We start from the raw sequence: 72089 nt of genomic DNA on the forward strand, positions 1-72089 counted from the left end.
ACCCCGGCCCTAAGGGTAGCAGGCGGAACATGTGTTACAGAGGGGTAGCATGCAATCAAACCTCAAAAAAGAAGGAGTTGATATTCGAGAAGTACGGACGGCGAAGAAAGGAAGGAGTTGATATTTTAGAAGTACAGACGGTCAAAAAGGAAGGAGTTGATATGTGAGAAGTACAGACGGCCAAACCCCAAAAAGGAAGGAATGGATCTTTGACAAAAGTACAGACGGACAAACCTTAGAATGGAAAGAACTGATCGTTATTAAAGGCACAAAAGAACAATTCCAACCAATAAGGAAAGAACCGATGCGTGCAACCTCAGTCGGAAAGGGAAGGAATCGATCCTCAAATACAAACGGCCCACAAATAATAATAACAGGTCCATTAAGAAATTAGTATAAATTAGGGCCTAGTGAACAGGTAAAGGTACACTTTTCTGATTAACCTACTACTACCCATATCAATCACTCTCTAACTTGAGCGTCGGAGTGCCTGCAGGTACCCCCACCCCCGGAGTGCAGACAACTGGGAGTCTCAAGAGGAGTCTAGGGAGGAACAGGAGGAAATTCGACACAGAGGGTTCTTGAGATCGGTTGGTTCCACACCTAAATAGTATCGATCAGGTACAAAAACAACAACTGAATACAAGAAATTTTAAATCTACGTGTATCATCAATTAGCAGCTAAAAGAACCTATACCTTAACAAGCTAACTAGACTACTTATGCTATGCTGAGATCAAAACTAAAACTAAATCAATATGGTTAAGAAAGTAAATATGACCTAAAATTCTATAGGTAATAGTAAAAATTAGAAAAACATTCTAATCTATCAAATAAAGTATAAACTAAGATTCATAGAACTAAGAGAAATAAAGAACAACGCTACTCTAATCTTGGTTATCACTAAACTAGTCTAAAAGCAACTAATTAATATATAAATTGAAGTAAAAAGGCTGAAACTCACACCAACTAGGCCCTGAAGAAGTGTTTTTAAAACTGACAAATCACTGCATATGGAGACTCATCTCTTTGTTTTGAAAGACACATACACAACCCAAAACCTGGAGGATGACTACAGTACCTTTCTTCTTTTCCCATTTCCCATATAACTACGGAGAATATGAAATATGGAGGATCTTTCGGAGATGGGAAAGGGTAGAAGATGTATTCATTTCTCGAAGGTTGAACCAGCGAGGTCATAAATTTTGCTTTGTAAGGTTTCAAGGAATCACTAATCCAGGGGCTCTTGAACAACAATTGGACAACATTAGGATTGGAAATATGAAGCTTCATGTTAACATGCCAAAGTATCAACAGAGTGAAAACTTAATTTATAGGCCAAGAGGGTCAAGCTTGATGGGAGGAAATAGGAAGTTTTCTAAAGGGGATCAAAAGAACACTATGACTCAAAAATATAAGAAGGTCTGGAGGAGAAAGGAAGAAACAAAAACATACGTTCAAGCAGTCAAGGGAGGAACAGAAAGTGAGGAAACCAATGGAAACACTGGTTAAACGGAGTTTCAAGTAATAGAAGAGAAAAAAGAGTGGCTTCAAAAACGTTACATTGGGAGGATCCGAGATATATCAAGTATGGAGACTTTAAAGGAAAGCTTTATCTTGAATGGCTTAGATTTCTTGCGCTTAAGGTATATTGGTGATAATGCAATACTCATTACAGGTGAAGGGGAGGAGAACATACAAAATATCATCGATGAACAACGCGAATGGTTTTTAAGCATCTTTGAGTCAATAACAACTTGGAATAATCATATAGTTTTGGGAAATCGGATGTGTTGGGTCAGATGTTGGGGGCTTCCTTAATCCCTATGGGGGTGGGAATGCTTTGAAAAACTCATAGCTATTGTGGGAACTCCAGTGTCAATGGATAAATCAACTGAGGAATGGCAAGAACTTGAATTTGCAAGACTGAGGGTTCGACTACCTATTCAAGCAGAGGCAAGAATAAAAACGATGGTGAAGATAAATGGTAAAGTTTATCAGGTCTTAATCAAAGAAGAAACACCATCAAGGGAATACCCCAAATGCTGGTGTGGAGTGTGGGGGAAAAGTATAGAAGATGGCTCCTCCTCAAATGCGCTCACAAATATGGGTTTCATAGGATTAGTAGAATCAGAAGGCGGGAACTTCAGCGATGATGAATTTTGGGAGTCAATGAGACAAACGGAGGACACTACAATGGTATCACCGGAGGATGGGTAACCTCGTCTCGAGATAGATGATGAACGATAACAAACAACAGAGTTGTCTCGAAAACCCGCATGCCAAAATTAGTTACCACAAGAAGAATGTCGTCAGAGTGGGAAAGAAAACTATAACATAGAAAACAAGAAAAATGATACAAAAGGAAAAAGTCAGATAAAGACAACTGGCTTGGGGCGACAGGATGTGCAAAGGAGAAGGCGAGGATCAAGGGGATCTCCGGAGTCTAAAGATTTTCAACGGGAAGAAACAGATTGGGCCCTCTATCCGGCCCAAAATGAGCTTTCTATTCCACAATCTAATTTCATGGGTCTGACCCAATTAAGTCATTTAGACTTTGACCCCTATACCCATTTGGATCCGCAATATTCAATGATCTCTAACCTTAATCTAACTCTGAATGTAAATCATTTTGGGCTCCTACAATTGACAGTGCTTGAGGGTGCAGTTAGGGGTAATTATCTTGATATGGAAGGAGAAAGTCAAGAACACGGTGATGAAGATATGACAGAAGAACAAGCTAAGGGGATCAGTAAGGAAACATTAATAGCATTTTCGTCTAATTCTGAAAAGCAAAAGAAGGGAATCGATGACCACATGAAATTGATCAAAGAAATGAAGATAAATCCTGACATTATGCTAAAAAGAAAGAAATTGTTGGTCGGTGAACCCAGCTCGAGAGGGGGTCATAGTCTCAAAGGTGATGCTCTCACACATTTAGTTGTCAACCCTCAACAAAGATGCAAATCGAGGTTTGCTACTCTCTCCCCAAATAATTATATTAATGACGTTGATATCCATAACTGTAATAGACTATTTTGGATGAGAAATAATTTGAATGAGGCTTCTAAGTTATGGAGTATAGGTAAAGATATAGGTTTTACTCAAACAAGGAATGAAGATGACATAATTAAAAGAATAGAAGATATGGAGGGAAGAGACAATGCAAAAAGTGGGGAAAAAGTGGAAGGGAATAATCATAAGGATCTAAGAGGATTATGAGGCTTAATATTAGGGGGTTGAGAGAATCGACTAAGTGGAAATATCTTAAGGAGAACGTCTCTAAGGAGGATGTGGATATGATTTGTCTCCAAGAAACTAAAACAGATATCATCATACCTGACAAATGTTATAGAATTTGGGGAAATAATAATGTAGAATGGGTGCATAGCGTAGCTGAAAATAGGGTAGAGGGTATATTAAGTATTTGGAACAATAATAAGTTTTTATTAACAAACCATCATCTTGGAAAAGGATTCATAGTATTGGAAGGTAAATGGGGAGAGGAAAACCAATTATTAACTTTAGTGAATGTTTATTCTTCATGTGTATACAGTGAAAAGAAAATCATGTGGGAGGAATTGCTTAAATGTAGGAGAGATGATGAGAACAAGGTATGGTGTATGACAGGTGATTTTAATGCAGTTAGAAAGCTAGATGAGAGGAAAGGATTAAGTCCAGTAAGTATAAGTAAAAGGGAGATACAAGATTTTAATCAATTGATTGAGGATATAGATTTGCTAGACATACCTATGATAGGGAAGAGATATACATGGTATAGACCAAATGGGACATCTAAAAGCAGATTGGATAGAGTCTTAGTATCACAAGAATGGTTGGATCTATGGCCGAACAGTAAACAATATGTGTTGGATAGGTCTGTTTCTGATCATTGTGCCTTGATCATTAAGCATAAGACCATTGATTGGGGACCAAAACCTTTTAGAAATTTAGATGTGTGGAGTACACACATAGGTTTCAAGAACATGGTGAAGATATGTTGGGAAAGTTATAAGGTGAATGGAAATGCTATATAGACATTAAAAGAGAAATTGAAAAGAATGAAAATGGACTTAAAAGTATGGAACAGGGAGACTTTTGGAGACATATAGAAAAAGTAAAGAAAGGATCATATCTAGATAAAAGAGACGAGGAGAGTGACCTAGACCAAATGGGTAGGGAAGGGAGAAGAATTTTCTTTGCTGATTTAAAAAAGATAAATTTTAAACTAGAAGCTTTAGAAAAACTAAAGACAAGAGCTAAATGGTTAGAGGTAGGAGACATGAATACAAAATATTTCCATAGGTTAATCAAACGGAGGAGAATTAAGAATATGATTAAGGGAATGCATATTGACAATGATTGGTGTGAGGATCCTATTAAGGTTAAATAGGAAATTAGATGCCAATTCAAAAACAGGTTCACAGAGCATAACAATATGAATATAAGGCTTGATAATATAGAGTTCCCCACTATTAACCGAGAGGATAATGATATGTTGGCCAACAAAATCACAAAAGAGGAAATTAAGACAGTTGTATGGGATTGTGAGAGTAACAAGAGCCCAGGTCCGGATGGCTTTAATTTTAATTTCATAAAGAAATTTTGGGGTCTTATTAAGGAGGACACAGTGAGGGCAGTAACTTGTTTTCATAGCGATGGGAGTTGGCTTAAAGGTACTAATGCATCCTTTATAAGTCTTATACCTAAGGTAGATAATCCTCAAAGTATAGATGAATACAGGCCTATTTCATTGGTAGGGAGTGTATATAAAATTATCTCTAAATTTCTTGCAAAGAGGCTGCAAAAAATTCTACATAAAGTTATAAACATTAAGCAGTCAGCTTTTATAGAGAATAGAGGATCACTAGATAAGGTGGTGGTAGCAAATGAAGTGGTAGATGAAGTAAGGAGGAAAAAAGGAGAATTGTATCATAGTAAAGGTCGATTTTGAGAAAGCTTATGACTCGGTAAAATGGGATTTCCTCTTCTATATGATGGAAAAACTAGGATTTTGCTAAAAGTGGATTAGGGGATGTTTACAATCATCAACGATTTTTGTCCTAGTAAATGGTAGTCCTACAAAGGAGTTCAAACTTGAGAAAGGGCTTAGACAAGGGGACCCACTAGCTCCCTTTCTATTTCTTCTTGTGGTTGAAGGGCTAGCAGGAGTAGTGAGACAAGCTGAAAGTAAAGGTTTATTCAAAGGAATTAAAGTGGGAAGGAAAGAGATAAGTATTACCATGTTGCAATTTGCTAATGATACATTATTTTTTTAAAGAGACTACTCAAAATGTTATGGTCTTAAAAAGCATACTTAGGTGTTTTGAATTAGCTTCAGGATTAAAGGTAAGTTTCCATAAAGGCAGCCTAGCTGGGATAGGAGTATAATCAACAACCATACATAGGTACTTGATGAGTTCAAATTTTTGCCCTCATTTAATATTTAAATTTGGGGATTTAATTGAATTTTCTGTGCTTAAAGATTGATTTAATTAGGATTTGTGATTATTGGATTTATTGAGTAAGTGTGGTAAAAGTGGCGTAAAAATTGATTTTAGTTGCATAAAATATTATTGGATATTCTAACGTTTGTTAATGCAGCTGGAATTTATTTTTGGTCAATTAATAGTGTGATTTTGAAATATTCAAAGTTACAAAATAAGTCCAAAATCAAGAAATTCTGGAAAAGAATAAATCAGGAGCTAAATGCACCCCCAGATTTTATTTGCACACTCCTCCTGCAAGTGGACCACAAAAACCTGTTCCGCACCCCTAGTTTTCACTAAGTTGCACCCCTCCTACCACTTAAACCCAACTCACTCAGATCATGCCATGTGGCAATCCTCCACTTATTAAATTAACCAATCAGATAAAGACATGTGTCATAATCCTTCACTCGCGCCACCACAGATCGCGCAGCTCCGCACACCATCGCGTCGTCTCCATCTTCACCGCAGCAGCGCCCAACGCTGTGAATCTGCACCGTTCTCCATCACTGCAACACCAGGAACCTGCACGGAGAACACCTTCAACGCTGCACATGTAGAGCCGCCATGAAGCATCACCGTGAAGCCTACTGCAAACTCGCCGGAAAACACAATCGCGCCACCTCCATCGAGCTTCCACCGCACCTGCACCGGCAGCCATGGCAGCCTTCATGAATCTGTAACAGCGGAAAAGAGAAGCGAACCAGTCACGGCCACCACGCCGGAAATCCGACCGCCGCGCCGTCAACCGCGCCATTTCAGCACCCACAAGCCTCCATGAAACCCTAAACGCAACAAACCCTAGTCTGGAGAGAGAAAGTGCACTCTACGCCACGTGTCAGCATCTGATAGGACAATCAAACTGGTCAACTGGTCAACTCTGGTCAACTGGTCAAAGTCAGCAGTCAACTCTGGTCAAAACTGCAAATATGGTTAAATGAGAGGGGCAGAATTAGAAATTGGACAGGAATTAAGTTGCTAATTAATTAAATAAAAATAAAAGATTTTAGCAACTGACAGATAAAGCCCAAAGTGCAGTGGAAGCCTATATAAAGAGACTTAAGGGAGCAGAAGGAAGAACTTACAACTTACAACTTAGACACTTAGAACTCTCTGGTTTTGGCAGATACCGTCTCCACCACATCTCTCATTCTTTCTTTTATTTTCTTTCCTTCATATCATCATGTATTCCATCAAAGCCATGGAGGACTAAGCTTTTAGGGTTGATTCCACTGTAATTTCTTAAATGGATTCTGAGGTTAGATGAATTTATGTGTTTGTTATTTTGATTATTGTTGTGGTTTTTGTTTATCTATGTCCTTTGCTTCTTAATCGAATAGAAAATAATGATTTTAAATCTACATGCATGCTAATCATATGAGTTAAAAGGTTTTTAAATTAAATTGAGACTTTACTTTGATTTTGTTTAGAAACTTTCATTTGATTAAATAAGTTTTTGCCAATAATTGAGACTTTAATTTGATTAGAGGTAATTACTTTAACTAAAATTAGTCAAGACTTTACTTTGATTAATTGAGTTTTCTATTTGGTGAAGAAACAAAGGAATAGACATGATTAGGCATTGTAAAATTAATTGAGACTGTACTTTGATTGAATTTACTATGGACAATCTAACAATTCTCACTTTTAATTGAGACTGTACTTTGATTAAAAGTGAGGATGTCAACAAATGAATTGAGTCTTTACATTGATTGATTTGTAAAACAACAACAATAATTAATTTAATAATAATCTCTAGATAACCAATGAAGAGTCTTATTTAGAAAAGGCAGTGGAATTGACCTATTTACTATTATTGTGTTTACAATCTTCCGTGTCATTTTCTTTGCACATCAAAATCCCCCTATTTTTATAGTTCCTAGTTTTAATTGCATTTTTAAGAATCAAATATTTGAGATCAATTCCGTATTCGTTGTGAGACGACTCAGGGTTATCTTAACCCTAACTATTTTGTTCACTACTAACTGGCAATACTGAAGTTGCTAAAGTAGTGGTAATTTGATCACCTAACGACAACGATATGGTACTCAACTTTATTGAACTGCAGCACTATGAAAGTACCATTCACTTATCTAGGTATACCTGTTGGTGGAAATCAAAGAAGAAAGGAATTTTGGCAAGGCTTGATGTCAAAAATCAGAAAAAGATTATCTAGATGGAAAGGTAGACACATCTCATTCGTAGGAAGAATGACTTTCATTAAATCAGTATTATCCTCCATGCCTTTATTCTTCATATCACTTTTCAAAATGCCATCTATTGTCAGGAAAGAAATAGTTAAAATACAGAGAGACTTTTTATAGGGATGGGGCCATGAGGGTAGAAAGATTGCATGGGTAAAATCGGAAACCATATGTAAGCCTAAGGAAGAGGGAGGATTAGGAATAAAAGACTTGAAAAGATTCAATTATGCCTTTTTAGGCAAGTGGAAATGGAGACTAGGAAAGAAGGAACGAGGTCTATGGAGTGATATCTTATTTTCAAAATATGGGTCATAGAGAGCTTTAAATGATAAAAACAACTGCCAATTAGACTCGTGGTGGTGGAGGGATCTTAGGAAAGTATGTGGGAATGGAGAGGGGGAGATTGGTTTGATAATAATATTACTTGGAAGAGTGGAGATGGAAATAGAATTTTGCTTTGGGAAGATATATGGATAAGAGATTTACCCTTGAGGGATAAATATCCTAGAATTTTTGCAAATTCAAACCAAAAGGAAGCAAGACTACTTGAGGTTGGAAATTGGTATGAGAATCAGTGGAAATGGAACGTATTATGGAGAAAAGAGTGGTTTGAATGGGAAAAACCAATGGTAGAAGAAATGATGCAACACATCGAGGGCTGCACATTGCATAAGCAAAAAGAGGATGAATGGGTTTGGAGAGGGGATGCCTCACAAGATTATATGGTTAAATCTGCATATAAGAAGATGCAAAATGGAACTATAGGGGATGAAGAGACATTGTATAGAACTTTTTGGAATGTTAAAGCTTTACCCACAGCTCACATTTTTGCATGGAGAGTACTACATAATAGGGTAGCAACATATGATAATCTACCTAAAAGAGGAATTCTTCTGGAGAGTAGAAGATCTGTCATGTGTGACACTTGTGACGAATCAGTATGCCACTTATTTTTCACCTGTAGGGTGGCTACTCAAATTTGGAAGTTGTGCGATTCTTGGATTGGTGTTTCGTCAGTACATCATAATAGAGCAAAAGACCATTTCCTAGGTTTTGATATGCTAGGGCTTAACTCTAAAGGAAATTGTGTATGGAGGACCGTGTGGGTGGCTATATTATGGGGTATATGATAATTATATATTTAGGAACTCTAAAATAGATGGTGAGGAAGTGTTCACATTAGTGCAAATTAAATCTTAGGCATGGATCACAAGTAAGTACCCAAAAGCATTTTTTCATATTTTGACTGGTGTTTGAGCCTGATCATTTGCCTCAAATCTATGTGCTAAGAACTTTTTGATGCTAATGAAGAGAGGTTTTGGGTAGTTCTCCTTGTAGATGACTCAATGTAAGCCCGAAGGGAAAGGTGGAAGTAATGAAAATGTGTGGAATGCTAAAAGTAGAGATGCCAAAAATATACTTGCTCTTATTCCTATAAAGATAAAAGGTTGTGCAAGAATATGTTGAGAACTAACATGCAGGTGGAATCCATGAGAAATGAGTAATAGCCAAGAAGATCAAGTTCAAACATCAAGCCAAGTGGAGTTGGGAAGCTTAAATGAAAAGCTATCAAGGGATCTTTGCAATAAGGGTTGACTGCCTTAAAATGTCCTACAAGTATAAAAGTAGGAACAATATGTAAATAATATGAAGGTTGAAGACTATTCTTTTGATTCATTACATGTATGAGCTCTTTAAATATAAATGTGGGGTGGATTACTGAAAAGTATTTTGAACATCATCATGGTGGTATTATTTATAGTGCTTATGTCAATGTAAATTAGCTATTTCATTATTGTTTTTAGGGTCTGGACTATTATGGAGTTACAACATAATAGTAACAAATCTGTAATGTTTTTGTAACTTGTAAAAGAGTTAGGGCATCCCGAATGTCCTACTATATTTATTTAATTTTTGTTGCTGATAAAAAAATGAAACAACTAGAATATGAATATGAAGAAGTAGCCAAATATTTGATTTGTGAAGATAGTGACAGGGACACTACACCATTTTTCGCTTTAGGCAATAGCTAAAAAGTGTGGTCTGAAGTTAAAAAAGTGTGACCTAAACTTTAGGCAACACTTTGACAACAGTTTTCTAGGTGTGGAGGATACGCCTATGGGCTTAGGTTATAGGCAACGGTTTTTGTACTAAAGGCCACACAATTTATAAAAATGTTGCCTTATAGTATTAAAATAAGCCACATATTTTAAATGTTGCTTATTGTATATAGATAACACTATCCAAATGTTGCTTATTGTTTATAGACAATACATTTTAAATGTTGCTTATTATTTATAAACAACACATTTTAAATGTTGCTTATTGTATAAACAACAATTTTTGACAACACTTTTGAATTCATTTTTAAATTAGTTTAAAATATAAATGTATATTTAAATCAATAGTTTTAAAATTATAATTATTTATTTAGACAATTCTTTAATTATTTTATGTTATTGATTTATGACACATTAATTTAGACAAGTCATTTTATATCACAAATATAATCATTTTATATGCACCCTTTGTCATTACCTTTCAGGAGAACATAGTTCAATGACAAAAGTCACAATAGTTTATATCATAATTTGTGCCCCAAAAGCACAAAGCATTTACCTCAATGTCAAGTTTTTTCAAATAGGATATAAACAACAGTTTGTACTTAACCAAGAATGTGAAATTTTCGAATTAAAATTCCATACAGCTACAAAAATAGAGTACAACCCTACAGTCAATCATGGGTCATGGGTAGAGATATGTGACATTTTATCAAATTTCCATAAGTGAGCTGGCTTCTACTCTGTTGTTGGTACTACCCATGTTGTAGTTACTACCACAGGGAAATCAGATGAGTGACCATGAATTGAAATATATACCAATACTGGCATATGCTAAATAAATTGTCATTGGCGCATTAAATCAATGTCAATATGAGAATTGCGAATATTCAATGGTCGTGATGCTGGCCACAGCTCAAAGATGACGTTCGAGTAATATTTTAATTTGGCAAAAGGCTATTCATTGCAACTAGATTATGAACTGTTTGATGATCAGTCTCTATAGCAACTTTTGCCACTTCAAAAGGTTCTTTTTTTCTTTATCTTTGTCTTTGATCCACCCTATGTAAAGCTTCCAACTATAACTTGTGATAATAGAGCATCCAAATTTAACAAGTTGCAAGTTTTAACATGATAATGATGATCTTCAACACTAAAGTATGATGGCAGCAATAAAATGCTTTTACCTGAACTGGACTTACGGCAATAAGCACTCTGCAAGGGAAACACTTAATCCACCAGTTTAATTGTGGGAGCCACCACCATCAGCAACCAAGTAAGAGCTTGACAGGCACAATATCTCAAAATGCCCTTATTGAATCCAAAGTCCATTTTAACTTCCAGCACTCTCAAACAACAACTATGAGAGTTTGAAATACATCTCATCAGCAATTTACAAATGAACAAGAGTTCAGCACTTACTATAACAAAATTAGAAATCAAAAACACCAAAAAGACACACTATAGACAGACAAATATGATTGTGTCCATGCCTCACAGTTTGTAGTACCATGTCTATTACATTGCATGTTAAACTTTAAAAAGAAATATCATAATTTATATAAGATATTCATGATACCTGAATTGATCATTGTAAGCATTGGAGGATGAGATAGATAATTATCTGATAGACCTGCAATCACATAGACAAACAACAAATTAGAATAGCAACGTCCAAAGAATGCATCTTACAACTCACAAGAATGTTTGGAACATTAATCAATTTTAACTTCTGCATTATTATTATCAGGATAAGGAAAACATTTCAAAAATATATGAAAAGATCACATTTAAGAAGAGCTTTGACAGACCATATTAGAGAGAATAATCATCCAACCCTGAACCACACTACCTGCAACATATTGCAAATCCCTTGACTTTCTAGTTCACTGAGTGTAGGAAGGTCGTTGATACCTTATCAAACTGATCCAAAACAAGATGATGTGTATTTTGATCATCTCCTTATTCTATCTCATCCAAATCATCATCATCTTCTTCATTTAATGGAAGTTTATCATCATCCTCCTGAATCATTTCCCACTTCATTCTAAGCCACGAGGAATGCTAGCTGGCACTTCTAATAATTAATAAAGGAAAAAGTAACAATGTAGAGATTAAAAGTAATAAAGTAAGACTACTAAAGCTGAGGTTGGATCAGAAAATCAAAAACAGAACTATAGGATTTGCTTTGGCTTACATGGTTTTCTACAAGAGCAAGCAACATTTAAACAAAGAAGAGCACAATGATGCTTAACTTTCTTCCCATTGCTCAAAATGGACCTCACACAACTAAACTGGGAGAAGAAGATATGGAGAGAAGCTGACTCATATAAGATACATCTAATTAACAAAGAAGAGAGTACCATATAAAAACATAATAGATTAATTTTATTTTTAACAACTATTTTTTTAACAACATCATAGTACAATATAACAACATAATAGATTAGGAAATCATGCAAAATTGTAATGGGTTGCAAAAGAAGACAAAGGTGCAGGTGTGTGAAAGTGAATCATTCTTTTCTCTACACAAATATGTGCATGCAAGATGCAGCCTTAAATAATTTTATATAATTCAACAAAGAAAACGAAACATATTTTATATAATGCAGTTGTTAATATCCACTTATAATATATATATATATATATATATATATATATATATATATATATATATGAATCATGATATTAAGAGCATCTTACTTCTAAGGATCCTACATTAATTACAAAATTTTAATCTCATAAGATTTTCTTTGAAGTATGCTAATGTGGTATAACAATTAAAATCTTAAATCTTAAATATTTTAGATCATAACATTGAAAAAAGAGCATGGAATTCTGATTCATTTGGGAAAATATTTCATGAAAATGGAATAGATAGACTATGGACCAAGAACTTGCCATGTGAATAAGATTGTTACGCTTCAATATATATAGCAGCAAGGTTCCAAATATTTGAGACTCTAAGTTGAAGTATTTAACTACTAAATACCAAGACTTTTGGCAATCATAGATTCTGATATAAACATTTAATTCTAAAACAGATAGACTGATTTGAAGCTTTAACATATTTTCACTATGAACTAACACACATATTCATGTACTTCTCTGATGCCAAAGATTGTAAATAGTACAACTAAAGAAAGTGAGCCATAATAAACTTTGAATGAGAGAAAAAAAAATCATTTCAAGAAATGGTTCCTGTTACACAAAAACGAACATAAAAAATTAGCAAAATCTATCCTCTACTTTTTAATCCTCTCTCTTTCTTGCTCATTTTTTTTCTCATTATCTGAGTCCAATTATGTTATGAATCCTGCATATCTTCTTGTTCTACCTACTCAAAATCTACATATCTGAGCCCATAAAAAATATTGTTGTTCAAAAAAAATGTGTACAAATGCCAACGCAAAATAGTGAAATCTACCATTGAAAATGACAGTATAATACCACCTCCAACCTCTAAAAGCTCAAATTAGATTCCATTACCTTTTTTTTCGAGAATGCTCAAAGCCAAACAAAATTATAATAAAATAAACATAAAATTGAATCGCAATTTGTAACTACATAGTTCTAGTCAAAACTTACATTGAAATCACGCATTCTACTTCTCCAATCTAAATTGCACACCCTACTTTGTCAAATTCGTCAATATAATAGATATCTCGGTCATTCAAAACAAGGTCACTACACTTAAGAACCTGAATCATAACAATAAAAATTAGGTTCTACATTGTTAATGTGTAAAATGAGTAAAAAATCTCATTCGTGATCCATACAGTTTCTCCTTCACCCTAAACCAATTTTTACCCTAAATTATTCACTAAAACCCTAAATTAGTGTCACCGGCGTAGAGAGATAAGACGCATGGACGCACCTGAGTGAGGAATTACCGCATAGAGGAGATGCACATGACCATAGGTTCACGAGGCCACTCTATTGACAGTGAGAGACGCGCACATACGAAGCTTTCTTTTTGTGTGTTTAAGTAAGTTTTTTTGACGAAATGAAGGAAGCATTGACGCACAGAGGAGATGCATACACATAAATGTTAAAGAAGTCACATTGTTGAGAGGGAGAGATGCGCGCATAAGAAGCTTAAGCTTGCAATGTTTATTAAATGTGTGTTGAGTGGGAAACAGGGAAAGGGAAAAGAATAGGAGGGATTTTTTTTATATTTTTTATGAAAAAATTGTGTAAAAAATACTTATATTTTTTTTTGCATAAATTAATTAAATGTTTTGTAAATGTAAGACAACGTTTCTATTGTTTTGGTCATACAATTTAAAGGTAACATTTAAATAAATGTAACATAAACATTCAACATTTTATAAAATGTAGTCTTTGACAATTTTTAAACCACACCTTCAAAAAAATTGTGGTCTTTGGTAATTTGTGAAGAATACTTTTAAAATTGTTGTCTTTTATGTACTTAGGCAACACTTTTATATGTGTTGTCAAATTCAGTGTTGTCTAAATTGAAAAATGGTGTAGTAGGAATAACAAATATAATGCTTTAAACTAAACTAAAATGGTCCTAAAATATAATTAAAATGATGCATGAGACTATATCTACAACTACACTTAAAATTGAGTAGAATGCATGGTTTATATAAATATGAAATCTATGATTTTACCTCCTAAAATGAATCCTAATGTATGAAAATTATATATGCATGCATGAAATGTGTAAACAAACATATTTAAATATGTATTGAAGTTTAAAACTACTTAAAACATGCATAACAGTGAAAACAAAAAGTTGTTTGTGAAATGTCACAATGAACTGAAAGAGTGAATTATGTAAAATATGATGAAGCACGTCTAGATACCTAAAACTAATCATAATATGCATGAAAAACTTAGAAACCACTCAAAATACAAAAAATCACATTGGAAATCAAACATGACTAGAAATTTTTATATTTCATGCAAATTTTCTTGTAGAATTTTCACAAAAAATTTGCACGAAAAGTGTTCCTTGGCATTTCTCTTACAAATTTTGATCGGTAGGTAATACCTTCGTGGATAATTAGTTACCATGGAATTTAAAATTTGTAGAAAATTTCTTGTAAATGTTTTTACAAAAAATATTTACAACAAATTTTCTTACAAAATAAAATTCACAGCTACTTTTCTTGCGAAAAAATCAATTTAAAAAATGGCAAGTACTTTTTCCTACTAATTTAAATTTCACAAGTAATTTTCTTGGGGTTTTCAAATTCGCAAATAATTTCTTGCAATAAAATTCGCAAGTAATATTTTCTGCAAAAATGAATTTGTAAGAATGTTTTTTCTACAAATATTTTCACAAAAAAATTCTGTAAAAAAAATAATAAATTTTAAAAATATATATAATTTTTTATTTTTATATTATTTTTAAATGACAAAACAATTTATAAATGACTCATGTTTAGTTATTTTTATAGATGAGTCATGTTTAATTATTTTTATATCAGCTAACTTAAAATTAAAAAATTAAAAATCCTTAATTTTAACATTTATTATTTATGAGAAACAAACACATTAAACAAGTTATACATTTCTATTATTCCAAATGTAGTTATTTCTATAACTTTTTGTCTAACATTTTTCTATAACTACTTCTGCAGTACAAGAGATGTTCATAAAGGAATGTAACTCATCGTAAAATAGTTTCTGTATCATCCAACAAATTATTATATATAATCAATTTTTTAATTATAATTTCTTGCTGATTAACACTATAAACAACTTTTTTATTTAAGAGTACATAGTAATTAGACTCTAATTGTAAATAAATCTAACATAAATTATATATTAAGAATACATAGTAATGCGAGTTTTGTCTTCATTTCGAACATTGCTCCTTCCAAGTGTTTGAACCAGATTTGCATGATGCCCTTCCAATAGCAGCAGACCTACTTTCCTCTTGGGAGCATTGTAGAATGAGCAAAGTCATGAAGAAGGAGTGGAAGTAAACACAAGCAGATTAACATAAATTAATAAATCAAAAGAAATATTTTCTCTTGCACTGCAACATCAAAATGAGTCTCCCAATTCCTATTTGAAACCTATTAATGTAGAACATAAGGATTATTATTACCCGTCAGATAATATATGGATAAATTTTTTCATAAATATTGTAAGAGAAGAAAATAAGATAAAAATTTCTAAGCAATAGCTAGTAAAAAAATTTATCATTAATGCATCAATAACAATATAAATTTCTCCGGTATATGCAAAATCAACCAACACTTGACACTTGGCTCTGTTTTAGATAGATATCTCCTTTTTTCTGGCTTTTATTTCTCTTACATTCTACAGATTAGATTCAATGATGTCTAAATCTACTTATATTCTCTCCCATAGTGATTATATAAGGCATTCATGTTTTATCAACATTACAAGTATTGCATAAACATCATGTAAACATTTTATACTTCCTTGACTAATTAAAACATGTAATTCAGAATCATAAAGGAAGTGTATACACAGAGAAACTGTGTGTTAATCATTGCATGACTGATTATGTGAAGTGTAGGCTTTGCTAACTTAAGGTTACCACTAGATGTGAATCACATAAAGATTAAAGAGTATTGTAGATTTTGCTGCATGAGACAAATTTTGTACTTTGAATAATAACCGTAAATAGTAAGAGGAATCAAAATTAGTTGCCAAACCACATCTCGCTTCATAGTTGCATATGAAACTCAATGCAACAAAAATGTTTGAAACTTACGGTAGCCAAAATAGCCTTCCCTCGCACCATAATATGAGTATTCCTTGACATTATTTCTGTTGACTCTTCCCAAATATTGTAAAGTTGAGCACAACATTAGTCATAATCAAAGGCTCAAATACTCTAACATACTCTGCCACTAATTCAAATCGGCTAGGAATGTACTAAAGCTTAGTATCTTTGAATGACAAGGTCTTCAAACCAACAATAATAAAAATACAAAAGAAATTTAAAAAGGAACCAAAATTTTCCACCATCTCTCAAGATCCTCCTAACTTCTCTCTCCTTTCCCATAAACACACTACTCTTCGGCACAATCTCAATGGCCACCGACGACAACCCTAGCAAACAATAACAATTCAGCCACAGGAGGCAAACAACTAATCACTAACTAACACTCATGCACATAAACAGAAGACACTAGTACAGTAAGGGCTTTTGGCCCTGGTTGTTTTTGATATTCTGTCTAGGTTCCAGAACCGAGATATATTAGGGTGAGGCCAAAAGGGATGGTTTTTTACCTCGGGTGTGAACCGAAGTCATAAAGTTACTCTTCTGTCTCGGTTCTAATGTGAACCAAAGCCATTGTGTCAAAAAAAAATTAATTAATTAAAAGCTCGCGACGACACATATGCAGCTCTTGAAGCAACGGTGGTCGTGGTAGCTTCTGCAGTGGAGGCGTTCTCGTCGTAGTAGCGCGTTCTTGGTGGGGTTGTGGCTCATGCACAACAGCAATTGTCAGTGGTGGTTTGTGGATCTACAGGGGTCGCGACAATGTTTATAGATCTGGTTTTTTGATTTGTAGGTTTCACTATCGCCGATCTGGTTTGCGCAACCACTGATGGCGTTGTGTGAATGCGGGAGAGCTCACGATGGTAATGGCACTTCTTCTCTTGCAGTGTCTCTTTGTGACAATGCAATGGTGTGTTTTGAACCCTAAATCTGTGAACCCCAAAGCAACACAAACAAACCAAAACGCAAAATAAAAAAATGCAAAAGGAAACCCATTTTTCGAACTCACCGGCAATGAGAAGCGACAATGCAATCGACGATAGTGAATGGCACAACGGAGGCGGTGACGCGCGACGACAACGACAGCTAGTCGGCGATGGAGCTAGATAGTGGTGGTGGCAGAGAGTGCAAAGGGTTCGCGCAGAGAGAACTGTGAGAGATGATGAATAGTGGAAAGGGTTCGCGAATTGGGAATTATAACAAGCTTTATGGCCTCGGTTCAATTAATAATCGAGGCCTAATTTACTTACTGCCTCAATCCAATAATAACCGAGGCCAAAACATCTGACGCTGATGGCATTTTTGAAATTTTGGTTACTAGGTTGCCTAATAGGCTTCGGTTCATTTGTAACTGAGGCATAAAACTACTTACTGCAACGGTTCTTAGGATACCCGAGGCAAAAAAGTTCGACACAATTGCAAAAATGCCACTGCCTTCTTATAGGCTTCGGTTCCGCTATAAACGAAGTCTATAAGGCGAGTTAAAAAGTCAAATCTGCACTAGTGAGAACTCCATTGGATTAATTACCAAACACGCAATTACTAATTAACATCAAAGCCGCTTGACGCAAGCCTTTCTGAAAACCGTTAATATGTTCTTGGATGATACAATCCTTTAAGTCTTCCAACTCAGCCTCCAGGCCTTTATGTTTCTCCTTTAACTCGTCGTAGTTGGCCTCCAGATCAACAATATTTCCTTTCAACTTCTTTTCCGACTTCAGGCATCGAACTTTCCAAGTACCAAGCCTCTTCTTTTCCTCCAACCATTCTTCTCTCTCCTTTTCCCAGGTTGCCTTCTCTTCGGCATGTTTATCAACTTGACCGTATAATTCCTCTATCTTCGACCAATTCCCCTCTCTTAACTCTCTTTGAAACAAACTCCTAACTCTATGTCCCAAGATCAGGGTGTTGGGCTCTATATTATCGATTGAGTTAACCAAAGCCTTCAATAAGTTTATATCTATATCCCGTCGGATAAGCGTTTTCGGTAACACTATAAGATCGGCTTCCGGCTTCTTAGCACCGCTAGACGATCCCAGTCACAACAAGGCGACCCTCACCTTCTTAACATCTTTCCCTCCACCATGCTTGGCGGGCGAATCTGCTTTTCTTTTTGATATCCTATGCATGTGCACTTCAACCAAGGACTCTTGTAAGTTAGGAACATCAGTGCTCCTAGCAACTTTGGCCCTCGCAGCTTTCTCCTTCCTTAGAGCTTGAAAATGGTTCAAGTTCTTCTTCCCAACCTGTGCCATGTGCCCTACAATAATCACACCAAACGTCGATCAGTCAACTTAAAGACAACATAGCATTTAAAATTACAAAAAGATACCTTCTATATCAACAATTGGACGAATCGAATTATAAACCCTAACTAAGCCCTTAGTGGGCAACCTATCACTAAACTTCATCAGCGTCTCCACCACCTCCTTATCTGCCACCGACAATCTTTCCATCTTCATGTCCTTATACTGCCAAGGGTTATCGGTCCAGCTAAAAGGGAACTTAGTGCTCCCGTCATCATTATAGAAGTACGACCTCCCAGGCTCTTTCACTACTACCTTGAAGAATCCATCTTTGAAATGCTTGAACGATTGAGTGAACGCTTCCAACCTGCTTATACTCGGCCAGCTTATCAAAGATAACCACGTTGTCAGATGTTTAGGCCTCGTATCATAGAAATACAAAAATGATTGCGGGGATGGTTACAGATACAACGAGTGGCAGAGAACACGAAAAGCTTGCAAGTACGTCCAGCTGTTCGGATGCAACTGAGTAGGAGCCACGTTTAGCAAACGTAGTACCGCCATGGTGAAATCATCAAAAGGCAACCTCATGTGCAGTTGTTAAAAATGACACATGTACATGTAGAAGAACCCATCGGTCGTTCCCTCTTGGTCATGACATACGCAGTCCACGGCACTCACCCGCTCTAAAGCCACTATATCATGGCTTATGTCTCTCTCCACGATAGGAATGCAATTGAGCCATTACTTAAGCAACTTCAACCATCTGAACAATGAATACTGGTTCCGTACATCTCTTTGGCAACCCATTCATACCCGGCCTTGGCCGACCAACTACTCTATGCTATTTTCTTTTGGAGGGTTTTCTCTCACCTCAGTCACTGTCTCCATCAGAATCCTGCTTGAACCTACCGTTGGATCACCACTTCTGATGCGGCTCCTCCGTCGTGGTACTCGCCGGAAAAGCTCTCCAATCGGCGTTTCACCGATTGAAACTCGTGAAAGGTGAGGGAAAACACAGCGAAAGGCTCGATTATGGTGCTTAAGCTCAGATCTCACTGGTTTGGTAAACCCTAACGAGCCTAAAACCTAATCTAGGGTTTAGGATTTGAGCAGAGACGAAAGGGGAGTGTTCTCAACCAAATTTTAACATTCATCTCAACTAAATCATTACATGAAGTGGCTTGCCTTTTATAGATGAGGGCAATCGGTGAAAACAGAAAAGAAGAAAGGAATCGTTGTTCTAACAAGTTTTCCAAACCGCTTAGTGGAAGAAACATGAAGCTCTAATGATGCTAGGGTGGAACGCATGGAGCAAGCGTGTCCATGTGAGGGGAGAAGAGCTCGCATGAAGAACACACAAACTATGCATGTGAATGCACAAACTGGAACCCTAGCTAATGGTAGGAGAAACACGTTGTTTGGGGCTAGTGTGAGGCTACACGTGGAGAAACCCTATCACGGGTTTGGGACCTAGCGACGCTCCAAAGAAGAAGTTGATTCATTTTGCAGGGTCATTAAATGACGAGAACCCAAAGACTTGGAGAGTATTGAATTGGTCTCAATAAGGACGTTGGCTGCCGAAGGATTGAATGCGTGAGATATGGGAGAATTGGGCTCGGGCCCAATTAAAAGTGTTGCTATGTAGAATCAAATGTTGGCTTCAACGCGGGATGAAGAGAGAAATGAGCTGCTTCAACAAGTTGTTGTGTTTGGTGATGTGTTGCACAGGCGGAAAGTAATAGGGTTGGAAGGCTGGGGGACTAGTGTACTGTACCTAAGCGGACCAAGAAAACTACTCATACATTTCCAATCCTTTGCCACTATGCCTCGACCGACAAAGGCCGGGAGACTGGTGTACTACACCTAGGCGGACTAATAAAACCGCACGACCAAGCTCGCCTACACATGGCCCCGCAAGAGAAATTATCAAGTGAGTAACCGGACAAGTGAAAGCACACAACGACGTAGGCCGCCTACTTCAGAAAACAAGATGACATCTGTTGACCACTCCAGACTTAGAATATTACAGACAAGGCCCCTGGTACCAACAATCATTAACTAAGGGCCTGGGCCAAGCCCAAACCCATCTAGGACCCAAGCAATGGCCCAGCCCCCAAGAGGGGCAGACATAATTAATAACTCTATAAATACACGTGGACCCCAATAATTAAAGGTACACTTTTATTAATCCCTTAATCAAGAGTTTTGACTTTCTGAGAATCTTTTCACTGACTTGATCGTCGGAGCCCTCTCCGCAGGTAACCCCTCAAGGGTCCTGACCGTGTACATCGACAGATGGCATATGCAGACCGAAGAGGAGCCAACTCGAGAGATTGAGGTTTGAAGTAAGGTGATATTTGTGTCCTTAACATCTCTTATTTGTTTCTATAGGAACATAAGAAATACAACGAAGTCCAACAGTGAATCTGAAGCTTCGAATTTTAATCAGAGGCGAAGAGATGGAATTGGATAGGAGGAAAGTAAGTTACCTTAATATCTGGACGATCCTTGAGGAGAATGTCGTGGTTACGTTCCTCGGGGAGAGCTCGTACAGTCTTCCTGATCGAAGTCTTTGCGTCTATCGAGCAGAGCTTGCAGCTGCGGAGAAAACGTTGTTGCCTTCGAATCCCACCGATAATTCCCTCATTTCTCAATCACTCTCACATGCTATCTCTCGATTTCATTTGAATTCAGATCACTATATTCGATTTTGATTCAGAGCTGAATTGTGTAGAGAATGAGTAAGTGAGGTTAAGTGTTGCTTTTATAGTTGGTTTGTTACCCAAAAAACAAACTAATCTATCATTTAATTTATTTTGTTTCGAAAAAATATCATAGGAAGACGATAGATTTTATGCAAATTCTAAAATACCATAAAACTTATTTATGAATTTCTTTTTCTAAGAAAATATGAATGAAAAACTTAAAAAATTTGCTGCTTTTCCTGCTCTTTTTTAATTTCCAAAATAAAATAAATAAATAATAAGTAATCTACAGCAAGTTTTGTAAGAATTTTGTAAAATATTTTTGCCTCAAATTAATACTCATATCAAAATTTATAAATATTCTCTGACTAAAATTTAAAAAAAAAAATTGACAAGTAATATGAATATTTTAAATAATGAAGTTCCTGCAAAAGAAAATTAGTACTTTCCTGCCATATTTTATAAAACATTTAACTTCTCTTACTAATTTAAATTTGCAGAAAAATTGTAACAAATATAATTTCTTTACGTGACATTTTTTAAAAATTTAAATTTGCAAGAAAAATATCATATAATAATAAATTCATAACAAATTTTACATGAAATTCATGTAAAAAAAATTTGCAATAAATTTGGTAGGTAATTGATAAATTTCTAGTAGTTAAAATTGCTAAACTAGGCAACACAATGTTCATCAACTTTTCACAGATTATGCAGATTTTGGTTTATATGCAAATGCTAAGTTGTATGCGGTATGAATGCATGAAACCTATTAAAAAAACTAATTGTAAATAAAAGATTATGCAGATTTTGATTTATATGCAAATTCTAATATGCAGTATGAATGCACGAAACCTATTAGAATTAATAAGATAATGCATGAGAAATGTGAATAAGCACCAAACTACTTGTAAATCACAATTCCATATAATAAACCATAAATAAAAGAACCTAGAACCAGTAACGTGACATTACAATGTAAACTGTATTCTACTACGCAGAATTGGTTGAATTAATCCTAATTAACCACTATAACAAAGAATTTAACAAAAATAAAGCTAGAATTGAAAACCCTAATTCTAACCTAAACTAGAAAACTAGATTAACAAAAGTAACTTCCTAGACTGTCAAAAACAAAAATATGTTTTATAACTAGAATTTCAAGATTCGAAGAAGTTTGTAATTACGGACAAACAATTGAGATATAAAACATTTCCATATTAAAGAAACATAAGCATGAGCTGCAACGATTTGGTTCTAAACCAGAAAGTAGAATTTCAATTTCTAGCTCAATTGATTCTCATCTCTAAACAAATGACTGATATAATAAATATTCCTTTTATTAAACTCATGAATTTGCAAATATTGTTTATGATATTAAATTAAGAGGAATATTTTACTTGACATCGTACTTATTACCTTTATGATTTCAAAATTGTTTCCTTCATGGTTTGATTGTGTTCAATGTTTAAAACAAGCCTAAAAAGAAAAATTTTATTTTGATTATGTTTCTTTGTGTTCAAAAAAATATTGCTTTTTAAAGTTTGTTCAGTATGTTTAGTCTAATTACAAGACTGAAGTAAGTTTTACACCAGTGCAGAATGGGCTTTTGGCCCCGGTTGTTTTTGTTATTCTGCCTCGGTTTTAGAACCGAGGCATATTGGGGTGAGGCCAAAAGGTATGACTTTTGGCCTCGGGTGTTAACCGGAACCATAAAACGCTTTTTCTGCCTCGGGTAACGTAAGAACCGAGGCCATAGGGGACATTTTTTTGGACCACCACTGCAGTTGTGGTAAGTCGTTCGAGCACCACTGCAGTTGGAAGAACCCCTCTGTGGTATCATCCTCATTACCATCCACTTCCAGATCTGGTTTCAGCCCCTCTTCCACTTTGCATTTCAGCCACCCTTTTCAACAAACCCTAAAAACTACATATAAAATTTAATCAACGAATCAGGAAATGGAGGTGGAGGAAATGGAGCTGCAGTGAACCAGCGGCTGCAGCGAACAGCGGCGGCAGCGACCCAGCGGCGGCAGCGACCCAACGGCGGCAACGACCCAGCGGCGAGGAAATGGAGGTGCAGCGAACAGCGGCGGCAGCGACCCAGCGGCGGCAACGACCCAGCGGCGAGGAAATGGAGGTGCAGCGAACAGCGGCGGCAGCGACCCAGCGGCGAGGATGAACCAGCGACGGTGGAGGGGTAGGTTGCAGGGAGAGAGAAGAGAGAAATGGAGACTGCGGCGGGGAAGGAGAAAAAGAAAAAAGGGCTGGCTAGGTTGCAGGGAGAGAGAAGAGAGAAATGGAGTTGTTTAGAGAAATGGAGATTGCGGCGGGGAAGAAGAAGAAGAAAAAAGGGCACGCATTTTGGCACCGGTTGTCAATCACCCGAGGCCAAATGGAAGTGTATAGGCCCCGGTTCTTCGCAACCCGAGGCCAAATCTCTGTTATAGGCCTCATTTTTTTGTCACCCGAGGCCAAAGCGTGCGCTGTCAGTGGCAGTTTTGTAAATCTGGGTGACACAGATGGGTTATATGCTTCGGTTAGTTTGGGACCCGAGGCAGAATGCTGAGAAAAATTTCAAAAATGCCACCGCCTCCTTATAGGCTTCGGTCCCGCAGTAACCGAAGCCTATAAGGCAAGTTAAAAACCCCATTCTGCACTAGTGTTATTACTATAAGTGTTACATATGATTTTTAATTTGAAAGGTATCATGTCACTAACTTTGAGTTAAATTATGTTTTTAATTCAAATAATTAGTTTAAAGACTACAAGGTTAATGTCCATGTGTATGCTAATAAAAAAATATTTTGTTTATACCCTGAAAAGAAAAATTATTTTGCTTATTACTAAGTGATTTTTTAGTGTAATAGGGTTGTTATTTTCTAGACATGGTGTTTTTGTTGGTAAATGATATATTTGTGATGGTTTATTTGAATTAAGTGTTATACCACTACAAGAAATATAATTATTATCTATGCCCAAAGTTCGTAGGTAATGGACAATTTTCGTAGGTAATAAATTGGTAGGTAATACGAATCTGCATTTGTATCAAAATTTATCTACGAACAACCTATGAAACTAAGGCTATCTACAAAAATATTTTTGGAAAAGGTACATTCAAGTTACATATGAACTATTTTGTAAGTAACGTACCTACAAAATAGTTTGTTATTCACTCATTGCACTAAGTCCAATTCCTATACTCCTTTCACTTTTGCTCAAGAATTCTAGTTTTGACCCTTTATATCCTCCCACGAATTTATAGAATAATGTTCAGCTTGATTTGACCTTGCTCTCCAAATTTTTACATCAAAACTCATTCAATATAGCAATTTCTAATACACACACGCGCGCACACACACACACACGCACACACACACACACACACACACACACATATATATATATATATATATATATATATATATATATATATATATATATATATATATATATATATATATATATATATATATATATATATATATATATATATATGCACAACAAACTAAAATGAGATCAAGGCATCCTAACCAGTCAAATACAACCCAATTTATTGTAATTCAACTATGAACACGTTATTCACTTGTGTAGAAAAGTCTGGACCTCACCAGAAAGTGTATACACTCAGTCACTATTAAATTCTCAAGTTCTAGTGTTTACACTCTGCACTTGATAAAGAACTACACTTCCATAGGCTTGTAAACCCTTTAACATCAACCAATTTGCCTTGAACATTCTTAGAATCAATAGGTCTTCAAAATTAAGCTTGTAATATGGCCAAGCTAAGGGTGGGACAAAATATGGTTGCAGAGTTTTGAGTTTTGAGTCTAAGAATAGTGAAGTAGTGGTGATCTAGGCTTGTGACTCAAGTCTGGTTTGGCCTTTAACATCACACCATCATCACTAGCTTCATTGCTTTCCTTTTCTAGATTTTCACTTTCTCTTACCATGTATTTTTTTCTCTTTTCACAATTTCTAACACCTATCTTTTTCTTTTGCTTTTGTTTGCTATTACAACTTCTACACATCATATTTCCACTTTGAAACACCTTAGCACCCCTAGACTTGAGTCACATATCCTTTCTCACTTTAGCTCACTGTTTTCACTGCTCTTGAAAGGGTATTTTTTTGTTTTTCTCTTTGGTCAGGGTCGTTCAACATGTTAGTATATTTAAGAATGGGTAAAAGGTTCAAATTTGGGTTCAATGGTGTATAGATGTGCAAGTTGGTTATATTTGGTTTGTGGCTGAGATCCAAAGATGGCTTATATCAAGTTCCAAGTATGCTTAAGCAATTAACATTGACAAGAGTATCCACAAGTTCTAGAGTGCAATATATACAAAGTGAATCACACATGATTTGAAGGTAAATTCTATAAAAGTTTGAAAAATATTTGATTGACGTGATAGATAGATAAAATGTTTAATTAGATTAAAATGTTAGATTACAATTTATCCTTATGATAAAAATTAATATAAAATAAAATCTAATTAGTTAAACTTAATAATAAATCAAATTTATTTAGTTAAAATAAAATTTTAATAGTTTTAATTGATTTAAAATAAAATGTAATTGGAAAATAATTTTAATTGGCCACTTCAATACATGTGCCCTAAAGATTCTATATTAGAAAAACATGATGATAGATCTTCCATGCTTGTAGGAGAATAATGAATCATGTAAAGGATGTCTCCTCAATAAACAACATTGATTACTATTCTCAACAGGCAAAACATGGAGAGCAAAAGATTTACTAGAGTTTATTTGTACTGATGTTTGCGGACCAATGAGGACGCCTTCATATCACAACAATAGGTATTTCATCCTCTTCATTGATGACTTCTCTAGCATGACATAGGTCTATTTCTTAAAGGTAAAGTTAGAAGTCTTTGGAACATTCAAGAAATTCAAAGCCCTTATCGAGAAGCAAAGTGAAAAACAAATAAAAGTATTTAGAAGTGATTGTGGAAAGGAATACACATCTCGCGAGTTTGACAAATTCTGTGAAGATGAAGGCATAGAGAGACAACTTGCAGTCGCATATACTCCACAACAAAATAGTGTGTCAGAAAGAATCGCACTATCATGGAGATGGCAAGATCAATAGCACTAAGTATGCCTAACACCTTTTAAGCTGAAGTAGTCTATAGTATAGTTTACATTCTAAACAAATGTGCAACTAAGGCAGTCTAAGACAAAATCCCTACGATGATTTAGATTTATCTATTACATACATGTTCCTGTTCAAAGTAGGCACGAGCTTGAAGACAAGACTATATGAGGAATATTCTTGGGATATAAAACACAATCAAAAGGCTATCGAGTTTACAACTGACAAAAAAAAGCTCATCATTAGTCGAGATGTTGAAGTTGATGAAAGTGCTTCATGGAATTTAGAAAAAGAAAAAGTTGTTAAAAGCAAAAATTTAGTTCCAATGCAACAATCTAAAGAAGAAACTCAAGAAGAGACAGAAGCTTCAACTACGCTTTCTCCCCCTCCACAACAACAACAACAACTAGTAGATTCTTCACTAGAGTCCACTCTAAGACGAGTAAGATCTTTAGTAGACATATACGAAGCTTGAAATATGTACATGATTGAGCCTAACTAGTATAAAGAAGCATGAAAGCAAGAAGTATGAGCCAAGGCTATGGAAGATGCTAAAATGATTGAGAAGAATAACACTTAGGAGCTCGTAAACTATCCTTAGAGAAAAGAAATCATTGGAGTGAAATGGGTGTATAAAATAAAGCTCAATCTTGATGGAACTATACAAAAGTAGAAGGCCAAATTGGTCATAAAAGGCTAGTCACAACAACTAGGAATCGACTATAATGAGACATTTGCTTCAACCGCACAACTAGATATAATAAGAGCTCTAATAGACCTTGTAGCACAAAAAGGATGAAACATATATCGACTAGATGTCAAATCAACCTTTCTAAATGGAGAGCTTGAAGAAGTGATTTATGTTGAATAACCATAAGGCTTCATTAACAAAGGCAATGAAGGCAAAGTACTAAGACTAAAAAAAGCCTTATATTGCTTGAAGCAAGCTCTTCGAGCATGGTATAGCAAGATTGATCAATACTTCATTGATCAATGATTTAGGAGGACCAAGAGTGAGCCAACACTATATATTAAGGCCTAAGGTCAATACCAACTCATTATCTCCTTATATGTCGATGATTTTATCTATTCAAAAAACAATATGGAGATGATGAAATAATTTAAAGAAGACATGATGAAAACATTTGAGATGACTGACCTTAGCTTGATGAACTATTTCCTCGGTATAGAAGTGAAACAATAAAAAAGAAGGTATATTTATCTCTCAAAAGAAAATATATTAAAGCCCTATTGAAGTAGTATAAGATGTATGATTGTAAACATGACGCTACTCCATTGGCGGTAAATGAGAAGTTACAAAAAGATGATGCAACACAAGAAGTAAATGCATCACGCTATAGGAGTTTGATTGGAAGTCTCTAATATCTCACAGTCATACGACCAAACATTATGTATGCGACGAGTCTTCTATCAAGATTCTGGCAAAAGCCAAGTCAGATTCATTATGGAGTAGGAAAACTAATTTTAATATATCTACAAGGCACAAAGGAGTTTGGAATATGGTACAAAACCATGACTAACTCAAGGACTATCGACTACACCTGTAGTGATTGGGCATTGTCAATAGATGACATGAAAAGCACCTTAGACTATGCTTTCCTCTTTAGATACGAAATATTCTCTTGGACATTGATAAACCTCTTGTGTCCTAGAGATTTAGTCAAACTTGATTTCTTTGCTAAAACTACTTAATATAGCATAGTGATCAACCTAGGATCAATCAAAGGATAGGCGAAGGAAAATGAGTGATTTTAATGAACTTATGTAGTGAAAATGAGAAAATCTAATAGAATGTATTCAAACTAAAGCTAACACAAACTTAATTGCTTATGCAAAATCTGAACATTCAATTGTTTGATGAAATGCCTAAGTGAACTACAATGCTCCTAAGGTGTTTGATGAAAAGCTAGAACTAACTATGTGTTCCAATGTATGAATATGCAATACAATGCTCCTAAATTTAGTCTAACGATGCAAAATGCTTTTAACACCTAAATAAAACTAAATGAACCACTGAAACTGAATTCAATCTCACAAATGCAGAAATAAAAAATCTATAAAATTCCCGAGAGCATCTATGTGTTTATGATAAAAGACAACATATGAAATCAACTTCTAATGCATGAATAAAAAAAAATGTAATGATGCAAAATGTCTAGGAATGATCTCTATTGAACATAGGAACAAGAATCACTAAAAAATGTTGAGTAAAACTCGAGTTCCTAAATAATGAACCTTAATTAACGGTTTTAACGAACTTATGAATGAGCATGAAATTGGATGCAATGAACAATGGGTTGGATGCATAAACAATGAACAAACATTACATATAGTGGCATGAATATGATACAAACGTGAAATGAGTACAAACAGCATGAAATCACAGAATTCGAAATCAGAGTGCAAATGAAATAGTTGCGCGAAAGTGTAGATTTAAAGAATGTGATTCAAGGTTCCTAGTGCGTGCCTAATTGATCATAGATCGAAAGCCATTTGATATCTATGTAGATGACCACACATTTGTGAAATTCAAGACTCCAACTGAATTTCAGTGTTTGATTTAGATCAATATCAGTCAACCTGTGCACCCTTGACTCACAAGCTTTAATCAACCAAAGAAATGAAAAAACATGTCAAATAATCGATGGAATTGAGAAGAAATCATGAATCTATTGAGTAGAAACTTCTTACAAATGAATTGAACAGTAGATATGAACTTAATTCTCATGGTTCAGCTCCACGAAACATCAACATAGTGGTAGAAATTGTGCACAAACACTACAAAAAATGTAGCAGAATTGGTTCTATGGTGGTGGGAATGGAGTGCTTAAGAGAGAGAGAAAGAGAGAGAGAGAGAGTGGATGAAGTGTGTATGGTGTGTATGGTGTATTGTGGTGTGATTGTTGTTTGAACCATGAACTGGCGCCAAGTTAACAGAATTCAAAACCTGTTACTAGTCCTACAAGTTGCTACAACTAACTAAACTACCATTATATGCCTACACTACTTTCCACTTTAACTTAGAACTTAGGTGGTAGGTTCTTTAGGGATTGGCACAACTTGCTTTAGGTTATCTACGTGTAATTGGTGATATTTCAGCATCCACATGATGTGCTACAATGGATGAATAAATGCAATTGGCGCATTGCATCTCCAAATCCAATCATCCAATGGCCTTCCACTTGGTAACTTTGCATAGTTCAAACTCCACTTCACTTCTTCATCTGAGCAGCAGCTTTCTCACTCAACCCCCTTTCAACAACTTCAATCTACACTATTAACTACGCTATAACAAAGAAAACAAGTTAGAAAACATCAAATCAAAATATGTTATGCCTACCACTCACTTAAAAGAACTAAACATGTAAAAATGGGATTTAAGATTGTTATGCATTTACAGACAACTTTTTAGCCATCTTAGGATCAAAACAAGTGTATTTTAATACCCCAAAGCTTTCCCAAAAGGTGCCATCTCATTTGGAATTGAAAATCAAAAAGTCAACTTTTGGTCAAACTTTGGTAAACACTTTTAAGCAAATTTGGTTGGGTCCACTTTCTTCCATGGCTTTGTTTGGATATTTGCAACCTTCCTTGACCTTCATATCTACATAAGACTCGAAATTCTCACATGTGGATGTTAAGCACACCAAAACCTATTCAAAAATTCCTAAAACTAGACTAATACTAGGTCAATTATACTTCTAAGCTTTCCAAACTAAGCTAAGACTAAACTAATATGATACTACCTATTCATGAACCTATTTCACATATTAAACTAAGCCTAACTATTGCTACTCCTAATTAATAATTATGCTAAAGAATGCATTAAAAACACCTAATTAGCCTACTTTTGTAAAACTATACTAGAATCGTAACTAAACTAATTATAAGCTAATGACTCCTAATTAACCACTTAGACTTACCCAAAATAATGCAATTGACTAAGAAGCAAGCAACCGTGGCACAATCAACAGCTGAAGCAAAATATGTGGCTACTATTGAAGCAACGAGTCAAGTTATATGGCTTCGGAAGATATTCAAAGATATGGTAGAAAAAGAAAGTGGACCTACTATAATCAACTGTGACAATAAATCAACTAGTGCAATGACGAAGAACCAAGTGCATCATAGTAGAACATAACACAAAGCAATTAAATATCATTTCATTAGAGAAATAGAGACAAATATGAAGATCTAACTCAATTACTGCAGAACAGAAGACTAAATTGCAGATATTTTACAAAGGCGTTACCAAGACAAGGGTTTGAACTAATACGCACTCTACTTGGAGTTACTGAATTTGCTTCAAGGAGGAGTATTAAAGTGTAATGCAAATTCTATAAGAATCTAGAAAATCCTAAGATAAAAGTATTGAAATGTAATGAAAATTATAGAACAATGTAGAAAAGCCTAAGATAGGAGAAAAAATCAAGAACATTCTACATAGGTAAAAATCTAAAACATTATATACAAGTTCTAGTTAGAATGTTCTAGAATAATCATTAAGTGAGATGTGGTCTATAAATACCTATGTACTCTACCATTTTATGTATGACAATAAGTAAGAAAACATATAACACACCACTCACAACTACATAACATACTACTTCCAAATACTACTTCCACATTCTACTAACTCCATAATTTTCTTCATCCCATCAACTATTCCTTTCACAACCTCAAAGCACTATCAATCTGCAACAAAAAATTAAAATAAAATTTAATAGAAGATTCATATGAGACTTAAGAACAATTAATACAACAATATTTCAAGCATTATATCGAAATGATTGACTTAGTAGAGAATAAGAAACCCAACTCCACATCTTTTGTAGCGAAACACGGTTCAACGGCAGGTGGTGTAGTGGAACGATGGTGCAACGACGTGGTGATGTAGTGGAACAACGATGCAGCTGATGTGGTATTTCTTTATGAAATGGAGATAATTCCTTCTAACAATGATTGTCTTGTTCATCTTAATACTATAACATGTTCGAGTTAGGATACGACCACAGATGGAGACATTGCTAGTGAATGGGCACTTGTTGTCAACATAAGTTCATGTACTTAAAATTTAGAACAAATTATAAATCAAAAAAAAAAATTGGAACAAATTTAGAATTTTATTTAGATACACAAATGTATATTTTGCTTCTTATACAAAATATATTTTAAGCCATGTTATCATTCTACCACACAAGTTTGAATTTAGAATGCCTTTCTTAGCCAAGAAGGGGGTTGAATTGGCTAAGTATTTAAAAAATACGCAAAATTAAATCTTGTAAAAAGTCCTTTCTGTTTGAATTCAATTGACCAAAAAATCAAAGGTTCATAGTTGTAAGACCACACATTTTAGTCGATTGAAAAACGGAAACAACAAACTAATTTGTTCATGTAGTATGATTTAAGAGATTGAAATATTAATCCAACCAACTAATATTCTGGGAAATTCTGCAGAAAGATATTGTTCCAATCAATATACCAAACTTAGTTGTACCACCAAATTACGTTAAAGTACATGAACACCATACAAAGATTGATTTAATGAGTTTTCTTGAGATTTAAAAGAGGAACAAGATAAAAGAAAGTGGCTCACACACTAATTTTTATACTGGTTCACTCAATATATGAGCTACATCCAGTTTATCAATGTAACACCCCAATTTTGGGATATCACGGAACGTTCGAAAATTTTTGCGTTTAGCGAAAAAGGAATAAACATTGAAAATGTACTTAATAAAAACTTTTAATTTAATTTAAATTACATAGTTCAACATGTCCCTTTGTCAAAAAGATTCAAATAACAATTACGAACAAAAGAAAATTACATATACTTTAGTATCTGATTTAAAACAACTAAATAATTATAAAAACTTCCGAGTTTACCCCAGCCTCTCGTCGATCTACTCCATGCCAAAAGCATTTGCATTATCATCTGCTCCCGTATAACACACACGTTATACTATCATCGCACATACAACAAACATACAAACAAACAAATAGGGGTAAGCTAACCATAAACAATGATATATATGTAAAAGAAATTCGTAAATAAAACATGTCTAATAATACTTAATATCACATTCAAGTAGCACTTAATCAAAATCCAATCAATCATGCCAAGCCAAACATAGCATCACATTCATCTAAAATCTTCAAATATAGTGATCATAATCAACTTTGGTTTTCCGCGACCTCTCACCTGACAACAACATCTAGTTTCCTATAGCAGATGGTTCGATGTGTCCCGCTTAATGCAGCCAGACTGTCTCCCTTATCCCTCAAGGAATTATGAGTAAAAACGTCGATGCATCGCACATCGGACACTATACTCGCAACGAGCCGAAAATAAGGTGAAAACATCTTTCCCCTCCCCACTGCTTCACACAGGCGAGAGGGTACAACACTCGAACCAATCCTCTACCACTGCTTCACACAGGCGAAGAGGACCCCTTTCCACTGCTTCACACAGGCGAAAGAGTCTTCATTGGGCTCCTAGGTACGAAAAACCTCACACAACACTTAATTCCACCAAGAGTTCTCAACAAGACAAAACACTCCCAATATTTAACACATGAGAATTACATATTGCCAACGAAATACTCACCACCGCATCATGCATGGGAAATAAAGTTCCATAACATAAACCCATCAACTTATCAAATAACACATTTATACAACGAACCCAACAAATGACATTCATTCTAACACAGGCATAGCATCGCACACAAGTAACTATCCTCAAACGACCATTTTAACTCCATAACCATGCAACCCATGAAAACAGACGTAATTCAAATCAAGCAAAGTCACACTAATAAGTATAGATAACCAAGTAACGCTAACATATAAATAAACATTAGTTTATAAGCATATGTGTTCCCTTATAAAGCGTATAAACATGTGATATAACCAAACCAAGAGAGCAACAAACATGCCCCACCAACTCCTACAACTTCTCGCATGTACTATCACTTTGCTAAAATGCCAAAGCTGCAGTCAAAGAACCTCATGTGAATAATTGCAAAACCCTTTCATGATGCTACCACTCACTTTCGTAAACCACAAAAATATACCCATGCATACGTGAAAGTGTAAGCAAAGTAAGAAAGAGAAAATTAACATCCATGTGTGTAGTGGTTATAAAGAAAGAAAGAGAAAGAAAGCAAATTGAATATGCATCTGACCAATTCATGTTTCGTTTCCACCACTGCACCAACATATACAACAAATATTTACACCTGGACCCCACCCTTCACCAACCAAACATGCTAAAATTTGAGAACAAGGAAAACTATTACACCACTTTTACGTGAAAGAGGTAAGAAAAGGAAGAAAGAGAAATAAACTTTGTACTCATAACATGAAAGCACCCCAAAACTTTAAAGGAAAAGGACAAAACGTATGGACCCACCCATGAAATATTGAATCCCACATCCTACACTTGGAAAACAAAACAATGGTTAAACCTGCACCTTTAATTTTTTTCACTCACTCACACTCAAACCACACTTAATACTCTCACACTTAATACTCACCGCTTGCTTCACTCTCTCGCAACATTTTCTCACTACAACCTCACTGCACCACACCTCACCAAATCCTCACTAAAATCTAACATGCACACTCTCTCTATTACACACCCAACCTCGCGGTTTTACTCCAACCACTAGCATGATTCATGCCAAATAACAACCCTGCAACAATGGAAACCACAACTGCGCATGCAAGATGAAATAAAACTATTAACTAAACACTAAATGATACTAAACACAAGACAAAACATTTACGTGAAAGAAGAATAATGGACCTGCACCCAACGAAAAGAGAAACCCACTTTTATGTGCTCACTATACGAGAAAAATAAAAGCAAATCTGTGTGTGTGCCACCCGTATTCATTGTTTGATTCTCCAGCATTTACGGAAAGAGGCTAAGCCAAAAGAAGAAAGGGGAAATTGACCCAGGACCTGTGAACCCATAAACTCTGCTACGTGAATGCCGTTATCTTAGTGGCCACAATTCCATGAGAAAAACTCATGCAACTTTATATAAGGGAATCATACCATGCTACGCATTACATAGTCTGCACCAAAATTTCCAACAATAAATCTCAAAAACACTCCATTCAGAAAGCCATCACAGAGCGCTTGCAGCACGCACGTAACCCGTCTAAACCAGGGCAAGCACGAAACAACAATGGTATAGGTTTATGAATCAGAAAATAAAACACCACACCACCATACACGAATGAATCACTAGATACCAGCAGAACAATGCGCAACAGCAGACCATGAAACCATGCACCAATCAACACAGAATAAAGAGAAGAAATAAGGTAAAGCTTCCCCTACACTACACATCCATGCTTTTCAAGTTTCATTCATCAAGCAAACAACAAGAAAACAATAGAAGAAAGCAAGGTTGGCTTCCCTTACCTCGTGTAGCAATCCTTCTAGGACTTACACTTTTCGCAGTCTCTTCCTTTCCTCCCGTTTTTCCAACTCTCTAAAGAACCCTAACGTTTAACCTAAAATCCTTATTTTATTCTCAAATGGTTGGTTAAGATTTTATAAAATAAAAGTCTCACTCTTTTATTATCTTCATGTAACATCAACAAATTTTTAAAAATAAAAACAGAATGTTGCATGGAGTTTTGTTTTTATTTGTGGCAGCAAAGAAATAAAAAGAAGAAAAGAAGCAAATAGAATTTGAAACCATGCTACTGCATCACGTACTGGAAACGGAATTGAGGAGAGAGAAAATAAATTTAAGAATTTCGTGGGCCCACTGCTTTAAGGAGTGGGAAAAATAAACTTAGCATTACACATTATGGGACGGTAGGGTTCGAACTCGCGCACGAATAAATTTCTCATTATATAATATGCACGAATAAATTATAAACACATATTTTACATCCGCCATAATTGAAAACTAAAACAGCCAGTATCGAACCCAAGTACCTGCATGCTCATATTCAATTTCCAACCAAGAAACCATATACTTTTTCATCTTATAATGCGCAAACTTAATTATATAGATATATTCTCAACATTACATATAATATTAATCAAGCCATTAATTTTTCTCATGTGTCCCCCTTTACTTTAATTTTTCCCGGGTTTTACAATCAGGATAACCTAAGCCTGATTATCGTACTTGGGATCACGACGGGACAGCGAACAAAAAAACAAACGGGTTTAAAAGGAGATTTGAAGTCGCCACCATAGTTATTTCTAGAAAACTATGAAAAACCATAAAAATAAAGCAAGTATGCGAAAAATCATGTTTTTGGATCCGAGAGTCGATTACGCATAGGGAAGGTGTTAGCATCCTACAACGCCCGCCCAAAGGCGGTACCCTTATTTAAACAAGCAAAGTTGATGCGGTTTTCAAAACATTAATTTTCCTAAAAAATAATGAGACAAATAATATTAAAATGAAAAAAAAAATATGTTTTTGATTTTTGGGCTCGACAAGGGTTGACCTTGGTCCTACGTATTCTCATTTAAAGTGAGAAATCAGGGTTACTAGTTCTTTAAGAGATATTTAGAAAACTACTTTGAAAATGAATTTGGATTTTGTAAAGGTGAACCTGACAAGGACTGACCTTGCTCCTACGTATCTCACAGTGGAGAATCAACGATCACGTAGTTCTATAAAGAAGGTATTGTTTGAAAATGTCTTTTTATATTTTGAGAATTATATATATATATATATATATATATATATATATATATATATATATATTATATTTGAAGATTATTTGAAAATAAGTGTCATGCTACGCGAACGACCAGACACACACTAGAAGTGAAATAAAATTATTTTTGGTATTTTTTTGAATTTCCTATTTTTGTAATTTTTTATGATTTTTAAAGCATTTTGCGGTTTTTAGAAATTTAAAAAAAAGGTGGAAAAGAAGGATAAAAGTGGAAAACACAAACATGAGGGGGCATAAGTAATGTGTGAGGTGCATGAAGTAAATGAGGTGTGTTTTTTAAAAGGTGGGGGGTGCAGCGAGTAAAAGCTGAAAGTAAAGTGAACCTAGAAGGAGGGGTGTGAACTGTGAAAAGTAAGGTGTTGTCAACAAATGGGGACTAATGACATAAGGAGTGCAAAGCATAAACAACAAGGGTGCAATGAGTAAACATAAACAAATATATCATAACACAAGAGGTGCAAGCCTAGTAAACATACAGGTACACACAAAATAATAATAAAACAGGCCCAAACAAACAACATACATAGAGGTGTAGAGTTATCAGAATAGGGAGGTGTATAAGGTGAAAACAGGGGTGCACAAAGGAGACAGACCTAATACACATAAGGGTGAGAATATTAAAAGTGGTGATGCAGAAAGTTAATGAGACCAGATTTAAAACCAACCCCAAAATAACTCTCATAATATGAAAACCCTAAATATGGTTTCTTCCTCATCTACGTTGCACGACACCAACCCCCATCTACCCATGGTCGGCCTGTGCCAATGTTGACGACGCCAGCCATCGTTGACGGTCGCAACGCTCCCATCATTGTTTCTCATTCTTTCTTCCCTGCGTGCACGCTTATTCAATGGCATCTTGCCTTCCAAACACGAGCCACTCCCTCCAACCCCAAGGTGACGACATCGTAAGCTTCCCGGTCCGTCAGAACCACCAATGACGACACCAAACGCTACCAGAAGCATCACCAGCCTCTGCGACACTCCAAACATCCCAATTTCTTCTTTCGCGAGACACACAAAGTCTGGAATTTGTGCTGCCGAGCTTTATTGTCGAGCCCCCAATTGTTTTGATTTTGGGAGTTTGGATTGTTGGGTTTTTGTTCTTGTGGTTGGGTGTGATGGTAGTGGAGGGTGTTAAGGAAAGAAATTATGGTTCTGAAATTGAATATGTCGTTTGGTGATGGATGTCCGTTAATGGCAGTTTTGGTGCAAGTTCGTGATGAAAGTGATAATGGGGGATTTGTGTTGTGTGTGGCAAGAATTGAAGGCAAGTGTGGGAGCGTAAATATGATGAGTTGATGTGTTGGGCTGATAGATGTCCGTTAATGGAAGTTTTGGTACAGGTTCGTGATGAAAGTGATAATGGGGGATTTGTGTTGTGTGTGGCAAGAATTGAAGACAAGTGTGGGTGCGTGAATCTGGTGAGTTGATGTGTTAGGCTGGAAAACGTTGTAGTGTAGGGAGTCAAGGGTGACGAGGACAAGCAATCTTGTGAGTGCCCCAGAGGTGTATAGAATACGAAGAGTGTGTGATTTTTTTTGCGTAATTGTTTCCCTACGGGAATGTGAGTAACATGTGATGATGATGGAAACTCTTTTGGTGCTTTGTTTTTTATTGTCCAGGTAGAAGATACGAGTGATAGGGCGACAAGCACGATCATAAGTGTAGTGGGTATAAACAATATATGAACAACAGGATGAACGATGCTTAACTCAAGACAAACCCCATACATTCATTCCACTCATATATTCATAAGCACTAATATTAAGTAATGTAGCAGAAGTTAAGAAGTTAAGGGCTCTTACCTTGGATAAAACTTAATGCAATAACAACTTCTTTCTTTTCCAGTCACGACACACTTCTTTCTCCTCTTTTGTTTACGAAATCTCCCCCTCTATTATGTCTCACTCTCTCTTCTCCTCCATAAAATATTTTTCTTTTCTTATGAATCTTCCCGCTTTTATTTTGTAGTTCTCTCCTTTTTTCTGTTCTCTTTTTCTCTACCCCTTCCAACAAAAAAAGAAATAAACTAATGATAATAATAATGATAAAATAAGATAAACATAGATATTTATTATTTCTAAACCTAAAACATACTTTTTTTACCTTTTTTTTGATTATTTATTAATTTTTCCCAATTGAACTTTAATTAATTTGTTTCTATTATTATTTTTATCATTGTTACCTAGACGAAATTAGGTGTTGACACTGATCATGCACTATATCCAAATAATTACAAAAATCTCTCAAAGATTACACTTTTGAATAAAGAAAAAACATCAAAATTCTTAAATCCCACAAGACCTTAACCCATACACTTCAAGATCCCACTTGAAGACTTGAAATCACACAACCAAACACAAAGAAGCATAAGAACAACCAAACCTTGGTGGTGGCTCTCCCTAGCCAACCAAAACACATTCTTCTAGATTCAAAACCAAGCAAAATTTGCTCCAAGATTCAAAGATCTTTCACTCACAAGCTGCACATTTTGTGATCCAGAGAGAAAGAGTTTTCCAAATATGTTTCACTGTTTTCGCGCTCAGAAATCTCAAGTCTACTTCCACTCTCTAAAAAACCAACTAATATAGCTTGTTCATAAGTGAATTTAATAGATTGATTTGTTTGTACAATTTGTTGATTTCGCTTATCTTAAGTGAAATCATTCGATTGTATAACAATTTAACTGATTGAATACATTCATACCAGAATTATATGTAACAAGCCTTTTAACATGTTAAAACCATTTTTAATAGCTTGAAAAGGACAAACACAAGATAAAAAAAATCTATACAATGTCATACAGTCTATGAATAGATTCCAATCTTTAAGCTTTGTGATTTTCATGTTAATTCAAAATTCAATAGACCTCAAGCTTCATTAACAATGTATCACTTCAATTCTTCATCAAGACAACATCAATCACACATAATCTCATGAACTTGCTTCATCAAATACATGAACTAAGGTCACTTGTACTAACAACAAAAACATCTGGATCATTTAATAGAGAAAATCAGGGCTACAGGCTTATACAATCTTATAAGAATGTTCATAGTAAATACTTTCAAAATAAAAATAATATTCCAAAATATCATCAATAGACACAAATTAATAACCAAGGGCTTGTTTGTGAATGAAGTTTTTGTAAGTGAATAAAACAAATCAAATTGAGGCATTCAGAAAGGAATGCGAGTTTTAACGAACTTCAAAAAAAATCTTGCATCAACACAATTATCTTGTGTAAAAAAAGAAAGAAGAAGAAGATAATGAGCAGTCAAAACAATAAATTGTAGATTAACATGTGATAAAACAAATGTTACTTTTTCAGTGGTATGAAAAAGAGATACCTTTGATGGCTTCCTTGTGAGTCTTAAATCCAAGTCCAAATGATTTCCAAAAGTGGTTTCCACTATTCCCTGGCGTCTTCCCCTTCTCAGTTTTCTTCGAGTTGTGAAAGCGAGCAAAACAAAAACAAAACAAAACAAAATCGATTCAACATCAAAATCATTATAAACAACAAAGTTAAGTGTTCTTTCAAGTTTATAACATACCAAAGGAACACGTTTGGTTGCTTCAAAAAATCCTTCTCATTTTGTAACAAAAAATTAAAACAAAAAGTCAACAGAAGATTCACAAGAGACCTATGAACAATTGATTTTACAGTATTTAAATCATTATATCTAAGTGATTGGCGTCGTAGAGAACAAAGAAACCCAACTCCACCTCTTTTGTAGCGGAACACGGTGCAGCAGCACGATGGTGGAGTGGAATGACGGTGCAAGAATGCAAGAATGCAATGGAATGATGGTGCCGCGACACAGGGTGCAACAAAACGACGATGCAATGATGTGGTGGTACAGTAGTGCGACGATGCAGCGAGCGATTGTGACAGTCTTCAGTGGTGAGCAATAATGACATTAGAGTTATGATATGGAAACTTAGGGTTTGGGATAAAGTAATCGTGTTTAAAATAAAGAAGGAATATAAGGATGGAAATAAATGAAAAGAATGAGAGGAAAAAAAGTAAACTAAAATTTATTATAGTTACTTGTTAACTAGGGTTTGAAACAAACCTAGAGTACTTTACTGGGTTTCAGCAATAAACCTTTGCAACTTAACAAAGGTTAAGAAAACCTCGGTTAGTTAAATCCATTATTGAGGTTATATTAAGCCCTAGTAAATAACCTCTATTAACTACTTTTTTTTGTAGTAATTTAGTTTCCATTTTATTTATAATGATTGAATAACGTCTTTAGTTAATTTGATGTTAACAGGTTCCAAAGATAATATTGTGTCACCCTCTTTGTTTTAATTCTAAGTTTTCTTTTTTGCTTTGTATTAGAGTTTATGACTTATTTTTACGAGATAAAAAATGGGTACGAGGCTAACAACAAAACTAATTTATGGAAGGAGAGAAAAACATGTAAGGCTTGTTGCATGAGAGATTAGTATTTTGTGTGTTATTGAAAACAAAAATGATATTTCGACAAAACCTTTTGACAAGATTTTGACAAATCTGACGTGCCAACTGAATTTTAAATTTTTTATTACAAAATGCTTTAATATGGCAACGCTTATACGTGCGAGGTTGATTTGTTTAGAAATTGAAAGAGAGAATTGGAGAGAGAAAGGGCGAAACAGAGAAGTGAAAGAGAGAGAGAGAGAGAGAAAGAAAGAGAAAACCAAGTGTTTCTCGTCGGACTAATAGAAGACAGAGAGCCACCCACTTGAAGTTCACATCGGCAAGCTTTTCGTAGTCCACACCGGAGGTCACTTACACTATTCCCATGAACTATCATTCATCAAGACCGTTGCATTCAGAGTTCGGTGTGAGTTTGCGGAGACTACGGCCACTTTCAGTCGTCGACGGCAAGGATTTCGTCATCCACAACGTTGCATTGTAAATTTGTTGTGCTTCCATTAGACATTTCCCTACCGTCTTCGATGATGATGAATTTTATTTTGTTTTCGTAAAGTTTTGGGCTTTTTGTGCAAAAAAGTTGGTTTTGAAGATTTTCATTTTTTATGGAAGTTTGGAAAATTGATTCGGTGGTGTTGTTGTGACTGTTTTGTGCATTTTTAGTGGCCATTGTTGTAGTTCGCTCTTATGTGTTCTAAAGTTATGGCTCTTTGCAAATTTTGAAGAAAGCACATTTGTGTATTTTTGTATTTGGGTGCTTGTGGTGTTGTTTCGATTTTTTTCATTTTCTATTTCAGTGCGATGTATGCAGTAACATTTGTGTTATTTTTTTGGCAGGAAGAACTACAACAGATAAGAGAACAATACATTTGGAATTGGATTCTAGATGTTGACAACATCCACAGGCATCACAAACATGACATCCTTCAATACTACGGCGTCTTTGTTAAAAGTTAGTTGTTATTAAAGTTCTTTGATGATATTGTAAAGCACTTCCAAGAGCAAAATTATGGATTGAACATGAATGAAATGAAATGCATGTAGTGGTCTCAATTAATTTGAGAAAAGTGTGATATTTTGGTAAAGTTATTTGTTTTGTTGACTAAAAACATATGGTAGATCCCCTGACTTTTTGTAATGGGTGCCCACATGAAAGACATAAGTGTTGTTGAAGTTCAGCTGAATATTAATTTGGAACTCTGTTGTTCATTTATATGTTGACAGTTTTTATATATCTACAACTGTAGTGCAGAAATTGCAACAATATTTCCCACATTTGAATGTTTGAGTCCCCACTTATTTAAGATTTGATGTAATTTATAATTTTGATGGACCAAAACAACCCATGTTAGTCAATATACAATGTTCAAGTTATGGAAATTGTATGATGTAGAATGTGTGTAAGTGAATGCATTGTGTGATCACAAAACCATATTGAATTTTTTTTTAAAAGATGCAATTGCAGTCCAAAATTTACAACACTAGTCCCTAGATAATACTTCTTAACTCCCCACTTATTGATGAGTTGAGCATTTTGACAACTTTCAAGCAACAAAAGCACAAACTATGGTGAATATGTAGTGTTCCGTTTATTGAAATTGTATGAAGGACAATGTGTGTTATGATATTTTAATTTTTTAAACATTTGCAAGAGCAATTAGAAATTTGCAACACTGCTCCCCACATATCAATAGGTGACTCCCCACTTACGGATTGAGTTGATGATTTTGACAATTGTCAAGTAAGACAAGCACTGACGTTAGTAAATAGAAATTGGATGATGAAAAATTTCTTAAAGTGGATGAATTGTGTGATCCCAATACCAAATTTAACTTAATTTTAAAAAAATTTGCAACCTTAGAACATAATGTCCAACTTAACTCTCCACATATTAATGTTTAACTCCCCACTTACGTTTGACATGAGTATTTTAGCAGTTGCCATGTAAGACAACCACCCACCCACTTAAGTGAATGGAGAATGGATGATGGAAAATTTGTTTAAGTGGGTGAATTGTGTGATCCCAATACGATATTTAACCTCTACAACCTTGAAACATAATGTCCAACTTAACTCCCCACATTTTAATGCTTGACTCCCCACTTACGTATGACATGAGTATTTTGGCAATTGTCAAGTAAGAAAGCATCCACGTTAATGAATGGAAATTGGATGATAGAAAATTTGTTTAAGTGGGTGAATTGTGTGATCTCAATACAATATTTAACCTAGTTTTAAAAAAATCTGCAACCTCAAAACATAATGTCCAACTTAACTCCCCACATTTTAATGCTTGACTCCCCACTTACGTATGACATGAGTATTTTTGCAATTGTCTAGTAAGCAAGCACCCACGTTAGTGAATAGAAATTGGATGATGAAAAATTTGTTTAAATGGGTGAATTATGTGATCCCAATATGATATTTAATTTAGTTTTAAAAAAATATGGAACCTGGAAACATAATGTCCAACTTAACTCTCCACATATTAATTCTTGACTCCCCACTTAAGTATGCTTTGAATATTTTGTCAATTGTCAAGTAAGAAGGTACCAACGTCAGTCAATGGAAATTGGAAGATGGAAAATTTGTTTAAGTGGGTGAATTATGTGATCCCAATACGATATTTAAAATATTTTTAAAAATATTTATAACTTGGATACATAATGTTCAACTCAACTCCCCACATATTAAATCCTGACTCCCAGTTACGTATGACTTGAGTATTTTGTCAATTATTAAGTAAGAAAGCACCCACGTCAGTCGATGAAGATTGGATGATGGAAAATTTGTTTAAGTGGGTGAATTGTGTGATCCTAATACGATATTTAAACTAGTTTTCTAAATATCTGCATCCGGGAAACATAATGTTCAAATTAACTCCCCATGTATTAATTCATGACTCCCCTCTTTAGTATGACTTGAGTATTTTGTCAATTGTCAAGTAAGAAAGCACCCATGTTAGTGAATGGAGATTGGCTGATGGAAAATTTATTTAAGTGGGTAAATTGTGAGATCCTAATACGATATTTAAATTATTTTTAAAAATATCTGCAACTGGGAAACATAATGTTCAACTTAACTCCCCACATAGTAATTCCCTACTCCCAGTTACGTACAAGTGGAGTATTTTGTCAATTGTCAAGTAATAAAGCACCCACGTCAGTCAATGGAAATTGGAAAATGGAAAATTTGTTTAAGTGAGTGAATAATGTGAACCTAATACCATATTGAAATTTGTTTTAAAAAATCTGCAACATCGAAACATAATATCCAACTTCATTCCCCATATATTAATGTTTGACTCCCCACTTACGGATGACATGCAGATTTTGATAATTTCAAACATTCAACAAAGACCAAGGGTCAATATTTAGTGTTTTGGTCATGCATTTTGGTAGATAAAAAATTTGTGATAGTTACTGCATTGCTTAATGAAAAATGAATTTTGTACCTTTTTTAATATCTGCGACCCCGGAACATAATTTCCAACTTCACTTCCCACATATTAATGGTTCACTCCCCACTTATGAATGACTTGGGGATTTTGATAATTTTATAAAACCACAAATATCCACCATGGTCAATATTCAATGTTTTAGTGACTGCATGGTGTCATCAAATTACCGCAATTATATTTCTTTACAACCTACAAGTGTAGTCAACATTTTCTACCAGTACTTCCCACATGTTAATGCTTTACTCTCCAAATATGGAAGATTTGACGACTTGAACAATTTGAAAGAGCCACAAACACCCACGATGGTGAATATTCAGTGTTTATTAAATGGACATTGAATGATGCAAAATTTGTGTAAGTGACTACATTATGTTATCACATCCATATTTCAGTTCTTGTAAATTCTACAACTTTGCTCCACAATTTGTAACTTGATTGCCCATATATGAGGTATTTACTCCCCACTTACATATGACATGACAAATATAACAATTTGAAACTGCCACAGACACCTAGTTTACTCAACAACCAATTTAAGACACCTTCTTCTCCTTAGTGCAATCAACATTAACCACAAATCAATAAACTTTACACACACATGCCAACGAAATCAAACTCCCCCAAATGAGTCAAACTTTCAAAATGAAATGAAATCATTCAAAACCCATTCCAATCCATTGTACCACCGAAATATGTAACCTTTGGGATAAATAAATGAAATGATGCAACCTTTATGTTCAATGTAATGAAAAACAAACTTAAGCTTGCTCAACTTTTCGGTACTCTGTTATAAAACATTTTTTAATAAAATAAGGGTTTTAGAGGGAGGAACACCTTTCGACGAAGATGTAAGGGGGTAAGAGTTATAATGGGCTCATAGAAGGGTTTAATTGTACGGTGGGTACGATGAAATGGTTGTCGTCGTCGAAGACTTCTAGTACCTGCTGTCTCCGGTAACCCACCCACACGACTGCAATGCGTCGAACTTTCCACCACTAGTCTGCAGTGCTTCACTTCTCTCACTCTCTTGTTGTCTGCAATGGTTGTTCCTCTCTTCTTCCTTTGCAGCACTCGTTCTCTCTCCGTCTATGTCTCCACCACTCCTCCGAACTCTCTCTGTATTTCGCTCTTTCTATCTTTCACTTTGTGCCCGCACTACTCCAAACATTTACTGTCTTTCGCTCTCTCTTTGTCTCCTATTACTCCGACGAGAATGTGGATGCACTTCATTTTCTCTCTCTCTCACCATCTCCGCCAGTTCCAATTTGCTCTTTGTCTTTCACCCTTTCTCTCTCCAATTCACTTTCCTTCTTCTATTTGCAAATAAATCAACCCCACACGTGTAAGCGTTGCCATATTAAAGCATTTTGTAATAAAAATTTTAAAATTCAGTTGCCACGTCAGATTTGACAAAATCTTGTCAAACAGTTTTGTCAAAATATCATTTTCGTATTGAAAAACCTTATACAACTACTATTTATATACATCAGATAAGAAAAAAAAATAGGAAATAATAAGCAACTCTAATAGCCTCCATCAAGTTGGAGTATGAATGTTCATCGTACCAAGCTTGGATACACAACTCTTGAAGCTTCCGGTTTGAGGGGTTTAGTGAAAGCATCAACTATTTGTTTGGTAGTCTTAATAGGTAAAAGATGGAACATACCAACTTTGAGTTTTTCACGTAGTGTGTGACAATCCAGGTCTATGTGCTCGGTTTTTTCATGGAAGCTTTGTGCTATATGTCTTGTAGCCTGGTTGTCTCAAAAGAGAGTTGATGGAAATCTTCCATAAGGTACGTGAGCGATTGCAACTCACAAGTAGTGGTTGCTAGTGCTTTGTATTATGCCTCAGATGATGGGATGGATACAATGCTTTGCCTTTTTGTCTTCCATGAAACAAGAGAGGTTCTGATGAAGATACAATAACACGTGGGGAATCTGCGAGTTTAAGGTCATGTTGCCCAGTCTGAGTCGCTAAAAGCCTTGAGGCTTATGTCGTTGTCAGAAGAAAAGAAGATTCCTAAGGATTGAGCAACCTTGAGGTAGTGCAAGATTCTCTGAACAGCTTTGCGATGACGTTTAATGGGATTATGTAGAAAGTGGCTTAGGAAGTTGACGGCATGAGTTATGTTGGGCCTTGTGTTTGTAAGATAGATGAGTTTCCCTATCATTCTCATGTAGCTTTCAACCTTTTATAAGCATAAGTCACCTTCAACCAAGGTTCTAATGTTTTTAACCATGGGAGTAGGACATGGTTTAGAGGTTGCCATGCATGTGTCTACAAGATCTAATGTATACTTTCTTTAACAAATATGTATTCCTCCCTTGGTTCTAGCTATGTCCAATGCGAGGAAGAATTTTGCTTGTCCAAGGTCCTTGATTTTGAAAGCTTCGTGGAGGGAGTTCTTTACATGGTTAATGTCTTCCATTTTATCTCGCATGAGAAGAATGTCATCTACGTACACAAGTAAAGCTAGAAAGGAAATCTCAGTTTTCTTAATGAAAAGTGCATGGTCAGAATTTGTTTGAGTAAATCCAAATTTGTGAAGACGTGAGTTAAGTTTATCAAATCATTGTTTATTAGCTTACTTTAGGCCATACAAGAAATTCTTAAGTGACAAACCTGATTGGGCTTTGTAGACGTTAATCCTTGAGGCAAAGTCATGTAAACTTCCTTGTCCAATCTCCATGCAAAAATGCATTATTTACATCCGATTGTTCTAGATGTCATCCCTTTGTTGTACTTAAAGCCAGGACTACTAGTATCTTAGTGAGTTTTGCTATAGGTGAGTATGTTTCTAGGTAGTCAACTCCCTATTGCTATGTGTAACCTTTTGCCATAAGCCTTGCCTTGTGTAAGTGTCTCCATTTGTCATGTATTTGAGTTTGTAGACCCATTTGCATCTGATGGGTCACTTGTTTGGATAAAGATTAGCGATTACCCATGTATTGTTTTTTTCAAGTACTTTGATCCATGGTTTTGTTTCACCCGGGTTGTGAATACACAAAGGAGTTTATTTGTTGTCATATTGTGAATATTGTTCATTAGTGGCAGACCATAATTGATAATTGTGAATACATAATAAAGGAGTTTATTAAAATTATTATCAAATATATTAAAAAAAATTATTTTACCTTTCTCATCTTATATATTTACCTCCCTAATTATAATTTTATTCTCCTAATTTTTTACTTTAATTTTAAAAAGTTATTGAATTGAAATCTAAATAATATTTAAGTCTCCCAATTACTTAGCATGTTAAGTTCGCCAAAATCCGCTGCTAATTATGTTGATGCTGCATAACATTGCATGCGTGAATGACGTTGTTATGTTATTAATATGTTATTAATCTCTATTTGCCACATATTTTAGAGTGAGCTGGCTGAAAGACCATTTAACCGATCGTTCTCAAAGATGTATTCTAAGGTATAGGTGTGTTTGTTTATATTTAAAAAAAATTAATAAAGTAATTATATACAATTTTTAATATGGTTAGGCAAATATATTTAAAAATTTATAAGCAGAAAAAAAAATCTGTTCTTTTCAGAAATAGCTTAAAGTCTTTTTTTTTAGGTGAATACATTAAGGAAATAAGAAAATATTTTTAATCAAAGGATACTTTTTACGGTAAACAAACTTATATTAATTTTGCATTTTTATAAAATTTACCAAAATATAAACTAATTTTTAACGTTACTTTTAGAAAATGATAAAAACAATAAAGATTTGTGATTTAAAAGTAAAAGAAGTAAAAGGCCAGTACAGCTGTCACGTAAAAGCTTGCCTAACATTGGTAGGTGGCATGAAAGCGACATAAGTGCAAGATGTAAATTGCATGAAACAAAACGTGGGAAAAGTTAGACGCTATGCGGATACTCGGCCTAGGAGAATTTATCTAAGCCGATTTATTTTCTTGAATAATATTATGCCACAAAGGTGATTGAATATATACCCAAGGTATATAAAGAATATTTAGTGATATTTATATTAGTTCTATATTTGTAATGGTTAGAGAATTGTTATAGAATTTTTAGAGTTATTTTTATTTATAAAAAAGTTCGAATATCTAAGTTAAAAAGAAAAAAAATAATAAAAGGAGATATTAATTTAATTTTTAAATTCTTTTTCCTTTACTCTAAATTTTTGTACAAATTAATTAATTATATTTTTGTATTATCACTAATAACATGATATTCTCTAATTTTAAATTTTATATTATGAAATACTGAAACTCTTGGAATACCACCGTCAAAAAATTATATAAAAGAAGCATGTTCTTGAAAAAAAAAAATCAAAGTGAAAAAGATGTTCAAAAATACTTGAACATCTAACAACAAAATTTAAACTAATGTTCAAGTTCTTTTATTTTAAAGAAAAAATTATTACTTTTGGGCTATAAATATGAATTTTGTTTTTCATTTTTGGATGTATTAAATGTTTACTATAGTTGCAAACACATCGGTGCTCTACTACAAAAATCAAACATTACCGAAATTCATTTTTCATCGATAAATGCAAAAATCTGTTGGTGATGATAACATTTTAGCATTTTTTTTGACAAATTTCTGATCGTAAATATTATACAGACTTCAAAGTCAATTTGAATGTCTCTTTACCACTCACAAAATACAATACATGCATAAACATTTTAAACCACAAACAAACTTGCCCATTTCAGAGATAGAATACAAAAAATTTAATAATGAACATTCAAGCTTATCTCACATTAAATGTATCATATGTAAACATAAATTCAAACAATACCAGACTCAATCAACTTTATCAAACATATTTCTCGGTATTAATATGCAGTGACGGATTTTGACTAATAATGTTGGAAAGTGTCGGAATAATATTCTCAAAATTTAAAATTTATATATTTAATTATTGTCACTAAAACAATAAAAATGAATAAATAATTTAGTATAATTCTAATTGAACAATATGATCATTTGTATCATGATTCAAGATACATAAAGATAAGATATTGAATTTGTATTGTTTTTATCTTCACCAATAGCTTTCTTTTTATCACTTTTAAGAAATAAATATATTCTTTTATTCTTCATCAATATATCTATTTCTTTTTTAAGTTTAAGATTAAAAAATAATTTATCATAATTTAATTAAAAAATAAAAATTGAGAGTCACTAAAAGAAAAAATCGATGACAATAAAGTTCCAATTTAAAGATGGTTATGAAAAAAATACATAGTACAATCCTTTTTCTCTTGTAATCATAAAAAAAAATACAAGACCCATGTGATAAAAAATAATGTTAACTATTAAACAAATATTTCACTATCAAAAGATACGAGAGAGTTGTCTTTTTTCCTTCACAAATGAAAGAGAACAAATGAGAAATGAAAACAAAAAGAATAAGTTTATATTTAATTTTTTTTTTCAAACAAAAAGAAAACATGTGAGAATATGGGATCAGTATAATTTATGGAAAACTTAAAAATACAATATAAAAGAAAATAAGAAAGATATGTAATTTAACTTCTATCGGGTTTCAATATATGTTACATATAATTTAAAAAATTGAAAAAATTAAAACTAATTAATGTATATATATATATATATATATAATATAATATAATATAATATAAAAAAATTAAAAATTGTTTGGGGGGGGGGGGGGGGCATGGCCACCCCTACCCCAATGATACTCTACCACTATTAATATGCAAACTAAAATAATCCTCAATATTAGAAGTGTCATATAAATCCTAATAATATACATTATAATCAGAGTTAATGTGTTCTTGCTTAGGGTTTTGTGGCTCTGCTACTAGGTTGGGCTGGACTAGACTAAATTGGGCTGGACTGAACTAGGTTGGACTAAACTAGGTTGGACTGATCTTGTTGAAGGGCTTGGTGGTTAGGAGGCAGCAATGTCAAGACTAGATTATGTAAGGATTGAAATTGGTCTTTCAATTCCTCATCAGCCTGATCACATGATTATAGTCGTTGTTTGAGGTACATAACATCCTCAACACTATAAGTGAAAGAAGATTGTTAGTGCTTCAGGCTACTACTTCCATCTTTGTTTAAAGCAAGTTTTCTTGCCCCATATATTCTTTGTACCTAGGAAAAATAATTATATTTTTAAGAGTGATAATTGGATGTGAGTATTATTTAAATTAATAAATAATGAGACAAAAGTGGAATGTAGTATAATTGGTTAGAACTTTGTCATGGGTTGGTGGTTAAGTGTTCAATTCTTAACTTTTGTATTTTGAGTATTCATACTTTAAATATTGTTTTTATAATTTATTTGGGATTGTTTATGTGTGTCTTTGGTGTTACTTATATTTTATGGTGAGACGATGATAATAGGTAAATTTGGGTTAGGCAAAATTTCCATCTTTTAGGTTGTTCATGTTGGCATGATAAATTTACTTAGTGGTTAAATAGGAATTTTCTTATTCCTATATATGATGAGAAGTTCATGGCTTTGGGGCATAATGATGTGAAGGATAATTTAATTGTTATTATGAAATATTTTTGGTTGCTTTGGAGAAGTGTTATTTGGACAGCAAAGAATTCTGTTGAGATATTATGTGTGGCGAAAATTACTTATGGGAGGTAAGCTGGTTGATTTATTTTTTTGTTCATGTTCATGTGCAAAGATGGTTGTGATATGGATTCTTGGTATTTGATAAAAGTAGTATAAATTGTTGCTTTAAGATTGAATTGATGTTGTAAATATGATAATGAAATTATTGGTAGTAAAATTGTGTGTTCAAGTTATAAATGCAGTTTTCTTCGGTGCATTTTGAGTATGGACAGTTGAATGCTATGGTTCAATATGGGTATAGGTTGTGAAAGACCTTGGTAAGTTTTATTAATAGGCACAAAGTATGCATGTATAATATTGTTCATGTGGTTTGAAAAATTGATACAAGATATGTATGTTTAAGCATGAGGTTGTTAATATAAGAGTTTTTGTGATGTGTATATGATTTCGGGTAAATAGAAATTATATGGGATGGTTGGTAGTTCATTTTTTTGCATGTTTTGGATGTTTGTTATGTTGAATAGGTACTTTATCCATAAATTTTGATGTTTTCACGTGGTTTTTCATATTCTAACGAGTGTGTATTTTTGTAATCTATGTAGTTTTGGTAAAATTGAGATTCTTGATTCGTTAACCGTTGGATTGAGCTAAAATTTTGACAATTGTTTAGTAACATGTTGTTCTTCAGTTTGATCGTTGTGATACTCCTTTGGAGCTCTATATTTTAATAAATGTGTCGCAAACTATTGCATGACATTTTATTTCATATTTCGGCGAGTGTGTATTTTTCTGGTCTGCGTAGTTTTATCAAAATTAAGTTTCCCAATTCATTAATCGTAGATTGAGATAAAATTTTGACAATTGATTAGTAGCATGTTGTTCTTCAATTTGATCGTTGTGATTTTTGTTTAAAGGTCTGTAGTTGGAGATATTTGTCACGCATAACTGTTATTTTTGTTTTCTTGTATTATATTGATACTTTTGTTGTGATAAATTGTGATAGGTCCCTATTTCCAGTATGCTAGATACTTGGACATGATGAATTGATGTATGGTTGATTATGTGATATGATATGATATCATATCATATGTTTGTGTGTACATGTGAGGGGATAGTATGAATTCTCTGATAACCAGGGTTGCTCCTTTACCCAGAAGGCTTTGTTGAGTTAAGATAAAATAGTTTCTTTCAGCAATAAGTCTTTGGTATGATCTTAGCAAGAGTGCTCTTACCCAAGGTTGTGTTGAGCGGGTAGATTTATTGCTTGTAAGTCTATGGAAAGCAAGGGAAAGGCCATTTCCAAGAGGCATTGTTGCACATGAAAGCAAAGGAAAAACCCTTTCCTTTTGGACTTTTACATGAACGTTCTAAATTCTTGTATGAGTAGAAAAGACAAGGGTTATTTATTTTTGAATATGCCAAAATTTGAAGAATACATTGTGCATGTCAAAGAAAAAATACAAATATGATGAAAATGTTGAATTATCAATTTATCATTCAATTTCCTGAAGTATTTGCTTAATTTTGTGAACTTGTTAAAGTTTCCCAAGTGGGTCGTCCCCCGATCCCATGGGCTAGAACTTATGTAGATCGGGCCAAAGTTTTCAACCCGCACTTTTAATGCGGGGCGGGCCTAAACAGGCTGGGTTAGCCCATATTGCCATCCTAGAATTCAATCGGTGATTAGTTAATGTCGCACATATCTTCATAAGTGGCCCTAGGGTGAAATCCTGAACATCGTCTAATTGTTGGTGTTGACATGTGAAGTCTGGGTGATGTGTCTCATGAAGATATGGTGAAGCTTTGTTGAACTAACTTGAAGCCATTGCTTTGGAATCATGCTATATTGATGAAGTTGGACAAGCCATTGATACACTTGCTTTGGTTAAATCATTAGGAAGGAATGCTTGTTGTTTGTAATTCACTTTGTAGACCTTGTAGCATTAGTTTGATATTTTTGGTCTTTATTGTGTTTCTTAATCTGTTGAAATATTTTTCAACAGGTTAAAATGTGTCTTTTAATTTGTTCAATAAATTTTCAACACGTTAAAATGTTAGCTACAACAGTCTTAAACTGTGACTTATTCAATCACTTGATTTATTTTTTAATTGACTAATTTCACTTAAGTCAAGTGAAATCAACGGATTAATTTGGAAATCAACCTGTTTCGTAACAGTTTGACTATAAGTGTTGTGATTTTCGAACGAGAGGTAACAAAATTTTTTAGTGCGAAACTGTTTTGGAAACCAGTGAATTCTCTCTCTTTCGTGATCATTCAGATTGCAGCCACTAAAGATTGATCTTAGATCAATTCTTGGAGCTTTTAGCTTGTGTTTGAAGCTTGGAGAAGGTGTTTGTGGTAGGCAAGGTTGTGCTACCACTGAGGTTTGATCTTTCTCAGGCTTTGTGTGTGTCTGGTAGTTTTTCAGGTCTGCAAGAGGTTTTCTTGATGTGTTGTTGTGATTCTTGTGTGATTTAAGAGTCTTGTGTGTGTGTGTGTTTTGCTTATTTTGAAAGTGTAAGAGTGTAAACTTTGTAAATCTTTTGAAATAGCGCAAAGTTAAGCTTGGGTTGCCTAGACAAACTAGATGTAGCTTAGGTTTGAGTGCACCAGTATAATTAATTAGAATTTGTCTTGATTGTTCTTTTACAGCATTGAGCATGTTTGCATAATCAATTAGAACCTGTCTTGATTGTTCTTTTACATTGTTCTTGCTTCAAATCTCAAATATGCATTTCTACATTTTTCCCATTATTTCAGTCGACTATTTTTCCTATTTCAATCGATTGATTATACCAGTACAAAATCTGTTTAGTAAAATCAATCGACTAACTCTATTTTTGATCGATTGAAAGTATATTATCCAAGAGTTTTTGTATCCACACTTGGTGATCGAATTGATTCAATTCAAGATAGTTTTTAGCCTTTAAAGATTGCCTAAATTTTTAACTAGCCAATTCAACTCCCCCTTCTTGGCATTTCAACCATTTCAAAACTTACAGTTGACACTAGGTGAGGTAATCTACGAAGTCTTCTCAAACGACTGGCGACTAGTTGATGTTGTACATAACTTGCAAATCTTCTTTGAAGTAATCTCAACCAATCGACGAGTTGTCGATCGACTGTTGTAGTACGCTTTACATGAAGCCTAATCGACGGTCAACTGATCAACGATCGATTGACTGGCGGTCGACTGATTGACCAATCACACAGTACATCTTCGATTTGAGAAATAGAAGTGTATAAATTTGTATTCAAAAGGAAAAAAAATGTTGATGATAACTTGTGTGTAGGTCGTTTAAAACAAAATCAATTTTCTTTAAATTTGTAACATAGAACTAGAGCTGTCAAAATGGGTTGAAACCCGCGAGCCAACCTGGCTCACCACGGGTTCATGCCGGGTTGGGTTGAAATTTTTTTACAAATTTTAATACAGGTTGATTTTTGATCCGACTCATTTAGAACCCGGCTCATCCGGGTTGAACCCGTGGTGAGTCGAATTAGCTCACCAACTCGCAGATAAAAGGGTCACACAAGTGTTTTTTATTTTTTTATTAAGTTGGGCTTTACATTTGGGTCATGTTAGGTTGTTTTTTTATCCAACACATAAATAATTTATATTTTTTTATTTTGGTTTGTATTTGGATTGTATTAAAGTTTATTTATATTTTAATTCGAGTTACAATTTAATTTTGATTGAAAAAAAATAAAAAGTAATTTTTTTTAATTAAGTGGACCGGATTGGGTTCGAATTTTTTTAGCTCATTAAAAAGTAAGTCGGGTTGGATTGGTTCACTAAATCATCAACCCATGGTGGGTCGAGCCGGATCAGGCCGGATTATCCATTTTGACACCTCTACATAGAACCCCTCTTATACATATAACGAAACTAAAAAAAGTGAAATAAATATTAATTTATTTGGAATTGAAGTTATACATAAAATTCATTAATATGATTGGAATTTAATTAAAAGTTTGAGAGGTCAATATGAAAAATGCAAATAGAAAGTAATGATTAATGCGATGAAGAATATAAAATAATATAAAAGCTAAAGGGCAAGAAGCTCGAATTCAAAATAGATATTTAGATGTTATCTAGGTGTTATATAATATAACTGTTGACATTATAAACGACAAACCATAATTCATAATATGAACAGATAGAGGAGTTTATTTGTTGTCTACTGTATCACTGTTGATACTATAGCCCACTACGTGAATGGTGTTGTTTATATGTTATCTTTCTATTCGCCACATATTTTTTCAGTGAGCTGGCTGAAGGACTAGTTCACCGTGATTCTAAAAGATTTATTCCGAAATATAGGTGTGTTTGTTTATATTTTTACAGAGAAGGGTATTTTTAATAAAACAATTATTAATATGGTTACCTAAATATATTTTAAAATTTATAAGCAGAAAAAAGTAATTTTCTGTTCTTTTCAGAAATAGCTTAAAGTCCTTTTTTTTTCATAAAATGTGAATAATTTAAAGAAATAAGAAAATATTTTTAATCAAAGAATAATTTTTACGGTAAACAAACTTATATTAATTTTGCGTTTTTATAAAAGTTACCTAAATATAAACTAGTTTTTAACATTATTTTTGGAAAATGATATTAACAATAAAGATTGTGATTTAAAAAAAATAAAAGGAGTAAAAGGCCAGTACAGCTGTCACGTAAAAGCATGCCTAACATTGGCAGGTAGCAGGAAAGTGACATAAGTGCAAGATGATAGTTGCAAGAAACAAAAAATGGGAAACGTTGGAAGCTATGCGGGTAGTCGGCATATGAAAATTTATCTAAACCGGTTTAGTTTCTTGAATAATATTTTGTCACCAGTGTTATTGAAGATTTATTAAAAATATTCAGTGATATTTATGAAAGTTTTTATATTTGTAATGGTTAGAGAATTGTTAAATAAATTTGAGAGTTATTTTTTTATTTATAGAAAACTTTGAATGTAAGTTAAAAAAGAAAAAAAAATAATAAAAAGAGATATTAATTTAATTGTTAATTTTTTTTTTCTATTATTCTAAATTTATGTTACAAAAGATCATATTTTTAAATAATCACCAATAACGTGGTATTCTTTCATTTTAAATTTTATATTATAAAATATTATAACTCTAGAATACCACCAATAAAGTGATATAAGTGTAGTAGGTTCTTGCAACAAAAAAATCAAAGTAAAAATCGAAGGTAAAAAATACTTTAACATCTAACAACAAAATTTATAGTAACGTTCAAGTTCTTTATTTAAAATAGAAAATTTTGACTTTTAGACTATAAAAATGGAAACTTTATTTACGTCTTTAGGTCTATTAAAGTTTATATAATCAGAGTATGATGATCAAGTAACTGAAATTACTATAGTTGCATAACACACAATAGTAAAAAGAAAGAAAATCACATGAAGAAAGCATGAGATACTCATCAAAGAGATTCAAAGTTGCTGAAGATGGTAAATGCAACTTATTATATGCCTGTCAAAAGACAACGCAACAAGAACATAAAAATGTGTGATATTTGGACAATAGTTACAATAATCATATCACCAAAAATATAGAAGTTTTTATTAAAATGGATTCTTTATTTTCTAAACAGTTAAATTAAGAAATGGAGTGCTGAAGAACACAAAGACACCATTGTAGTTACAGTAAAACACGAAACAATAAAGCAACCAATGTGACTGGTGATACTCTTTATGTGTTAAAATTAGATGAAAATCTATTAAGCATTTGACAACTTCTGGGACATTATTATTCTTTTCGATTTGAGAATTGGAAGTGCTAATTTTTTATTCGAAAGAAAAAAAAGAATTAAGTGTACCATAGGTAATTTCAAACAAAAACTAAGTTTTTCTAAAAATTTTATTATAGAGTCCAACCTAAGTCGATCTCAAAGAACGTAATTGTACTTAATTTTTTGTAATTTTTTTATAAATTAATTTTGAAGATTTCTAAACAAGGAACAACAAAGTAAGTAGCCAACGTGATTCATGATATTCTTTATGTGTCAAATTAGATGAAAATTTATTAAGCATTTCACAACTTTTAGAGCATAACTATTCTCTTTGATTTGAGATATAGGAATGCATAAATTTTAATTCAAAAGGAAAACAATGTGATACAAATCCAAAATTGGGCCAGGAGACAAGTGAAGAGAGTGAGTCCAATCATCACAAGGAAACCCAAATGGATAGGCCAAAACGTGAAAAGAAGAAACCAATGTGGCTTAGAGGATATCAACTATAATTTACTTTTTGCTTATCTTTCATTCGATTTTGAATTCAGTTTTATATGTGTCTTGTGATCCGCGTACCATAGCAACAACTTTAGTGTTTTGGTGTGTTATTTGTACCGAAACAGTGAAGGCAATAAGGAAGGGAATTAAAATTCTGAATTTCATTCTTTCTTGTGGAGTTTTGCTCTTACTTGAAAAGAGCCTTTTAATCATCCTTATCAACTTTGGTGCTTTCATTGCTACACCATGCCCAAGGCCGAGACTAGCTGTAAAACCGAGAAGGCTAATGATGAGTTACTTGTCCAATGCTTGAATAGGTTTGCAAAAATGCAACAACAATTTGCTTCCGTCGTCGCTGAAGTTTCTGAATTAGGTGAGCACATTCATCAACCACCTCGTGGGCCTTCACCCAGGCTTTCCAACCTCGCCCACCGAAGATTAACCTTCCAGTTTTGACGGCACCGACCCCTTGGAATGGATTTTTCAAGCAGAGCACTACTTTTTGTTAACACAGACAGGGCCTACTCAACGTCTTCCCCTGTTGCCCTTCTTCATGCAAGGTTGGGCTTTAGCCTGGTATCAATGGATGCACAAGAATAATCAGATCACCACATGGGATTCGTTTGTCCGAGCGTTAGAACTCCGCTTTGGTCCCTCGTCATACGACAATCACCAAGCCTCCCTATTCAAACTCCACCAAACCGGGATTGTCGTGGAATATCAATCACAATTTGAAACATTAGCCAATCGGGTGCTGGGGATGACCCCAGAATCACTGTTGAATTATTTCATTTCAGGATAAAAAGATGAGATTCAACGCGAATTAGCTGTCCTCCGACCTCATTCGTTATCTCAAGCCATTGATCTTTCGAAGTTACTTGAAGATAAATTTTGTGATCATGTTCGTTCCCCATCACAATCGTTTCGTCCCACCACTTTCGCTCTAAAAGAGGCTCCTCCACGGGATCCAGGAAACACTCCCAAACTACTGATAGTAACGGAGATGCAATAACGACGAGCAAAAAGCCTTTACTTTAATTGTGATGCTAAATTTGGGCCTGGCCATCAGTGTCAAGCCAAACAGTTTCTTCTCTTGGAGCAGGATACTTTTCCACCTGGATATCCTGACTCGGGTTCTTTGTTTGTAGAGGACACGACACCTACAAAAGTTGCGGAAGAACCTACCAGTCCAAAACATCATCAATTTCAGTTATCTCTCGCGACCCTATCCGGTCCTCCATCTCCTAGGACCTTACGTGTCCTTGGACAACTATTGGAACACCGCGTCACCGTGCTCATCGACTCGGGCAGTTCTCATAACATTATGCAGCCTCGTGTGGCTCAATTCGTGGGGCTCCCTATTACCGCTCTACCACCCTTTTCAGTCTTGGTGGGAAATGGTGAAGCTATTCAATGCTCAGGATTTTGTTCTCAAGTTCCCCTTCAGATGGCGTCACACACATTTGATATTCCCTTCTATGTGTTACCCATACACGGTGCAAATTTGGTTCTTGGTGTCCAATGGCTACAAACATTAGGCCCTTTTCTCTCTGATTACTCCATTCCCTCCATTCAATTTCGTTTCCTTGATAAAACCATTACCATAACAGGTGAAAATGCTATCAATCCCACGCTCGGTACCTATTCACAATTTTGTAGGTTTTTGGTCACAGAATCAGCCTCCGAAATGATGACAGTGACCGTACAACCAGTTTGTGCAAATAAGGGAACCACCCAACATTCTCCATCTAGTCCGAATTTGCAAGCTTTACTACATGCAAATTCCGCCGTGTTCATAACTCCTCACGGGCTACCATCTATCCGTGATAGAGTGCATCATGTTCATTTGGAATCAGGATCACAACCTGTGAATGTTAAGCCTTATCGATACCCATATTTTCAGCGAGAGCTCATTACTCAAATGATCAATGACATGCTAAAGGATGGCATCATTACGCCTAGTACTAGTCCTTATTCTTCACCGGTGTTTCTTGTTAAAAAAAAGATGGGTCGTGGAGGTTGTGTGTGGACTATGGGCACTGAATTAAATTACCATCAAAGACAGATTTCCAATTCCTATTATTAATGAGCTGCTTGATGAACTCTACGGGGCTAATGTCTTTTCTAAAATTGACTTGCGCTCTAGGTATCACCAAATTCGGTTGGCTAGTGAGGACACACACAAGACGAGATTTTGCACTGTGGATGGCCATTTCGAATTCCTCGTCATGCCTTTCGGCTTGACAAATGCCCCGTCGACTTTCCAAGCCGCCATGAATGATTTTTTTTTCCAACATTTGCGTAAGTTTGTCTTGGTATTTTTTGATGATATTTTGGTTTACAACAGTGATTGGACTACTCATTTATTTCACTTATGCATTGTATTGGACCTATTACATTCTAATCAATTTTATGTAAAGGAATCCAAGTGCATATTCAGAGTTCATGAGGTGGATTATTTGGGTCATATTATCACTGGTCATGGAGTAGCAGCAGACCCTCGAAAACTACAAGAAGTTAAGGATTGGCCAATTCCTCATGACATCTCAAATCTACGTGGGTTCTTAGGCCTCACGGGATACTACCGTAGATTTGTTCATCACTATGCGACTATTGCCGGTCCCATGACTGAATTATTAAAAAAGAAGCACTTTGTTTAGACTCCAGAGGCCCAAGATTCTTTTCAGGCCCTTAAACAACATATGACCACACTTCTTGTTTTGGGTCTTCCAAACTTCAACATTCCCTTTGATGTAACTACCGATGCCTCTACCATTGCCATGGGGGGGTTTTATCTCAAGAAGGCCACCCACTTGCTTATTTTAGCAAGAAGATGGGAGCTAAGATGCGTCTCGGTTCCACTTACGAAAAAGAAATGTATGCTATCACCGGGTCAGTACAAAAGTGGCGACAATATTTGTTAGGCCAGAAGTTCAGAATTTACACTGATTAAAAGAGTTTGAGGGGACTAAAGACTCAAGTAGTCCAAACACCAGCTCAACAAAGGTGGTTATATAAGTTATTGGGTTTTGACTACGAAATTTTTTATACATTTAGAAAGGAAAATTTGGTGGCTGATGCCCTTTCCCGTAGGGAACACCATTCTGAACCTCTATTTTAGGCCATCTCTTATTGCACATCCACAATCCTTGACTGCTTACGTGAGTTTTACAATTCGCATCCGGTTGGCCAGGAATGGGTTAAAAAATTTTCGATCGAACAGTCACACTCAGTTTATAGTTGGCAGCAAGGGGTACTTAAATTCAATGGGCGTATCTTCGTTTCGGAAGAAACACAATTACGAAATGAAATATTGATTGAACTTTATGATACACCAGTAGGAGGTCACTCGGGGATTCGGGGTACGTTAGCTCGAGTGGCAACTTCTTTTGCATGGCTCCACTTAAAGGATGATATGCAAGCCTTTATTCAATGTTGTCACACTTGCCAGCAAAATAAATACTCCACACAACGACCATTTGGCCTCCTCCAACCCCTTCTGGTTCCTTCTCAAGTGTGGGAAGACATATCCATGGACTTCATCACCCACCTGCCCCTTTCTTGTGGCAAATCAGTCGTCTGGGTGGTGGTCGATCACTTCACGAAGTATGCCCACTTCATCAGTCTCCTTCCTCGATTCATTGCATCCACAATTGCTCCCATATTTTTACAATAAATACATCGATTGCATGGCATGCCCCGCACCATTGTCAATGATCGTGACCGCCTTTTTGTAAGCAAATTTTGGCAAGAGATTTTCAAACTCAGTGGTACGAAACTGAATTATAGTAGCTCCTATCACCCGGAGACGGATGGGCAATCCGAAGTCCTCAACTACACCTTGGAATCCTACTTACGTTGTGTGGTGGGTGATGAGCCACTCCACTGGCCTTGTTGCTTAGCCTAGGCAGAATATTGGTATAACACCAGTTTTCATTCTTCCCTCAAATTTACCCCATTTAAAGTTTTGTATGGGCGTAAACCTACGGGCATGCACATATACCTTACTGGTTCTGCAACAACCGTTGGCGTTGATGAACTCTTGATGCAAAGAAAACTCACCATGCGAGTAGTGTGCAAAAACCTCGCCAAGGCTCAACAAAGAATGCGGTCATTGGCCAATAATCACCGATAAGATCGTATATTTCATGCAGGGGAGTGGGTTTATGTGCGCTTACAACCATATCGACAAACCTCCATTCAAAGAAGGCCTTTTCCAAAGCTTGCTCCTCGTTTCTATGGTCATTTTTTGATCTTGCGGTCTGTGGGAAAAGTTGCATACGAGCTAGACCTACCAGAGTCGTCCCGAGTCCATCGTGTTTTTCATGTCTCCAAGCTTCGCCCTTGTCATGGTCAACCACCATTCAAAGTTTCTCCCCTACCTATGGCTATGACATCTCAGTGCGTTATTCTCACTCCACGGCAAATTTTGGGCTTTCGCACTATTAAAGGAGCAGATGGCCAACACTCTCAAGTGCTTGTACATTGGGATGGTACTCTGGAAACTGACGCAAATTGGGAATCAACAAAAGTTATCCAAGAGGCTTATCCAAATTTGGACCTTGAGGACAAGGTCCCTCTTGAAAGGCAGGGTATTGATACAAATCCAAAATTGGGCCAGGAGACAAGTGAAGAGAGTGAGCTCAATCATCATAAGGAAACCCAAATGGATAGGCCAAAACGTGAAAAGAAGAAACCAACGTGGCATAGAGGATATCAACTATAATTTACTTTTTGCTTATCTTCCATTCGGTTTTGAATTCAGTTTTATACGTGTCTTGTGATCTGTGTACCACGACAACAAATTTAGTGTTTTCTTGTGTTATTTGTACCGAAACAGTGAATGCAATAAGGAAGGGAATTAAAATTTTGAATTTCATTCTTTCTAGTGGAGTTTTGCTCTTACTCGAAAAGAGCCTTTTAATCATCCCTATCACAATGTTGTTGTGTGATAACCACTACCATAGGTTGTTTCAAACAAAAACTAAGTTTCTCTAAAATTTTCTATAAGTTTAAATATAGAGCCAACCAAAGTCGATTTCAAAAAACACAGTTGTATTTGACTTTTATAATTGGTAGGGCCTTCGTGCATCTGTCTTTGGATTTATTATGTGTGTGTTGTGCGTGCATTGTCTCGTTGGTTAATATTTGGTCTGAAATTTTTTGCATTGATTAATATTTGTTTTCATAGGCAAGAGTAGAATAATGAGAAGTAAAGGTGGTGAAATTGGTGAATGTACTGAGGAGAAGAAGGTATGTGGTTTTTTACATTTGTATTTTATTTTTCACATTAGAGGACCTAACATTATAATTGAAAGATTAAGTGTGGAATAAAAAGGTTATATTGAAGGCACATCATTTTTGTGGTTCACAATGTTAAACCAATCAGTGAAGATAAGTAGGAAGATGTTATCTTACTTATGTAGTAAATGGGTTGAAAAGAGGGGTGGATTTGATGTTGGTAGGGCATTAGTGGAATTTAGTTTATTAGATTTATGTTTAGGGTTAGGGTTAAGGGTATTGGGAGAAAAAAATGATTTAAATGACCAGGTTGTAGACAATGAATGTATGAAGTTTTTTTGTCCTGTAAAAGTTCATGTTAAAATGATATATGACTTTTTTTTTATGAGTGTATCTTCTACAAGGTAGTCTATTTCATTTTGGTTTGTTATCGATTTAGTTTATGTCGTACGGTAATGTGTGACTTTTTTTTTTGTTTATGATTCAATTATGGTTTTTTGATCATTTGTTTGTTTGCAACGCAAAGTTCAATTGTGGGATAACAAAGTTTTTGCGATTGTTGCTTTGGATGATTATGAAAGTGGATGACAATGTTATTAAAAGTACTTTTGATAAGGATATGTGTAGTATTTTCAATTTTATTTGGTTTATTTAAATTAGATTTTGGTTTGCCTTAATAAGTTATGTTGGTATTTGACAAGTTATTATTGATGTTGTTGTGACGAAGGAAGAACTTCGTCATGATGTTATGAAAGAAGCATTTCAACAATTTGGGACTGCATACAAAAACTAAAATATTAAAGAGAAGGAAGAGCTTAAGCATGTTGCAGAGCATCAAGAACGCATTATAGATGATCTTGAAGGTTCTCTGGCTAATTTTGAAGAATTGGTTGTAGAAAGGACGAAACAAAAGCCAAGGGGTCATGATGATGATCATCATGATGTTGGTGAAAAGGTTAATAATTTTCATTGTGTTGTAAGAGACAACATTTTATGTGATGATGGTACGACAGTTGAAGATGATGACGGTGGATAACATAGTAATATGTATGACTGTATGAAAGCACAACAAATAATGCACTTCAAGATTTGTGCGATAAGATCTCCATTAGCCAGTTATAGAAGAAAAGGAACCCCAAAATAGTTACATTAGGTTGAAATTGTTGTAAAGTTTAGAAGACAAAGACATTAGTTATAATTGTTAATGGTGTTGTATGAGTGAAAGATTATGTATTAAGCTTATTTTGCTATAAAGTAGTAATGGATGTATATTTTGGTTAATTTAGTATGATTTCATGTGTGAAAATTTTGGTTAATTTAGTAAGATTATGAAATTTTTTATGTGCACCTCTACAAATAGTTACATGTTGTTTTAGGTGCACCTAAATGTAGAAAAAAACTTAGGTTACATTAAGTTTGAATTATTTTTCATAAAATATATGGTAGCTCTCCACTTAATTTGCCTCTACACCCCACTTATGTATCGCATAGCAACAAGCAGTAACTTTTTGGTCATTAGTGATCCAGGCAAAGTTAATGATGTTGCTATTTAACATTTGACGTTTAATGAAATAGAAAAACAAGTCATGTGTAATGAAAAAGCTATAAGTAGCAAAAATTCAAATTCAAATTATTTTGCTTATGCTCCCCACTTATGTATCAAACAACAAACACCACTAAATTTTTGGTCATCAATGATCTAGGCAACATTAATGACGTTGTTATTTATCAATTGAAGTTTCATAAAAAAGAAAAACAAAATATGCATAGTGAAAAAACTCTAGTTAGCTAATGTTTATATTCTTGTTCAAAAATTTTATCGCAACTCCCGACTTATTTTGCCTCTAATTCCCATTTATGTATCACATAGCACCCACCACTAAATTTTCTGTCATTAGTGATCCAGGCAAATTAAATGACGTTATTTAACAATTGAAGATTAATGAATAAGAAAAATAAGTCATGTGTAGTAAAAAAACTATGGTTAGCCGAACTTGAAATTCTTGTTCAAAACGTTTATCGTTGCTCCCTTTGCCTATGCTCCCCACTTATGTACAGACAATAGCCACCACTAAATTTTTGTCATCACTAATCCAAACAAATTACATGACATTGTTATTTGAAATTGAAGTTTAATGAAAAAGAAAAAACAAGTAATATGTAGTGAAGACCTATGTGTAGCAAAAGTTCAAATTCTTGTTCAAAAAAACTATCTCAACTCCCCACTTATTTTGCTTCTATGCCGCACTTATGTATCAGACAATAGTCCCCACTAAATTTTTGGTCATCACTGATCTAGGAAATGTTAATGACGTTGTTATTTAACAATTGAAGTTTCATGAAAAAGAAAAACAAATTATGTGTAGTAAAAAGCTTTGGTTAGCTAAAGTTCATATTCTTGTTGAAAAAGTCCATCGCAACTTCCCACTTACTTTGCCTCTGCTGCCCACTTATGTATCACACAATAGCCACCACTAAATATTGGTCATCACTGATACGGGAAAATTAAATGACGTTGTTAGTTAACATTTAAACTATAATGAAAAAGAAAAACAAGTCGTGTGTAGTGAGAAAAGTATGGTTAACTGAAGTTCATATTCTTGTTCAAAAATTATATGGCAGCTCCCCATATATTTTTGCGTCTACTCCTTACTTATATACTAGAACTAGAACAATTATGTTGTTTCAAACCAACGATGAAATTTAAGTTATAGATTTATTCGATTAAGTGTATTTCACACCAAATGGAAAGCGAAATATCTTAAATAGTTGTCTTCATTAATGTTTACATCATTAAAAAACACATAAAAAGATAAAATAATTATAATAGTTTCCAACAACAAACCAGTCTAACACTTTCAATCTAAAATTCAGTTATCTTCGTCAACATAGAGTGCAACAACAACAACAACGGTAGAGGTTTGGCCAAGTTCAGTAGTAGAAGGCTTCTTGGATGGGTCTAGAAGTTTTTGCAGTATCTCCTGAAATTTGGGATCAACAAAGAGGTGAGGCTCAATGACAGACATCAAAGTGGCTTGCACTAGATCATCCGTTGGCGATTTTTTTACAAAAATGGGTCACTTTGACTCATTTATTACAAAAGTGGGTTAGTTTAGTAATTAATTACATCGTAGGGGGCAAGTTGTGCAGACTCAATACAACTTTTATGCTATAGTCATATGGTATAATGATGACTTCTTTATAAAATTAAAAAAGTAAAGTCAATATAAAATGTAACGACTTCTGTAATTTGTTTAACTAAAATTGCTATGATTCATGACGACTTTCAATTCTGATTATGTTACTTTAATATATTTTTTAAATTTACAGAGAAATCGTTCACAAACATAGCAACTTCTCTCTAGTTTTTCTTTTTAAACTTTTTTATAATTTCTAAAATTTTATATGTTTTTTCTAAAATATTTTTTTTAATAATTTGATTACAAATATTTTAAATAATATTTTATTAAAATATTAAAATTTTAAAGTTTAAAACTTAAAATTTTTTTATTACATTTTATTACTAAAATACTTATACATAAATTAAATGCAATAATATTTCTTATTTTAAAATTTAAAATTTAAAATTTAAAATACAATAATGGTAGTCTACTAAAATACGTAGACAGTAATAGTTGTTTTCTAAAATACTTATACATAAATTAAATACAATAATATTTATTAATAAAATACTTACACATAAATAAAAAGTAAAAATAAAATTTAAAATATTAAGTTTTAAAATTTTAATAAAATTTTGTTAAGGATATTTTTAATCAAGTTTTTAAATATTATTTAGAAAAAAATATAAAATTTTAGAAATTATAGAAAAGTTAAAAAAATAGAGAGAAATCTTGTGAACAACTTCTCTGTATAATTTTAAATAAAAATATTAAAATAATATAATCTAGGAAGTTGTTATTACATTTAATGATTTTTTAACTTGAATGTCGTCGCGAATCATAACGACTTTGTTATGCAGAAGTCGTTACATTCTATGATGACTTTACTTTTTTTAGTTTTGTGAAGAAGTCGTCATTATACCATACAACTTCAATATAAAAGTCGTATTGGGTCAGCATGACTTGCCCCCTGCAATATAATTAATTAGTAAACTGCTCATTTTTGTAATAAATTATCAAAGTGACCCATTTTTGTAAAAAACATTTTGTTGGCGGACAAATGTTAGCCTTGAAAACCTACTCATAATCCATCGCACTTTTTAGTTTTTCTAAACATGTGTTCATGATTTTTGGACATTTATGTTGCATTTGTAGTTACTACCTTGACAATGTTGCGGAGAGTTATGTTGAGGTAGTAAGTTCTTCTATTAATATTGAAAGGGACAACCTATTTAAAACAAGATGAGGTAGTTTATGTTATGAATAGTTAAAGTTATGTGGCAATACTTTTATAGTGTTCAATAGCAAGACAACTCCAACTTTAACATATGATCCAAATTCAAGGTGAAGTACAACCTTTTTTATGCACACTAGTCCATATCTTTGTTATTGGGTCTTATAGTTTGTTTTTAACAAATGAAGTGAATAATGAAGTATGAATGCACAATTCTGGGTGTTGAGTGTTACATTAACAACTATTTGCATATCACCTAGTTCATTTGCCTTACACTCCTTTACAATACAGGCCATAAAAGGAGTAGTATTTGCATATGCACCTGTTGGTAGTGTCATTGACTAGTGTAAGGAAATATTGAACGTCATTCTAATTGTTTTACCAAACACAAAATAATGGTGGTGTCTCTGGCACCTAATGAAAAAAGTACCGCAAAAATTGCAGGGGTACACATATTACAATGTTGTCAAAAGTTAATTGAAGAAGTTGGTGTATGATTCAATTCATGTTCGTGAATTTGAGTTAGGATGGACAAAGTTCATCATAAGAAATTGTTTAAATAACAATGAGTAACTTTCAAGCTTGTATGAACACAGACATTGCAGGGTACTGTGCTTTTTAAAAAGTCAATTTTGGGCAGGAAGGTCAACCACACAAAGAAGCAAACGCATGAATACCTTCTTTGATGGATTCATAAATTCAAGCACTACCATACAACAGTTTATCATCCAATATGACAATGCACTTAGGCAGAAAGTGGAAAAGGAATTTGAAGCTAACTATGCATTGCTTAATACTACACTTGCATGTGGGTCACAATCCTTAATTGAAAGACAATTTCAATTACAATACACACATGCTAAATTTGGAGAGGTCCAAACGAATTTATGGCTAAGACAGACTATTTTGTCAAGAGTGTGGTTAAAGAGGGATGTACCTTAAAATACACTATGAAGGAAGAATGGTTATAAGATGGTAAGAAGGCATATAAGTTCCATGACGTCATATTCAACTGTCTCACAACTAGCATCCATGCACTTATTTTTTGTTTGAGTTTCGCGGTATTCTTTGTTGTCACTATTTGTTGGTCCTCAAATAAGAAGTTATCAAAAGTGTACCACCAAAGTACGCACTTAGGCGGTGGTCAAACAATATTTGTAGAAGAAACAGTTTGATCATAGCAGGTTACAACAAAAGTAGTGACAACCCACAGATGCAAAGGTTGTATGTGAATGTGAAAGTGGATCAAAGTTGTAGTATAATCAATTAACTCAATAGGCAATATATATTTGTTAGATTTAAATTAAAGTTTTTGTATAATCAATTAGACTTTTAATTGAAAGTTGTTGTTAGTTAAACTCAATAAGCAATATACATAATCAAAGTTGTTGTATGATCAATTAAATATTGGTTATTAGTATTTATTTTTTAGAGTTCATTAATTTGTTGAACTTTAATGACTTTTGCACCCACCCATTTACCTGTTATTAATGTTGACATGAGAAGCCAAGGTGGTTTGCTTCTTGAAGATTTGATGAAGATTGAATGAACCTCTTTTGAACTATCTTGAAGCCATAACCATTGGAATGAAGCCTACATTGATGAAGGAAAGGAGATTTGATGATATCCATGGTGATCAAGGCTGGAATATGTGCTCTCTATGTAGTTACATCATTTAGAAAGTGTACTTTAAGTTTGTAATTCATGTTGTAGACCTTAAAGCATTAATTAGATGTAGTTTGGTCTTTTGTGTATTTTTAATCTGTTGAATGGTTTTTCAACAGGTTAAAATGTCTCTTTTAATCTGTTGAATGGTTTTTTAACAGGTTAAAAGGTTGGCTGCAGTAGTCTTAAACTGCAACAAATTCAATCAGTTGATTTAGTTTTTAATCGACTGATTTCACTTAAGTCAAGTGAAATCAACCGATTGATTTGAAAATCAACCTGTTGAATTTTGTAACAGTTTACTATAAAAGCTGTGATTTTCAAAAGAGAGGTTTGTTGATCATTTTAGAGCACGATTTGGTTCTGGAAACTTGTGGAAACTCTCTCCTTCGTGATCATAGGTGTTGCAACTGTTGAAGATTGATCTTGAAACAATTTTTGGAGCTTTTGGCTTGGTTTGAAGCTTGGAGAAAGTGGTTTGTGGTAGGCAAGGCTGTGCTACCACTGATGTTTGATCTTTCTCAAGATTTGTGTGTGTGCTTGGTGGTTTTCCAGGTCTGCAAGAGGGTTCTTGCTGTGCTGGTGTGATTCTTGTGTGATTCAAGAGTCTTTTGTGGTGTTTTTGCATATTTTGGAAGTGTAAGGGTGGATACTTTGTAAAACTTTTGAAATAGTGCAAAGTCAAGCTAAGGTTGCCTTGATAAACTAGATGTAGCTTAGGTTTGAGTGAACCAGTATAAAAATTTGTGGTGTCCTCTCTTCTCTAACCTTTCACTCTTGCATTTTCATTTTAAAGTTTCAAGAACTTGTGCTTTAATCATCTTTTTCATGTTCTTGCATGTTTTCATACCATCTGAAGCATTGAGCATGTTTGTATAGTCATTTGGAACTGGTCTTGATCATTCTTGAGCATTGTTTCTGATTTAAAATTCAAATTCGCATTTCTGCATTTTTCCTAGTATTTTAGTCGACTATTTTTCAGTTTCAATCGATTGATTATACCAGAACAAAATCTGTTTAGTAAAATCAATATGTTAACTCTATTTTTAATCGATTGAATGTGTATAGTTCAGTACTGTTTGCATCCTAACTTGGTGATCTATTTGATTCAATTAAAGGTGGTTTTTAGATTGCAAAGATAGCCTAAAGTTTTAACTAGCCAATTCAACCTCCCCTTCTTGGCTTTTCAACCATTTCAAAACTAACAATTGGTATCTAGAGCAAGGTACTTGAAATTTGATCAAGTAAGGTCCTAAATCTGTTTTGAACTACTTGAAATGGCTGAAAACAAGTTACCCTTTGGTGAAGGTGCCTCAATTCATAGACCCCTATGTTTAGTGGCATTAATTACCAATTTTGGAAAATTAGGATGAAAATCTTTATTGAGCCAATAGATCAAGGGATATCGGATGCAATCATAAATGGACCATATACTCCTAAGCATATTATTGATGATGTGCAGGTTAATAAGCCATGGACTCAATGGAATGAGGAAGAGAGGAGGAAAGCCTAATATGATTGCAATGCAAAGAATATCCTCACTTCATCTCTCAACATGGATGAGTTTTTTCGTGTTTCACAATGCAAGAGTGCCAAGGAAATGTGGAAGGTTCTTGAAGTGACTCATGAAGGAATCAAAGATGTTAAGAGAGCAAGAAAGCATGCCTTGATTCAAGAATATGAGTTATTCAAGATGAAACAAGGAGAATCCATAGCGGATGTGCAAAAGAGATTCACTCACATAGTTAACCATCTCATAGGCTTGGGTAAGGAATTTGACAAGGAAGAGTTAAACATCAAGGTGCTAAAGTTTCTTGATAGATCTTGGCAACCAAAGGTCACGGCTATCTTAGAAACAAGAGATCTATCCACTTTGACTACAGCTGCATTGTTTGGTAAGCTTAGGGAGCATGAGATTGAGATGCAAAGGCTTAATGAGCTTGAGTCAAGTGAGAAAAAGGTCAAGAACATAGCCTTGAAGACTAGCACCAAGAAAAATGAGGAACTTGAGGATGAGGTGGCTGAATCAAGTGAAAGTGAGAACTTGAATCTCCTTGTCAAGAGGTTTGGTAAGTATCTCAAAAGGAAAGGTATCAAAGGTAATCCCAAGAGGTATACTTCCAAACACAATGAATCAAACTCTTCTAATTTTACATGTTATAACTGTAGAAAACAAGGACATATCAAAATTGAATGTCCAAATGCTAACAAAGTAAAGGAGAAGAGTGTTGATAGGAAAAAGGAGAAGAAGCGAAAGGAGAAACGTGCATACATTGTGTCAACATCCAATTTTGTCCGGGTTATAATGTTTTTTTTCATCTTATTTTACTTTTATTTTATTTATTTTATTTTATTTATTTTATTTTATTTTATTTTTATTTTATTTTATTTTATTTTTTTATTTTATTTATTTTATTTTATTTTTCGTTTTAATCTTATTTTATTTATTTTTATTTTATTTACAATTTTCTTTATTTTCCTTTTTTACTTTTTATTATTTAAGAAAAAAATGAAATGAAAAAAAAAGAAGAGAAGACCAAGAGTTAAGGTAAGGTTTCTGATAGCTATGGGTGGTAGCTAGCTAGTCATGGTCATGATGGCTGAAGAAGGAAGGAGCAGGAAGCAACATCTGCTTTCAGCCTTATCCCACGTCTCGAGGTGGGAAAGGAACAGAGGAGAGGCACAACAAGTATCATCAAGATCCCTTCATTCAAGAGACCTTCACCTTCTTCACTCGGGGGGCTTTCCTTCATTCTGTTCTGTAAAAAAAATAAAGAAATAAAACAACACCTTCATCTTCCCCAACCTTCTTCCAACGACTATAATCCATCATCCTTTCATTTTCACTCCACCCCAATATTCCTACACAACACAGATTCTCTTCCACGCGTACACTTCATCCTCTACCTACACCAAATAACCAAAAATAGAGAGCCTCCATTCACCTTCCCCAAAGACACTTTATTCACATAATCATGCTATCCCATCCCATTGAGCTCTCCATTACCTCCATCGATTATTCATCCCCATCCACGCAAACACAAACGAAAAACAGTGAGACAAACGGAAAACAGTGAGAGGAATGAGTTGGAGTCTCAAACAGAGGCATTCTTGATCCCGACGGCCAGAGGGTTGGCTTTCGTGGTGCTCGCAGACCCAGTCGCGGTGGCCGGCACGGTGGTTGCGAGTCGCAAATCCTATGGCACCTTTCTCTCTCGTGGAGGAAGAGAATCAACGATTCGAAAAGAATGGAGGACCGACAGTGGCTGAAACCGGTGGCGGTAGTCTCCGGCAAGCATGGCCTTGCGGCCGTGAGAGGATTTGGTGTCGTCTGCGGCGACGAGGAAGAAGAGGCAGCCACTGTCTCGCACGCAAGAAGAAGAAACGAGAATGGGGAAGATTTGGGAAGTTGGGTTCTCGCCGGCGATGCCTCCAGTGGTGGCTGGCGTCGACGGCGACGTGTCTCGCCGGCCGCGGGATGTGCAGTGGCAGCACCGCGCTGGAGTTGTGGTATGTAGAGATGAGGAGGGAGAAGCTGCCAAAAAAGGAGAACTTTTAGTTTTAATTAGGGTTTTTAGAAGATCTGAACCTGTCTTCTTTGTGCACCCCCATCTTAACCTCTGCACCCCTGTTTTCACTTCATACACCTCCATAATTGCTAACCTCGCATCCCTACCACACTTGTTTCACATTTTACTCTACACACCCTTTTTTTTTCTTTATCTCGCACCCCTGTTTTAATTTTATGCTACGAGCACCCCCTGATATTTACTAACCTCGCACCCCTGCCACACTTGTTTCATGTTTACTTCATGCACTCTCATATTTACTTCGCGCACCCTGTCTGCTTACTGTATGCACCTCCCATATCTTAT

Source organism: Vigna unguiculata, chromosome 5 (assembly GCF_037176805.1).
Source record: "Vigna unguiculata cultivar grain cowpea cultivar isolate G323 ecotype 2 chromosome 5, ASM3717680v1, whole genome shotgun sequence".
Classification (NCBI taxonomy): domain Eukaryota; kingdom Viridiplantae; phylum Streptophyta; class Magnoliopsida; order Fabales; family Fabaceae; genus Vigna; species Vigna unguiculata.